We start from the raw sequence: 68,001 nt of genomic DNA, 5'->3' as shown, positions 1-68,001 counted from the left end.
AACCATGTGAATTAGCCTCGCTATTCTGGGGCTTACATTCAGGGAAAATAGGATTGTCTATTTTCAGTGAAGAGCAAAAACAGGACAGAGCCTATATAGAGCCCTTTGGAATCTGGTCAACTAAGTAGGTGGTTAAATCCCCAGAGTGTCTGTCTGGTCACAAACTCAGCCTCCTCAAACAGAGTATCATAAGTACAGTGTAGGTCTTTATCTTAAAGGCCCTGTTGCTTTTCACATGTGAGGAATGGAAAACGAAACGTTACCTTGCCCAGAGAGTGCACACCATCTAAACCATGAAACACTAACTGGCCCTCAGCATTTCCAATGCGGGCGCACCCGCGGCAATCTGCAGACGTTGTTTCCACCTTTCTCCTCTGAAACTAATACGATTATGTGTTCCCCACAGGCAGCTCCAACAACACGGTAACAGCCTGACCTCTCTACCCGGTCTCCAAGGTGCTCTTTCGTCACTGCCAGTCATCAGCCTGGAGCCCCAGTGGGTGGGCAGTTGTACCTGCCAATGCCCCCCCCCCCCCCCCAGCTGCTGACTCCTCCACCACCCACTGGCAATCAGCAGTGAGAGCCAGCACGTATCCAGGGCAGAGCGGGTAGGAGAGGCAGGCAGAAGAGAGAGAGAGAGAGAGAGAGAGAGAGAGAGAGAGAGAGAGAGAGAGAGATAGAGAGAGAGAGAGAGAGAGGGGGAAAAGAGAAACTGTGTGGAGGGAAGGGGCCACGGGGAGCAGGGTAATTTGCCCTTTTGTTATTGTTAAAGGCTTTCGTTTACACATTTTGACACCGTAAACAAAGGTGAGAAGAGAATACCCTCAAAATTGGTCTTACTGTAAGACATTGTCGTGCAAAAGAAACAAAAATAGCTGATTACAAGCTTATGACGCACTGTGAGCTTGTAGATTTGCTATTTTTGCTTTTTTTGTATTATTATATCTGAGTTATATTAAATAACTAAAAGAAATAACGGTCCTGTTCCTGCGTCAGTAATTCTTTATACTGTAACCAAACGACCAAAAATTGCAATATTTTTATATGATTTAAACTTGAACAAACAAAAATTATTCACTTCAATGAACAATAGATTTCAAAAGTTCTGCAACGCAAAGTTCCTTTCAATGTATCACAAAAGTAATTCCAAAAAGAATCCAAAAGTAATCAAATAAAAAATTGTAGATCATCTATTTTCCGAAAATCAAGTAATACATAAAGTCAGAAAATAAAAAGGCAATGCATTGCTCAAAAAGGGAAAAAGTAGCCTACCGGTATATTCCTCACCCAATCTTCTAGTCAGGAGGCCACAGCAGGTTCCCCAGCTTTAGGGAACAATAAATTGTTGACATGCTTTTGCCCCACAGCTCCCCTCATGAGCAAGTACACTACATTTCAGTACAATATATTCCCTTGTTATCACCCTGTTATGTTTCATTTTCTTTCAATACTCATACCAGGACAGGAAATACATTTCTTCAAACATTTATGTGGCAGTGTTGTATTTTTCTTTATGGACATACTATTGATATTTGTTATTTCTTTAAATATTTGATTTCAATATATGTACTACTATGGAGGAAACAAATATATCAATAATTGTTGTATGAATATTTTTGTCAAATAAGAAAATGAATTAACATGTGTTTAAAACAAAAGGTCTACTGTACTGTATCTGTGGATTTTTATAAATATTCAACCAAGGAAAATGAAACATGGTTATTTTCCCCATTTCCTGAAAAGTAAAGGTTTAGACATGCAAGGTTTCCACCTCACAGCACTCTATGATATAGAGTACGCCGCACAGCCCGCACCAACGTCTGCGTGTATACGAGCATGTAACAAATAGAACTCTATAAGAAATCTTGAATGACTGTCAACCAATATAACACGACGCCACGCATGGCAGGGAAGCGAGTGGGGGGGAGGTGTGGAAAGGAAGTCCTCGGAGGAGGTATCTATGGTAACACTGTGTGTCAAGCATCACTTCTTGGAAACTGCACAGCCAGACATGAGCACTTTTCTGAGGGAGAACAAATTGTTATACGTCACGATGTGGCCCTTCCAACCCCGCATCCCAGTGACTGCATGTGTCACATGATGATTCACCCAACGTCCCCATCATTCTATTCTATACCACACATCAGCCATTCTGCTCTGAGGGGAAATATCGTTGTGCTGATCACTATGAAAATGCACAGATTGGGAGGCATCAATTCACGATATCCATAATCATCCATCCATAAATAATACTGTAGCCTATTTCCATTGCAATGGAATGATCCATCTATCCCTCCATACTGCAGTGGTTCTCCCTATAGGGTGCCCTGATGCAAGTCCATCCAGGGGTGCCGCCCGCAAAAGACTTTGATAATATTTGGAATTTATCCATATCACTTCAGTTTAACCACTTAAAACCCTCTGTACTTAGTAAGACCCGATGACCAAAAATAGACGATCTACAAGCTCATACAGTTGGAGGCCATCGATATTGTCCTTTTCTTTTTGCTGAGGTTTGCGTGATCTGCGCAAAAGGACAGTTAACCCATTTTGGGCGGGAACCCCTTTTGGTGTTTTAAACATTGTTATAATTTAGCTATTGAAAAATAGCAGATCTACAAGCTCATAGTGCGCCACCGAGTGGCACACTACGAGCTTGTAGGTCTGCTATTTTTGAAAAATCGTGAAAATATTTATTTTAGAAAACTGGAGGATTTAGAAGGATTTTTTAAAATGTTGAGGTCAGGCCTAAATGGGTCAAATGATAAGGGACAATATCGGTGGCACCCAACTGTAGATATGTTATTGTTGGTGAATCTTCCCCCCAGAATAGAGATGCTGGGGTTCAAGTGGATAATTAATGTCAAGTATAAAGTTATTTTCAATCTGTCGTAAAGGAAACTACTATATATTCTCTCACGTTTTCCTTGTGACACACACTGTATCTTAGGGGGAAAGATTTACATATTTATGTATCGTAATATGACATAAATATAAGGTTCTATAAAGTAACAATGTCATTCAGGGATGCCTTGGATGAAAACGTAATTTACAGGGATGACCCAAGAAAAAAAACAGCTCTACTGTTTGTTTTTAGCACATGTGTGCTGACCCAATGTGAGATTTGTGGAAAACAAGGATTGAAAAAAGGAATATCCGCACTCTCTTGAGTATATAGTTTCGACACGTCGGCCTTCCGCAGGGTTTCAAACTCAAACGGTTTGAAACGCTGAGGAAGGCCGACGTGCCGAAACGCGTCTGTTTCTCTAGGTATACTGCTGCTGTGTGTCTTTTTCATTTGTATCTTCAAGAATCTGCACCCAGCTACAGAGACTACTCCAAGACTACCCCTGAGTAGAGCGCGCCTTCTCCTAACGGTTTTTGTTCTGAGAACAAGGATTACTCAGGCTATGTTTCAAAGACACACGCACGCACACACGCACGCACGCACGCACGCACGCACGCACGCACAGGCGCATGCACACGCCCAAGCACAGACACACATGTACACACAACAGAATAGATAGGCTAAGCCTTATCGGTTCGGTTCCCAAACCTTTTTGGCCCGACCTAGCTGATGCACCCCCCACATGGAAATATAAATTGCATAAGCTATAATAGAGACATATATTTCCTTTTTATCCACATATAGGCTATGCACATATATGAACCTGAATATGGCATAATATATGCCGCATAGGCTCGCCCACCAGGGGAACCACTGGGCTATAAGGCAATCATACTGCACTGCCTCTCACTCACTCACTCTCTCTAACTCTCTCTCTCTCTCTCTCTCTCTCTCTCTCTAATGACTTCACCGCATCAGCCCCTTAAGAAGCTACTGTAAATGGGGCATGATTTCTTGTTCACTTCATGCTTTTGTTCATACCTGGTTCTGCATTGGTTCTGTGTGGCGCTCACATTCACTAGTAGCAACTTCTGCTTCTGTTGTGGCCGAGGGCCTCACTAGTATAGAGTTTAAGCATGGCTTTGCGAGTCTCTCTTATATGACGGGCCTTGGGCTGGTAGAGTTGGTACTGACAGCTGGATGGTCAGTGGTCACTGGTGAAATCAAACCAAGCTGTATGGACCGACGTGACACTTAATTTGGACGATTAAGTGGTTTGGTGATATGGCCCTCACAGGCCGGCATAGTGCTCTGGGCTGTTGACAGTGATGAGAGTACAGACTGCCCCAAGCTGAATACTGCATGGTTAACTCTCCTGCCGGGGCGACGCTGAAGGCCTATAGTTTCTATAGCTCAGATAGAGGTGGGCCCTAGGTCTACAATGGTTTCCCAGCAGTCGAATATGTCCAAGCCAATGATGCACATGTCTTGGATAGTTTGATACCATGCAGCCAGCCAGAACCAAGGGGCCAGTGAGGCTATTCAACGTTGAAGCTCTGGGCCCTAGTGGTAGGAGGAGGGACTACAGGCGGACCCGTGGATTCATGACCGGGAAACCCTGTGCAGCTGGGCTTTAACATTGTGTCGTGACGTAGGACCATCACTCCAACGTCACCCCGGACCTCAAATTTGAGGTCCGGAGGAGGGACTTCCGGCAGTCTTCCGGGTGCTTCAAAACGCCACTGAGCAACTTCCACTGACATGAATAGCTGGGGGGGCGGAGCTTCGCGCCAGTTCAGTCTCTATCCTTTTATATACTCTATGGCCAGAACTCATGGTGCAGCTTCTAAGTTTGAATGTGCATCGTCATTGGTTACCATACTGGGGACGGGATACGTGAGCTTTGGCTAGGGTCCCAATTGAACCTGGGAGAGTGAAGCCGTGTCGATGAGGACTTGACACTGAATGCCATTCCATATCAAGGCTCAGACAACGAGACCTTCATCATTGTATAATGAATAATACTCTTTCCTGGCTATACAGTAGGCAAGAGGCTGTGCCATACTGTTCAACATTATTGTTTTCCTTTGTTCTCACGTTTATTACGTCTATATGTGTGTGTAATCTCGGCATCATTGTTAATGAGCGTCTCCCAGATAATTTTAAATAAAGGTTGAATGAATATGACTTCAAATCGATATCACAATTATTTCAAACTTTAAGCGTCAATTGTGAATAACGAAAGATCTTTTTTTATTTTTTTTTCATGTAAAAATAGAAGATCTTATTGTGAGCTTCTTGTGGCTAGTTTCATTAATTCTTGCACTCCATCATTCATTGTACAACAAAGTACTGTATTATACAGCCCGGCTCTGCTTCTCGATTAATCGATCAACCAAAAATGAGCAAGATCAGAGATTAAACATTTTGGTTTTGATATATTTTCCCGTCAGTAGATAATGTTGGCTGGGTTTCTCAAAGGACATTTCTTACACCTCTTCTTAAGAAGAAGTTTCTACACATGCGCAGTTGCCCTCTAGGCCGCACATGAAGCCTGTGAACATAGACATTCCGTGCATAGATGTGCCACGCAATGGTAGGCCTCAGGCCTGAGGCCTTGTATGGTAGGACTCATGCCTCAGGTCTACCATTCTGAAATTGAATTTAATAATATGTGGACAGCTGTAGGCTCTCTTTACTCTCTCTCTCTCTCTCTCTCTCTCTCTCTCTCTCTCTCTCTCTATCTCTAAGATTACACCTAGCTACATATTTAAGCATTTATGTCATATTTACATGTCGATTTCAGCTCTGACACTTATTTCAAACATGCTCTAGTATGTTAAGAGTCTGCCTGTGCTATAAAAAGTGTTTCTCCTCTGGTGAAAAGCTGGAATTTGCGCGATGGCAGTCTCTCAGTCAAATCTGGTCACATATACATGCGATTCAGGACAGGAGGAAGACGGAGGAGTGGAGGCGGGGGGCTTGGCGCAGCATGCTGGCATTTCAGACTCGGAGCAGCAGCATTCTGACTGCTCGCAGGCATGACCAGAGAGAAGTGAACGGTGGGGTGGTTGTTTATGGCGCACCAAATGAGCTTCAGTTCATATGCTAAATGTTTTATAAAATCAATCGGATCGGATTATCACACGATAGCTGGTTTTCGTCATGTTGCAGACAGTTGCACTGAGCTATCTCATTAAACCCAGCTGGCTGCGATGAATAACTAATCATATAATCAAACATATAGTCACCAACCGATCCATATAAATGATATAATTCTGTAGTGTATGATGACCACGCAATGTCATAGCCCACTGCAGGCTAAGGCTATTTGATTTCCAAAATGATTAGTATTATAACCGCCGTCCCTCGGTGCGGCGGTGCTCCTCGTTATATGTGCCCAATTAAAAAAAAAAGATCTCTAAGCTTTCGAGACACGCCATGAGCGGTGCGTGGATGGTTTGTAAACTTTGTAGGCTATGTTTGTTCTTTTGGACACCGAACGGGGACGATACTTGGAGTCTTGGACATATAGCTGCTTCACTTCAGAGGAAACTAAGGGGAGCTAGGCCTACTCACCACACTGGAAATGGAATCCATTAGAATGATATGGAAATGGAACATTAACAGTCTAACATAAGCTACATAAATCCTTTATTTTGGCGATAAGTCCATTGAACTCCGTTCTCACTCTCACAGTGACTCACACAGACACACACTGAACCACGGCGTGCGCCGCTGCGCTGGCCATTAAAGTGGCGTTCTTTTTTTTGTCTGGCTTTATCGGGCTTCGGGCCTAACATTATGGTATTTTTTAGGGCTCCGGGCCGACCCAGTAAGCCTATCTCACAGAATTTCCCCGCCCCCCTAAATACGCCCCCTTTCGTGGTGATAGCGTGACGTCACTCCATAGACGCTCCATGTTAACAGAGGTAATTTAAGAAGTCTACAACTTTTGTTTTCTCAAGGTAAGGTTTGTTCTATCTGTTCGACCTGATTTACCATCTTGTTTGCTTCATAATAATATTGGTCTGTCACATTTTTACATTAGAAAATGTACTTAGATTCTCCAGAGAAAAAAACGTGTAAATGCTCATGTTAAAGACACCACTATTTACCGGAAGTGGGCGTGGAAAGCGGGCTGTGAGATAGGCCTATTAGGGCCGGGCCGGGTTGAGAACTTTAGTGCACACCGCTCCCTCTCCATATTAAATTAGCTAACCCGACTCCGAGAGAGAGAGGGGAGAGGGACAGTGGTGATGATGGTTTAAATTAAACAAATTTTGGTTCATGCTTGGTGGCGCGCCTTTCCAAAAAAATAATTAGCCTACTCCATTAATACTTAATTAATATTAATATACTTAATTAATATTAATCCATGGCGCAGCAAAATGAAGACGACGCATGGAGTTATAATAGACGCATTTTCCTAAATGTGCTGTCACGGGTAATCAAATAATTCTAAAAGAAATATAAAACATATGGCAAGATGGCTGAAATTCTCTAGATGATGCTGAGATAAAAATAGTAATTTAATTACATTTTTATATTTAAAAAGGCTTTAGGAAAAACGGGGTTGCATGCTTCTAAATTCATTCATGCAGGAGGCCTTATGACACGTAAGGCTGTGCTCTATCTAAGTATTCTATGTCTATGTTGTCGTGCTTGACGGTGTTTCCCAAAAAAGGACATGGTGTCTGATTCGCTGCCATGCAGCCAATTAGGCAGCAGACAGGCTTCTGTGTGCGGCCTAGAGGGCATCTGCGCATGCGCTACAACTCTTACGCATGTGTTCTTTGAGAAACCCAGCCAATGTTTCTACTATATACAGTATATCTCCAAGGCCATCTCAAATAACAAGAGGAGAAAAAAATGCACTTACATTATGTTATTTATTTATTATATGACATTATGTGCATTTCTCAAAAAGTTTAACTATTCTCAACTTTTGAAACCTTTAAAGGTGGTCAACCTTTGCACCTTTGCTGTCACCTTTTTGTCATTTCTCATAGGTTTTATTCATAGAAGTTCATACTGATGACAACTTTGACGAAATATAATGTCTCTGACATCATAGAAGGTCAATCTAATGTTCTGTGTGTCAGTGGCACAGGTGAAGTGATGGTATATGCATTTTCTGCTATTTGTATTCAGATCTAAAAACATATTTGATATGAATTCTCTTGCTGCCTGGGAATCCCGTTGTGGACCTGGTAAAAAAGAGACAGTGTTGTGAACTCAGTGGCATCAATAAAAAATATGAATTAATAAACTGTTACAGTATATGCTGGGGTATACAAATCGTTTTAGTATAAGCAATACAAATACCATTACATTCAAATTAAAATGTATCTTGAATAGTGCTCAATATATTGTTACAAATGTCTTCAAAAAGACAATTAAGAAAACAGTTTGAATTTGAATAAATGTTGTACATTTATAATGGGAATATATAAGTATTGGGTCACACACAGCAAGAATGAAATTGTAAATGTACATTTATAATGCATCAATTTAGAAAGACCCAAGACAATAATTACATTTTTGTGGCCCTACTAGAAATGTTATCTCACCATTATATTCAGGGAAGTAGTCCACTAAATGTGAATGCATGATTTTTTCCTCCAATAAATCTGTCTTGTTCAGAATCAAGATGGTTTTGGAATGTTGAAGCCATTTACAGGATATTACTGTCTTGAATAAGGCTTTGCTTTCCTCCATTCGATTCTGTGTGAATAAATAAATAAATAAAATAAAATAAAATCACACACACACACACACACACACACACACACACACACACACACACACACACACAGACACACACACACACACACACACACACACACACACACACACACACGCACACACACACACACACACACACACACACACACAGGCACGTATACAACATTACCATAAGAGTTTCAGCTTCAAGTGCATGTGATTTAGATAAGCTCACAGAGAGAAAAAGCTGAAGACAAAGTAAAGACTGGAGGAAAAAGGACAAAATTATATATGCTCTTCGAAATGACTAGTTTATTATCTCCATTGAGAGACTTCCATCTATAGTCAATCTGGTCTCAAAGGATAGATACTAATTAGATCAAAATATGATTCTGGACTGAATTTAAAGATACAGAGGCTGAGCCATTACTGCGCTACTTTGGCATCACAGACATGGATGCCTGTGGTTGGTTACATTGCTGCTGTTCTCAAAGTTCAAATCCAATTGGAAGATTACATCTTGAATTTGAACCTTGACCTGTTTGACCTTTGAAAGTGTTTCCAATTAGATTACAATCAGAATGCAGTTCAGCAGCTTGAGCATGCTGTGGAGTCTGCATCTGTTCAGTTCAGTGATATGTTCATATTGTTTCAGCTTCTGCATATTTTACATCTTCCATTCATCTTGATAGGGTATTATATCAGCGCATATAGTATTCCAAATATTGAGATTGTAGTTTTATTTGTACATGTTTAGGATGTTGGGTGTCAGTAATATTAATATTATTATTATTGTTATTATTATTATTACAATTATTGTCTCCACCAGGCCGAAGGCATGGGGAGAGAGTATGTTTTGCACTCCGTCCGTGTGTGTGTCTCCACCAGGCCGAAGGCATGGGGAGAGAGTATGTTTTGCACTCCGTCCGTGTGTGTGTGTGTGTGTGTGTGTGTGTCCGTCCGTCCGTCCTTCCTTCCTTCCGTCCGTCCGTTACCAGCTAATCTCCGGCACCGTTAACCCGGTCGATGCCAAACTTTGCACACACACTCCCTGGATGCCAACGATGAACCTCTGCCCCACATTTTCCAGAATGGCCTGTTATAGCGCCACCATGAGGCAGCTTTTCACATTTTTTACCTAAAACTGCACTGATCTGCGTGAAACGTTGCATGCACACTCCCTAGAGGCCAAGGACAAACCTTTGACCTGCATTTTCCGCATCTGCCTTTTATAGCGCCACCAGGAGGCCGACTTTTGTAAAACACATTTTTTTATATTACTCCTCCAGATTCTGTCCAAAAATCTCACAAATCGTTACACAGTATCTCTATGGTCATGTCCTCAAGTCGGATCTGTCCGATATTTCATATTCCATCCTAATTGGCTATAATTGGCTTTCACAGTTTGCAAGATTGCCCCGTTTTGAACAAAAGCCTCAAATCACAAACACAGTGTGCAATTTCCGTGAAATTATACACGCACATTTCCACTAGGCCGAGGACGACATGCCACAAATTTTTTCCCCAAATCAGCCTCACGGTGGCGCTATAACAGGCCAATCCTGTTTTTAGCTATAACTGCATCGATCTGTATACAACTTATGTATGCGCACTCCCTAGAGGCCATGGAAAAACATTGTCCCTGCATCCCTCCACATCTGCCGGTTATAGCGCCACCATGAGGCCGATTTCTGCAAAACATATTGCTTATGTTAGTCGCACAGATTTCATCCAAATGTCACGCAAATCGGTACACATGATCTCTGTAGTCATGTGATCAAGACGAGTCTGTTGGATTTCTCAGATTCTACACTGATTGGCTAACATTGCCACTTTTCAGGAGTGGCCCGTTTTGTACAAAATGCTGCACATGTCCTGCTCATCCATAATTCTATCCTCATGCTATGAGTGATCTGGCTCTGCATTTCCTCAACAAAATGAAGAAAATTGTTGCAAAAAAACTAACAAACAAAAAATCATGTTTATATTACTCCTAAACATTTTGCCTAACATCTCACACAGTCCTATCCTCCTGGTGGAGACCTGTGCCCAGAAGGGCACTTTTTCTAGTTATTATTATTATTATTATTATTATTATTATTAGTAGTAGTAGTAGTAGTAGTAGTAGTAGTAGTAGTAGTAGTAGTAGTAGTAGTACTAGTAGTAGTAGTAGTAGTAGTAGCAGCTAAGACTCTTTGATGCTGACTACAGCCTGAGTGTTACCTCATTGACAGTCTGGGGAAGAACCTGGTCATAGTCGCTGAGGGCTACCAGGAACATGACAGCTCTAAAATCCTCAAAACAGTGCATCCACTTTCTCCTCTCCGAGCGCTGACCACCAACATCTACCATCCTGGAAATACATTTGAATGACAGGAACAAATAGCCAAAATTGGAATGTATTCATGTACTATCATGTATCATGTACTATTCATGTATTATCTAACATTGTCCCAATTCTGAAAAGACACTCACACTACACTGCTAAGGCATATCAAAATAACCCCAAAACGTGAATATTCAAATTAAGCTGAATTTACCTATTGCATTGTTGATGAATGGTATTTCATGGCAGTTAATCCAGTTGCCTCAGTAACCTGTATTTTTCTTTTGTAAGTAATATTGTTGTTGCTATAGCACCATTATACACACCATATTCTAATTACTAATAATATAGGACAAAACAGAATAAATGAAGCAGTCACAATTTGAATGGGCCCACCTGAAGATGCATTTATCCAGCTTAAAAAAGCACTCCGTAATGCTTGTGGTGGGAACCCTCACCCTCAGGATATCCTGCTGTGTTGGCTCATACGCAGAATCAGTGATGCGGTCAAGGTCATCGAGATAACTGTACACATATGAAGAGGGGACAGAAGGAAGAATCAGTGGTATATTTGGCAACTCTGAGACAGTTGATTTGGTCTCTCTCTGTGTCCACTCACTATCTGGCTGAGTCTGAGATCTGGTATTCTCTCTTCCGACTGTAGCATTGCTGGATCCCAGGGTCAGTCCATAGGCTCTTGATGGCTTCAACATATGGATTCATAAATGTTGTGACCGTCTCCACATGTACCTCACTGACTGAACTGGCATAGGTCTGAGCAGAAGCAGAGAAGATATACATCACATTAATAATCCATCCATGTATATACCGGTACCTGTATATCTTGTATCCAACACACACGCACGCACGCACGCACGCACGCACGCACTATACTGTACATGGCAAGGTATACGGGGTTCCCGTGCTTAATGGGTTAAACATATAAGCAGAAACATAATGATGCCTTGCAGTGCATTATGAGCTTGCCTGCCATTGTTGAGGTTATTGTGCTGACAATGTTGTGCAAAGCATTGACCAGCGTATTCAGGTTCCAGACCCAGCAATGGCCAAATTGGCTGAATTGTAAATACAAAATTGTAACAATGTAATGAACAGTGTCAAATGATATCATGTCTAGTAGAAGTTGCATGCCAGCATACCTGTTTGTTGTGCAACACATGGGAATAGTGAAATAAAGTGGAAGCAGACACCATTACTGGTATACCTTGCTGCGTTCATACGTGTACAGGATCTGTAGTGTGGTCATAGCATGAATAATAGACTGCATTGCTGTGAAGATGTTCTGATAGATCAGCTTGGTGTAGCGTTTCCTGTAGTCCTGTAGTGTACAACCATGATGAATTATTCTCATTTGTTTGAGAAATGTGCTCTTCCCACTCTCACCAGTCCCTAAGAAGTGACAAATTACACATATAGTTCAAAATATACTGTGCAAAGTGATATAGTCCCATGTAGTGTCTATTTGTGGTGCATTTGGATTTCAATTTGTCTTTCCTTTTCATTATTCATTTTTAAAAGTCTGCCTCTTACTAATGACTGTATGCACCTATCTGTCAATAGCCTGAATATATTCAATTCTAATCTTGTCACTGTAAACATGGTTTGGTGAGTGTGCATGTGTAGTGTGGAAATTATCAATGGGGCACAAAGCACCAAACATATTTAATTTGTTAAACCATATGTTTCATCTAGCCTACATCTAATGGTAATCACATGGCTTGTTATGGCAGTGGCAATATATATATCACTAACAGAAAATGCTAAACTAAAAGAAAGCCCACATGTTCTTTTACTGAACAATAATATATGGTTTGGATTCATGTTAAGTGGTACTGTATATCCTAACTCATAAACAAACTGCATAGCCTACAGTACATTCCTCATTGTACACGATATTGTACCAAAATGGTTCATTTGATATGTCTTATACCAAGCAAAAGTATCGTCGTTTCTGCTTGAGCTCTCCTTTTATCCCGAAGAAGGAGCTGTCTCTCCATTTTCTTTCTGAAATAGCAGGCAGCCATGGAACCAACACTCATGAGCCTGGATCCTTCCTGCAAAGTACACATGCAGACCAACTAGAAATATTGAAATAAACATGAAATAATGTACCCGTATTGAATAAATACAACAATATGTTATTAAATCAAGGGGTGGGCCACTATAGAATGGTAAAAAAAGAGGCTTGCCTGTAAAAAGTGTGCTGTAGATTAGTGCATATCTCAGCGCCCATTCACTGGACCTTTACAGAAGCCTCGCTATTTCTGTGGGCAGCTATATATATATATATATATATATATATATATATATTAAACTACTGATGTGATATATACCTGTAGGCAAATTGTGACAACCTTGCACTGTATCAGCTGTGTGAGAAGCTGCATGCACAATTGCACATTAGAAGTCTTTAGTCTGTTAATCCTGTTAATTATTTAATGTGATGATTTATCTGAAATGTGAAAGTCTGTGGTTATATCGTGAAAAAGATATACACTACAACATCTAAAGAAATCATATAATCTAGTACAGAGTAGACACTGATGGTTTTAATGTAATTCTTTGCAGTGTCGTCAAAGGCACATAAAGGGTATGGAACCATGCACCTTAAAGGACACCATTGCAAGTTCAGACAGACAGACAGACAGACAGACAGACAGACAGACAGACAGACAGACAGACAGACAGACAGACATGTGTGCATGATCAGAGCTATGAAAACGAATAATAAACGTTTAGTTATAGAAGTATACACATAATGTATAGTCACATTAAATTATGACATTTACGTGTAGGCTACTCCTTGATGTGTATTCACTGTAGCTAGTGTTTACATCATGAGTTGAGTCATTTGAGACATTTGGATCATAATTGTGTCTCTGCCACAAGTTATAACTGTATTCATCAATGAGTGTTGTGGCGCTGTTACAGCAGCTGTAATACAATCAGTGGAAACAAATACACACAGTGAATTTTCAGCACAGACGGGATTAACCAGTCGTCCAAAGCTATAAAGCTCTGATGTTCGTTTTAGCTCATTTGCTCACATTGGCTGGACCAGAGCCATCTGTCCATCTCAATGAGTCTGGACTTAGCCCCTCTCGGAACCCTCGTAAAAGGTTTCTGACATTTGGATGTTAAAGGTAAACATCCAAATGTCAGAAACCTTTTACGAGGGTTCCGAGAGGGGCTAGGTCTGGACTCTGAACTGGCTGAGTAAACAGTGCTAGTGATGTGTCCATCAGATCCCGTGTATTTCCATGGAAACAGAGATAACACACAAGGTTATTTTGAGAGCAAATTGTCCCACCATATCAATGCATTTTTCATTGTGTGTTTTATTTGATTAAGAACTGTATAATCACAATATTACACCGCGGGACGAGGGTGTACTTTACCCTTGTTATTATATCATATTGCCACGGCAGTTATATGGTGAGGAACAAGGCGCTCGTGTAGCCTAATATTGCTTAATTCAGGAAAAATAATAAATAACTAAGATTGAACAACGTATATCACTGTGCCAAACAGTATATGAAGTAACAAGTCCTTACCCCTGATGATAGCTGAGTTCAAGTGTTGATATATTGGGCAGCAGTACAAAAACACATACACTGAATGGAAATGTAAGGTCCCTCTGTTCATATGTCCAGTGCTCACATTTGCCTTGTCCCTTCTATCAGACACTCAGACCCTATCCCATGTATCCCACTCCCTGCTTCTGAGCTTCGTATACGCGGAAATAAAATTAAGTTGACCATGTGACTTGCTGTCTGCATGATGAGGGTTGTGCTTTGATGGGAAAGGCAGAGGGTGGGGCAGTCGTGTGTGTACTTGTAGAGCCAAGACAGTGGAGCAGAGTAAAGAATGGATATTAAAACATAATGTCAAGAACATTAATTATTAAATAGCATCCATTAGACAAAATATATTTCTCTTCAGCCATTGGGCTTTTTAATTTGCAGGACTTGATGATCTACAGCATATAGAAGAAGAGTAGCCAGGCCTATAGGAAAATATTGTACAAGGTCTTGTAAGAAGAAATACTAATACAGAGTGACTTATATTCCAATTCAATATATTGTTTATGAATTAACATGTGAAAAAACCACATGCACATCCCAAACCCAAAGTTGGGCATGTGCTGAGCGTGAGCGATGAATGATCAATGCATGAATAAAATAATATGAGGGCTCACACACTGAGGGCTCCAATGTGACAGATGTTTTATTGCAAAGCAGCAATCCATTCTCCCAGGGTGTAAGAAAAGGGGATAGACACCCTCATTATTGGGCAACTTGGACATTTCGGTAAATCTGATGAAAAACTCAAAACTCGTAGTTCATTGCAAAGCCTATTTGGTTGAATTTGTAGCTTGCCGTTAGCATTTTATTGTGCAGGATCTTCTGCCAAGCTTATACTACCACCACTGGTGGCCGAACGGATTGCAGAGCGGTCTTGATACCGGAAGGTCGCCAGTTCGAATCAGCGTTCCGACACGTTAAAATTACCACCGCTGAAGTGCCCTTGAACAAGGCATTGAACCACTACGATGAAATGTGTTCTATGAGCAGGGCCTGGCTGGAAACAAGTTCTTGAGCTTAGCCCAGATACCCTGGGTAAATATAGTAATCATTTCATTTCATTTCATTGAAAAGGCACTATAAAGGTAAAGCTTGCTGCTTTACCTAAGGCTTTTGGTCTATACTGTACCAAACAACCTAACAACATTTTCAGTTATTTACTCCTACACATTTGGAACACATCTATAGAGTAATGTGATTTTTCTTTTTGAAAGAAAAAAAAATCATATTGATTGTCTATCTGCACATAATTATACATAAAAATATAATCTTTTAGAGTCATACAATTTGTATGTGATTATTTGCAGGTCAACCTGAATAAACGGGAGAAGGAGAAAGACTTGATTTGGTTGTTTCTCTCTGTGTCAGTCTTTATTAATATATACATAAACAGTAAAAGTAATGCCGGTAGGGTTTCTTTACTTTCTCTGTTTTTTAAAGACTTTTCAGATACTTGAATCCAAACCCAATAAGCTCAGATGTTCACAAAATTACAATAAATGCTCTTATTCAAAATCAACACAGTATTCTTCACATTCCCAAATTTGGTAAATTTGTCACATGCAGTTACAATAAACTGGTCCCTATAGTCGACAACAGCTTTAACCAATAATATACTGCTTAAAATAAAGTATCTTCAAAAGTTATGACAACATGAGCTAATACAAACATAAAAAATACTATAAATTAAATCAACTAAAAGACATGTTTATGAGTAACAAGTCAGGCCTAATGATGACTGCCACCACCCTGCATAGTAACTTATACCTAGATTTCTAAACAAACAATACACACAGAATTCTGGTACTGTATAAACAGAATGGTTTCACAATGTAATCATTTTGAAAAAATGTATGTTCTAAAAGCATTACCAACCTGCATAAACAGAAGAAAACAGGAGACAGACTCAATTTGGGTGGTGTTCTTTCTCTCTTTCTTGTCTGAAGAGAGAGGTCACGTGACCCACCTAAAGGCCAATTTATGCTTGGAGCAACACATGCCGAGCGACACGTTTCACTACATGTCTCATGACTACATAGCTTTGAGGATTCACCACTCACACACACCAGAAAATGTAAACAGGGTAGGAAGCCTCACTCTGTAAACAAGGAAGAATGTGGTCCATGCTGTTTGCGTGTAATTGGCTTACGAAATTAGTGGGAGGGGCCTAGTCCTAGTTATTATGTCCAATTCAATTCAAATATCAAATTGGAATCGAATAATGAGGGGGCTCTATGAGCGCACCACCAAAAGCACTTTCACTTCTGGCCAATGAGGCTGCCAATAAATGCAAACCGTTAATGTGAATGTGCTTCCATGGCTATACCACAACTTACACAGTCACAGCCCAGGTTAGGCCACCCAGCCTGGCGGTGATATGCGCTCGGTGGAGCACCACATATTATTGTGATCTATCAATTTATATAGAAGAAGTGATGGGATAAATGCTTTTGGTGGCTGAATGTTTTACAGTGGCACCTCTACTGCTTTATACAAGTCTGTTCTCCTCTAGGTTGATCTGCAAGATGTAGTGTTTGACAGCGAGGAAGACGAACCTAATGTTCTCTGTGTCTGTGGCACAGGTGAAGTGTGAGTACATTACTTTTCTCTGATCTGGATTCAGATCTAAAAACATATTCAATATGAATTCTCTTGCTGCCTGGGCATCCTGTTGGGGACCTGGTAAAAAGAGACATGGCACTGCATGTGAATTCAATGCTTATAAATAGCTTCAATTAAAATGAAATAGATTGATACATTGTTGCTGTACACACCAGGGGTACAGAGACTTACAAACAGTAGGCCAACAATACAAATAGCAATACATTTAAATTAAAATATATTTATCACAACATAAAAGATATAATACAATTTTAATACATAATTAATAACAGGCCAATGTGAAAAGGGTGGGATATATTCCTCAGCCTAGTAGGAAAGTCTGTGAAAGATTTCGCCAATCCTGCAAATTTTGAGAGCCAATGTTAGCCAATCAGGATGGAATATGAAATATCGGACAGATCTGTCTTGAGCACATGACTATAGAGATACTGTGTAACGATTTGCGGGATTTGTGGACAAAATATGGAGGATTAATAAAAAAAAAATTGTTTTACAAAAGTCGGCCTCCTGGTGGCGCTATAACAGGCTGTTCTGGAAAATTTCAGAGGCAGAGGTTCATCATTGGCATCTAGGGAGTGTGTGTGTAAAGTTTGGCATCGACCGGGTTAACGGTGCCAGAGATTAGCTGGTAACAGATGGACGGACGGACACACGGACGGAGTGCAAAACATACTATCTCCCCAAGCCTTCGGCCTGGTGGAGACAATAACATGCTTATCTATTCATGACTATAAGAAAGTTCATGCTAATTAGAGTGACATGTTGTGGCCATATCTCACCATCATATTCAGGGAAGTAGTCCACCAAATGTGAAAACATGATCTTTTCCTCCAGTAAGTCTATCTTATTCAGGAACAAGATGACAGCGATCTTATGAAACTGAAAATAGGTTATTATTGTCTGGAACAAGGCTTTACTTTCCTCCATTCGATTCTGTAGTGAATAAACACGCACGCACGCACGTGCACGCACGCGCACACGCACACACACACACACACACACACACGCACACGCACACACGCACACGCACACACACGCACACGCACGCACGCACGCACGCACGCACGCACGCACGCACGCAAGCACGCGCGCGCACACACACACACACACACACACACACACACACACACACACACACACACACACACAGAGAAAACCATGATCAACCATGCAAACTTTGTAGAATGCACACATTTGTTTCATGTTCCCAATATTATAGGTTCAAATCCCACCCCAAGAGTACTATTCTTTATTTATTTTTACCCCAATTAGTGTTAGAGATAGTTGGAAAGATGCAAGGAAGATGTTGGGCAACAGGAAGAACAAGGAAGAACTGCCAATCGCAGTGACTATACTGGCCAATCTCAGCGGGTCTTCGATGAATCACAGTGTATAAAGGAAATTAAGGAATAATGTGCTGCCATACTTTGTTGGGCCTTATATAGAAAATAGACTGAGAGCCAGGAGAGAAGTGGCTTTTAAGCTGCCTTGTACACAAACGTTATCAGTACACTACAGTCTCAGTCTTACCTCATTGACAGACTCAACAAGGACCTGGTCATACTCGCTGAGGGCTACCAGGAACATGATAGAGGTAACTTTATCAAAACAATGGATCCACTTTCTCCTCTCCGAACGCTGACCACCGACATCTACCATCCTAGAAATACAGGGTTAGGACATAACAACAACCAAGGTGCGTTGTGCGTTCCAATGAGGTTATCCTCGCTGGAACGCACATCCACAATCACTTTCACTTCTGCCCATACAGGGCGCCACAAAATGTGAACAGATTTGTCTGTCATACAAACTTTATTTCCCCCCACGGCTTCTGCGTGTCTTGAGGACTGCACCCCATGACTGACACAGCCCTGAGAAGGCGAACAGGCCTAGTGGAGATCTGTGCCCCAAGGTGCACACTATACTAATAGTACTATTACTATAACGTTATAGTTATATAGGACAAAACAGACTAAGTCATATTCAATACTATACTATTCACACTATACTAATAATACTATTACTATAACGTTATAGTTATATAGGACAAAACAGACTAAGTCATATTCAATACTAGGCAATTCCATTGGGCTCACCTGAAGAAGCAGCCCTGTCTGAGGGCAAAACAGTACTCCATGATCCCTGAGGTGGGAACCCTGGCCCTCAGGACATCCTGCTGTGTTGGCACATATGCAGAATCAGTGATGCGGTCAAGGGTATTGAGATAGCTGTACACGCATGAAGAGGGGACAGAAAGAAGGAAGAACCCTCAGAATCAGTGGTAAGTAATAGAATTTTTGGCAAAGTCTGAGACAGTTGTTTTGGTCTCTCTCTGTGTCCACCCACTATCTGGCTGAGTCTGAGATCTGGTATTCTCTCTTCCGACTGTAGCATTGCTGGATCCCAGGGTCAGTCCATAGGCTCTTGATGGCTTCAACATATGGATTCATAAATGTTGTGACCTTCTCCACATCTACCTCACTGACTGAACTGGCATAGGCCTAGCAGAAGCAGAGAAGACATCATAATTCATAATTCCATCCATAATGCCATCTACTGTATGTATGTATGTTTGTTGTAAGCCTGTTGTAAATAAACTGAAATAAAACCATTACTGTACCTTGTTGCGTTCATACGTGTACGGGATCTGTAGTGTGGTCATAGCATGAATTATAGACTGCATTGCTGTGAAGATGTTCTGATAGATCAGCTTGGTGAAGCATTTCCTGTCCTCCTCAGAGTATCCAGAACCATGAATGATTCTCATTTGTTTTATAAATGTGCTCTTCCCACTCTCACCAGTCCCTAATAAGTGACACACAGATAAATATGCTGTCCAAAGTGGTATAGTTCAGTGTCTAGGTTCATTTGATTTCAAGTTTTCTTTTGTGAATGCTATTTCTTTAAAAAAAAAAAATGTCTTAACATTTCCCCAATGGCATCGGTCTAGCTGGTAGACAGATGTCTAAGCATATGTAGGCCTGGTTCATTGGCATCCTATAGTTGTATAGTCTATAATTGCAAAACAGATTATTTTATTATTTATTATGAATTTTAGATACAGTCTAGATTACTATTTCTATGCATTTGATGTAATACCTTGTGTTTATCTTGCCTACTGTAAATCGCTCTGGATTTAGAGTGTCTGCTAAATGCCTAAATTGTAAATAATTGTTTTGAAATGTTTTAACTACTGCAATTACAGTAGGCCTACTTATGGTTTTGACAAATGTATATCAAGTGCCTACATCTCTCATGGTTCACTACATTTGTACAATACACATACAGTATGGTTTATTTGGTCAGTCTTATACCAAGGAAAAGGAGCTTGTATTCTTTTAGGGAATTCTTTTTGTCCCGACTGAGCTGTCTCTCTATCTCCTTATTGATCCGACGAGCCTCTTTATCCTCCTCACTGAGACAGCAGACAGCCATGGACCCAACACTCGATGAGCCTGGATTTAGGCTAGCCCTTAATTCCTGCAAAGTGCACAGGATACGACACAAATACACTTATTCAATAATGTACCCATATTGAATAAACACATCAATATCTTAAATGAAATTGCATAGGCTATATATATATCACTTTTCTACGCTTATAACATTTTCCTCAAAATAAAAAGTGTTCACTGACTGACCATGACAATCAAAGTAAATGATATGGTTACATATTTCTTTTATTCTAGATTGAACTTGTAATCACACTGTGCAACAAGTAGATTGTGAAGTATAACAAGTCCTTACCCCGGATACAGTAGCTGAGTTCAGTACAAATACCTTCCTCTGTCCATCTTTCCAGTGCTCAGTTCTGAATTGCCCCTTCTTCTATTATTATTATATCCCACTGCCTACTTCTGTTCTGCATAGGACAAAAACAAGATCATCATGTGACTTCCCGATTACACAAAGGTTGTGCTCTGCTGGGAAGGCTTTACAAGTGTCTTTACGGTCAACCGTCTATGGTAATGTTTACGGTAGTGTGCGAGCAGATGTCGAGTACGAGGGATGGGTGCAGCTGTGTGTGTATGAGTGAAGATAGCGGAGCAGAGGAGAGGAGGGTGCTACTGCTGTAAAGGAGGTATAAACATAGCCTGATCAAGTTGTTTATATATAATTTCAATTTTTAATGACTTTGTCAATAGTTCGTCTTGTGATGCCATACAATCATAGATCTCCACTTACAGATCATTTGGGGACTTATAAATGCAAGAAAAGCCGATAACAAACCTACGCCTAGTGCTTTGAAGACCAATCATGTCCTAAAGGACTGTCCTAAAGACTTTGGATTGGTTCTGCAATGCAAATTTCCTTGTAACTGTCAGTAACACCAGTTTTAATAAACTAGACTGGTGCCTGGCTGTTGAGCACCGAGTGGGTAACGATGGAAGTTCCATGTCCCACCCGGCTATGCAATACCCGTTGTACCCGTGTCAGAGTATCCGTTCCACCCATCTGTCTGTGTCCCTTGTATGCCCATATATGAAGATTTCTGTATCTATTTCTCTGTATACCTTTTTTCCTATATGGAGTTCTGTATCAGGCATGCCCAAATATGAATTGTGTTGCCTAATCTCAGTGTGACGTAATGGAACGTACAGGTGAGGTCCACTGGCAGAGCCTGACCAGAGCCTTTTGTGGTGGTTCTGGACAACGGTGTATCCAACGGTGTATCCGACCGTCAAATTTGTTCGGTGGGGGCGAACGGTTTTCGAGTTATGTGGATTAAGGACGAACATATACATACACACAGAGACGTGGTGCATTTATAGATGTACTAGAACGGTGCCCATTGGGCACTGGCCTATTTGGAACGATGCAAGTTGGAAACGCATGCCCCACCCCAGTTATTACTTGCGCAAGCAGAGCGTGCAAGTATTGTGGTCGTGCTGGTACGAATGCACATGTATGCTCATGGTAGGTATTGATGGTGACGTAATTAAGATATGTATCAATGCCGGGTTATAACTGGCTTTTGATGGTGACGTAATAAAGATAGGTTTCAGATTACAGTGATGTCTGTATACATACAGACATTACCTTTAATTCACCCGACACTGAAACAATTATCCTAATTACGTTAAACATTAACATTGAAACATATCTTAATTATGTCACCATCAACATCAGTATATATACCTATACCAAGCATGCGCGCATACAAAAGCCTGCCAACCACAGTATTGTACTTTCAACTTACAACTTACATACATGTATACATATACGTTACCTGTTACCCAACCAATATTGAAACATATCGTAATTAAGTCACCATTGACAGCCAGTTAACTTATAACCCGACTTTAGTATTTAATTTCAATGTTTTACAGAGAGGCTGAGATTTGAAAGTTTGTAGCGGTCGACAGTACTTGCGCGCTCTGCTTGCGCACCAGTAGGCCATTTATGGCCTACTTGTGTAGTAGGTACTCGACAGAGTGCAGTTCTAGTTATGTCTGTGTCCCTTTTATGCCCATATATGCAGTTTGTCAGGCATGCCCAAATATGGAGTCTATGCAGATGTCAGAACACATGTCAGAACAATCATTGTGATCTTGAGATCTTGAGAACAGGCCATACAGTATGGAGATATATTGATCAGGTCCAGAGCCCGGGCAGAGGCTTTTGTGCTGGCTCTGGACAACCGGCTATCCGACGGACTCAACACCGGTCACTGCACTCCCTGTGGAGGTGTGGAACGCGCGTATTGAATTTGAAGGCGGTGTGGCGAACAGTTTTAGAGTTATGTGGATTACAGACGTACAGTACGTTCACACATACGTACACACGTAGTCACGTACACAAAGAGACTTGGTGCATTCATAGATACTGTAGATAAAAGATAAATAAACCTTGGATATTTTCCTCAGTCTCCTCTAGTTGAGAGAAGCGTTTAGAGACTGTCTGCCGTCTGCCGATGTGCTCAAGGTTTAACCATTCACCTTTGACTCCTCCAGTCGATGACCCTTCAAATTGCAGGCAGCAGCTAGACTGCCTGCCTGGGAAAGGCTCAGGGTGCCTTCTCCCAATTCCGTTCCATCTGGAGATCAAAGCAATACAGCCTTAAAACCAAGATGCTCCTATACAACAGCAATGTCAAGTCTGTTCTGCTGTACGGTTCCGAGACCTGGCAAGTAGTTAAAACAGACGCGAGGAAAATGTAAGTGTTCCACAACCGATGCCCCCGGGAGATATGCCAGATCTTTTGGCCAAATAAAATCTCCAATAATGAACTGTACAAACAAACAGGGAGACAGGGCATCACCAAGGATATTACACACCGACACCTGAGATGGCTTGGACATGTGCTGAGAATGGAGCAGGACCACATCACAAAGGTGGCCTTAAGATGGACACCACCAGGCAAGAGAAAACCTGGGAGGCCCAAAACCACCTGGCGCAGAGCTGTGACACAGGAGCTGGAACAGATGAACCTGTACTGGGGAGAGGCGCAACATGCTGCCAGGGATCGGATGCAATGGAGAGCACTCATTGAAGCCTTATGTCCCATAGGGGACGAAAAAGGAGTAAGTAAGTAGCCTAAGTAAGCTAGACTGCCTGCCAGCAAGGGCGAAATCCAAAAGACCGACCGCCGTGTCGGTCGGCAGGTCGGCCAGGACCAACTTTGCGAAAGCAAGATGGAGGAAAATGTGTGACCGAATTAAATATGTGACCAAATTGTTGTTGAAAACGTCTACCATGATTCAATAAAAAATGGTGGAATAGTTTTCAATTGAGCATGCTCTAGCAGGTTTGTAATAAGCACTGGGCTACTACACTGCTATACCAGATTATTACAGTGCTGCCTGGCTACCTGCCAATAATTAGTGTTTTTGTCACTTCACTCTCTGCTTGCACTGACTATAGTGGCAAGCGCAAGATGCTCATACAACTCCTGTGTGAGAACAATGAAGCAGCATTGTTCACTTACAACAGGGGTTCCGATTCTGAGTCCAGTCAACCACCCCCACAATAGATGATGAAATCACTCCACAAAACACACCAGTGTTTTGTGGAGTGAATTAATCATCTATTGTGGGGGTGGTTGACTGGTTGTTGTAAGACAGGATACTGGCAATGGTGGTGGGAGCATCTTCCACATCTCAGCCAATTCCAGAAGAAAGGATTTCAACAGAAAGTCATTTGGGGACAGCTGAGTACAACCTGTCTCAGTCAACATTACTGATAGCTAGGTGCAAAATAGAGTGTGAGGGGAAGATGTGGTAGAGGTAGACAGAACGACAGACAGAAAGGAGGCAGACAGTTGCTACCAGACACACAGGCAAAGACAGGGACAGATGCAGCAAGAGGACGATATATCATCAAGGTTTTTAAGTCTTTACTCAAGACTCACCTTTCTGCTTTGTCTTTCAGCCATAGCTGAGCTTAATTTTAATTTGATCACATCTGAGCTTAATTTTAATTTGATCACATCTCACATCTTTCATCATTACATGTGTGTACATACTGTACAAGTGTAAGTCTGTGTGTGTCTCGTACACATGTGGATACATGCTCTATACAGTACATAAATGTACATTTGTTTTATGCTCGTGTTTATACAATATACTTTACACATCTCTCTCTTTGAATGTAATCCTGTCTGTTTCGAGAAGTTCAATCTTCCTATTTGATAACGGATTAAAACTAGAAAAGTGCACAGGCTGGGTTGCTGACTCTAGCCTATATAAGTGAGTTTGTACGACAGACAGTAGCGTTTGTACACCCCCTATATGACTATGGGCAGAAATGGAAGCAATTTTGGAGGTGGCTCTAAAGGCCCCACAACATGTGATTCCGATTTTAGTAGCGTAATCTGTCACGGTTTGAGTCAGGATAGAGAGTAGGACCCAAATGCAGGATGAGGCAGAGCAGGTCGGTTCAATGTGTTTAATAACTCAAAAACAAATAACAAAGCCACAAGGAATAACTAAAGAACTGATGCCAAGACATGAGACATGCAACATATCACAATGTACTAGCAGCAAAGAAACACTTGGAACAGGGGGGTATAAAAGGACACAGGTGAACTCAACTGAAAATCAACATAGGGATTGGCTAGGAGACTAACTAACACAGGTGGAGACTAGAAAAAGTGCCCTTCTGGGCACAGGTCTCCACCAGGAGGATAGGAGTGTGTGTGTGATGTTTGGCAAAATGTTTAGGAGCAATATAAACGTGTGTGCGTGTGTGTGTGTGTGTGTGTGTGTGTGTGTGTGTCGCGGCTTGGCCTGTTCTAGCGCCACCATGAGGCTGATTTGAAAACGGCATTTCTTCCAAAGCCTAGTGGGAATATGCATGCACAGTTTCACCACAATCGGACGCTGCGTTGAGTAGTTGTGGCGATTTGTACAAAACGGGTACAAAGCGGGCTACTCCTGAAAAGTTTAGAAGCCAATCGTAGCCAATGAGGGTGGATTATGAGAAATCAAACAAACCCGTCTTGATCACATGACTATGGAGAGCATGTGTACCGATTTGCGTGAAATTTGGATAAAATCTGAAGGAGTAATATTAGAAAATGTGTTTTACATATGTCGGCCTCCTGGTGGCGCTATAAAGAGCAGATGTAAAAAATTCCAGGCAAAGGTATTTCCTTGGCCTCTAGGGAGTTGGCATACAAAGTTATCCACAGATCCGTGCAGTTAGAGGTAAAAACACTTTTCGGCCAGTTATAGCGCCACCATGAGGCTGAGTTGAAAATGTTCATGTGGCATTTCTTTCTCGGCCTAGTGGGAATGTGCGTGCACAATTTCACGGAAATCACACGATGTGTTCATGATTTGCAGCATTTTGTTTGAAACTGAGCACTCCTGCAAACTTTGGAAGCAAATCTTAGCCAATCAGGATGGAGTCTACCTTTTTTCCTATATGGAGTTCTGTATCAGGCATGCCCAAATATGAATTGTGTTGCCTAATCTCAGTGTGACGTAATGGAACGTACAGGTGAGGTCCACTGGCAGAGCCTGACCAGAGCCTTTTGTGGTGGTTCTGGACAACGGTGTATCCAACGGTGTATCCGACCGTCAAATTTGTTCGGTGGGGGGCGAACGGTTTTCGAGTTATGTGGATTAAGGACGAACATATACATACACACAGAGACGTGGTGCATTTATAGATGTACTAGAACGGTGCCCATTGGGCACTGGCCTATTTGGAACGATGCAAGTTGGAAACGCATGCCCCACCCAGTTATTACTTGCGCAAGCAGAGCGTGCAAGTATTGTGGTCGTGCTGGTACGAATGCACATGTATGCTCATGGTAGGTATTGATGGTGACGTAATTAAGATATGTATCAATGCCGGGTTATAACTGGCTTTTGATGGTGACGTAATAAAGATAGGTTTCAGATTACAGTGATGTCTGTATACATACAGACATTACCTTTAATTCACCCGACACTGAAACAATTATCCTAATTACGTTAAACATTAACATTGAAACATATCTTAATTATGTCACCATCAACATCAGTATATATACCTATACCAAGCATGCGCACATAAAAAAGCCTGCCAACCACAGTATAGTACTTTCAACTTACAACTTACATGTATACATATACGTTACCTGTTACCCAACCAATATTGAAACATATCGTAATTAAGTCACCATTGACAGCCAGTTAACTTATAACCCGACTTTAGTATTTAATTTCAATGTTTTACAGAGAGGCTGAGATTTGAAAGTTCGTAGCGGTCGACAGTACTTGCACGCTCTGCTTGCGCACCAGTAGGCCATTTATGGCCTACTTGTGTAGTAGGTACTCGACAGAGTGCAGTTCTAGTTATGTGTCCCTTTTATGCCCTTTTATGCCCATATATGCAGTTTGTCAGGCATGCCCAAATATGGAGTCTATGCAGATGTCAGAACACATGTCAGAACAATCATTGTGATCTTGAGATCTTGAGAACAGGCCATACAGTATGGAGATATATTGATCAGGTCCAGAGCCCGGGCAGAGGCTTTTGTGCTGGCTCTGGACAACCGGCTATCCGACGGACTCGACACCGGTCACTGCACTCCCTGTGGAGGTGTGGAACGCGCGTATTGAATTTGAAGGCGGTGTGGCGAACAGTTTTCGAGTTATGTGGATTACAGACGTACAGTACGTTCACACATACGTACACACGTAGTCACGTACACAAAGAGACTTGGTGCATTCATAGATACTGTAGATAAAAGATAAATAAACCTTGGATATTTTCCTCAGTCTCCTCTAGTTGAGAGAAGCGTTTAGAGACTGTCTGCCGTCTGCCGATGTGCTCAAGGTTTAACCATTCACCTTTGACTCCTCCAGTCGATGACCCTTCAAATTGCAGGCAGCAGCTAGACTGCCTGCCTGGGAAAGGCTCAGGGTGCCTTCTCCCAATTCCGTTCCATCTGGAGATCAAAGCAATACAGCCTTAAAACCAAGATGCTCCTATACAACAGCAATGTCAAGTCTGTTCTGCTGTACGGTTCCGAGACCTGGCAAGTAGTTAAAACAGACGTGAGGAAAATTGAAGTGTTCCACAACCGATGCCCCCGGGAGATATGCCAGATCTTTTGGCCAAATAAAATCTCCAATAATGAACTGTACAAACAAACAGGGAGACAGGGCATCACCAAGGATATTACTGTCATGGTTTGAGTCTCCCCCTGTCTGTATTCCCACTTTGGCCACTCCCTCATCCCATTCCTCACTTCAGTCCTAGTTACACACCTGGTTCCACTCTCATCACCCCAGCCCATTACAAACCTGTGAACACTGATACAATCAACCCACCACCTATAAGACTGGACTCTCTGCACACACACATTGTCAGTTCATACATTCATGTTATGATGTCCTACCTTGGAGCTCTTGCCTGTGTCTTTGTTCCTCTGGACCCTGCCTTGAATACTTATGGTAATTTGCTCATACCTGCCTTTGTTTTTGCATTTTTGGGATTGCTTATACTCTGCCTACCCAGCTTTTGTTAGCTTGCCTATGTTCTGCATTATTTAATAAATACGTGTTTGGAACACTATTCTGCTTGTTGTGACTCTGCATTTGGGTTCAGCACATTTTGACATTTTGACATCGTGACAGAATGAACTGACCATAAAATGAACCCAGCAGAGTTAAAGCTTTTTCACCAAAGGGTGGTGGACTTTGACGATTTGATTGATCGTTTCATGGTCTCTACCCCTAAACTGCGTGCTCAGATCCATGTGGAGATATCTATTCAGCAGCAGTGGTTCAAGGAGAGGCCCTGGGTCAGCCATTTTGTCCCCCACCTGGATATAGTGCGTGGGAAGCTTAAAGGCTTTTTAGACACCAGCTCATTGCCTAGTGCTTCCCAGCCAGCTCTTCAATCTGTAAGGATTGGAGTGGTGAGCCTGCAGCCCACCAATCCTGTTTCAGACCAGCAGAATATTCAGTATGTTGACTTGCTTACCTATTTTTGCAGAAAGGCAAAAATTGAATCATTTTTGGAACCACTTCATGTCCCCGATCCTTATCTGGGCACGCGCCTGGCTCTGGGGGGTCCCCTTAGTGCCAACAAACGGGGCGGGGACAAAGTCTCCCAGGATCACCAAGCCCACCCGACCAGGCATCTCCAGCTTGCTCTCAGCTCCTGCTCAGAGACCTCCTGTGCCTGCAGTTCTACCTGCAGCACCACCTCCTGTGCCTGCAGTTCCACCTGCAGTCCAGTCTCCAGAATCTGCAGCATCCTCCTCCTCTCCTGGGTGTGCAGTGTCCTCTGAGGTCCCATCTGCAGCATCCTCCTCCTCTCCTGGGTGTGCAGTGTCCTTGTATCCTGGGTGTGCAGCATCCTCCTCTCCTGGGTGTGCAGCGTCCTCCTCTCCTGGGTGTGCAGCATCCTCCTCTCCTGGGTGTGCAGTGTCCTCCTCTCCTGGGTGTGCAGCATCCTCCTCTCCTGGGTGTGCAGCATCCTCCTCTCCTGGGTGTGCAGCATCCTCCTCTCCTGGGTGTGCAGCATCCTCCTCTCCTGGGTGTGCAGCATCCTTTTCTCCTGGGTGTGCAGCACCCTCCTTGTCTCCTGGATATGCAGCATCCTCCATGTCTCCTCGGTGTGCAGCTCCGCCTGCAGCCCCGCCTCCTGAGCCTGCAGCTCCACCTGCAGCCCCGCCTCCTGAGCCTGCAGCCCCGCCTCCTGAGCCTGCAGCTCCGCCTGCAGCCTTGCCTCCTGAGCCTGCAGCCCCGCCTCCTGAGCCTGCAGCTCCGCCTGCAGCCTTGCCTCCTGAGCCTGCAGCTCCGCCTGCAGCCCCGCCTCCTGAGCCTGCAGCTCCGCCTGCAGCCCCGCCTCCTGAGCCTGCAGCTCCGCCTGCAGCCCTGCCTCCTGAGACTGCAGCTCCGCCTGCAGCCCCGCCTCCTGAGCCTGCAGCCCTGCCTCCTGAGCCTGCAGCTCTGCCTGCAGCCCCGCCTCCTGAGCCTGCAGCCCCGCCTCCTGAGCCTGCAGCTACACCTGCAGCCTCGCCTCCTGAGCCTGTAGCGTTGCCTGCAGCTCTGTCTGCAGCCCTCCCTCCTGAGTCTGCAGCAATGGCTCCTGCAGCCTCGCCTCCTGAGCCTGCAGCTTTGCCTGCAGCTCTGCCTGCAGCCCTCCCTCCTGAGTCTGCAGCAATGACGCCAGCAGCTTCAGCTCCAGAGCCTGCAGAATCTCCTGTGGCGTCGCCCCCAGCGCCTGCAGCATCCCGGGCATCGCATCCAGCACCTGCAGCATCCCTGGCGTCGCCTCCGCCTGCAGCATCCCTGCCATCGCCTGGCAAGTTCTCTGCAGCATCCCTGGCGTCGCCTCCCAAGTTCTCTGCCTCGTCTCGGCCTCCAGGCCGCCCTCCCGATGACGTCTTGTCCGCCTCGTCTCGACCTCCCGGCCGACCTCCAGACGACGCCTCCTTCATCTCATCTCGGCCTCCTGGCCGACCTCCAGACGGTGCCTCCTTCGTCTCGTCTCTGCCTCCCGGCCGGCCTCCAGACATGACCTGCTCAGCCCTGGTCCATCCTCCAGGCCGTCCACCTGAGGGTCAGGTTCCCGGATCCCTTTGTTCTGGTGCCATGACACAGGCTCCCTCCTCCAGGCCCCCTCCACCCGCCCTGCTCGTTCCTGGTCAGGGTTGTGGGTCGTCTGGAATCCGCCCCTTGAGGGGAGGGTACTGTCATGGTTTGAGTCTCCCCCTGTCTGTATTCCCACTTTGGCCACTCCCTCATCCCATTCCTCACTTCAGTCCTAGTTACACACCTGGTTCCACTCTCATCACCCCAGCCCATTACAAACCTGTGAACACTGATACAATCAACCCACCACCTATAAGACTGGACTCTCTGCACACACACATTGTCAGTTCATACATTCATGTTATGATGTCCTACCTTGGAGCTCTTGCCTGTGTCTTTGTTCCTCTGGACCCTGCCTTGAATACTTATGGTAATTTGCTCATACCTGCCTTTGTTTTTGCATTTTTGGGATTGCTTATACTCTGCCTACCCAGCTTTTGTTAGCTTGCCTATGTTCTGCATTATTTAATAAATACGTGTTTGGAACACTATTCTGCTTGTTGTGACTCTGCATTTGGGTTCAGCACATTTTGACATTTTGACATCGTGACAGAATGAACTGACCATAAAATGAACCCAGCAGAGTTAAAGCTTTTTCACCAAAGGGTGGTGGACTTTGACGATTTGATTGATCGTTTCATGGTCTCTACCCCTAAACTGCGTGCTCAGATCCATGTGGAGATATCTATTCAGCAGCAGTGGTTCAAGGAGAGGCCCTGGGTCAGCCATTTTGTCCCCCACCTGGATATAGTGCGTGGGAAGCTTAAAGGCTTTTTAGACACCAGCTCATTGCCTAGTGCTTCCCAGCCAGCTCTTCAATCTGTAAGGATTGGAGTGGTGAGCCTGCAGCCCACCAATCCTGTTTCAGACCAGCAGAATATTCAGTATGTTGACTTGCTTACCTATTTTTGCAGAAAGGCAAAAATTGAATCATTTTTGGAACCACTTCATGTCCCCGATCCTTATCTGGGCACGCGCCTGGCTCTGGGGGGTCCCCTTAGTGCCAACAAACGGGGCGGGGACAAAGTCTCCCAGGATCACCAAGCCCACCCGACCAGGCATCTCCAGCTTGCTCTCAGCTCCTGCTCAGAGACCTCCTGTGCCTGCAGTTCTACCTGCAGCACCACCTCCTGTGCCTGCAGTTCCACCTGCAGTCCAGTCTCCAGAATCTGCAGCATCCTCCTCCTCTCCTGGGTGTGCAGTGTCCTCTGAGGTCCCATCTGCAGCATCCTCCTCCTCTCCTGGGTGTGCAGTGTCCTTGTCTCCTGGGTGTGCAGCATCCTCCTCTCCTGGGTGTGCAGCGTCCTCCTCTCCTGGGTGTGCAGCATCCTCCTCTCCTGGGTGTGCAGTGTCCTCCTCTCCTGGGTGTGCAGCATCCTCCTCTCCTGGGTGTGCAGCATCCTCCTCTCCTGGGTGTGCAGCATCCTCCTCTCCTGGGTGTGCAGCATCCTCCTCTCCTGGGTGTGCAGCATCCTTTTCTCCTGGGTGTGCAGCACCCTCCTTGTCTCCTGGATATGCAGCATCCTCCATGTCTCCTCGGTGTGCAGCTCCGCCTGCAGCCCCGCCTCCTGAGCCTGCAGCTCCACCTGCAGCCCCGCCTCCTGAGCCTGCAGCCCCGCCTCCTGAGCCTGCAGCTCCGCCTGCAGCCTTGCCTCCTGAGCCTGCAGCCCCGCCTCCTGAGCCTGCAGCTCCGCCTGCAGCCTTGCCTCCTGAGCCTGCAGCTCCGCCTGCAGCCCCGCCTCCTGAGCCTGCAGCTCCGCCTGCAGCCCCGCCTCCTGAGCCTGCAGCTCCGCCTGCAGCCCTGCCTCCTGAGACTGCAGCTCCGCCTGCAGCCCCGCCTCCTGAGCCTGCAGCCCTGCCTCCTGAGCCTGCAGCTCTGCCTGCAGCCCCGCCTCCTGAGCCTGCAGCCCCGCCTCCTGAGCCTGCAGCTACACCTGCAGCCTCGCCTCCTGAGCCTGTAGCGTTGCCTGCAGCTCTGTCTGCAGCCCTCCCTCCTGAGTCTGCAGCAATGGCTCCTGCAGCCTCGCCTCCTGAGCCTGCAGCTTTGCCTGCAGCTCTGCCTGCAGCCCTCCCTCCTGAGTCTGCAGCAATGACGCCAGCAGCTTCAGCTCCAGAGCCTGCAGAATCTCCTGTGGCGTCGCCCCCAGCGCCTGCAGCATCCCGGGCATCGCATCCAGCACCTGCAGCATCCCTGGCGTCGCCTCCGCCTGCAGCATCCCTGCCATCGCCTGGCAAGTTCTCTGCAGCATCCCTGGCGTCGCCTCCCAAGTTCTCTGCCTCGTCTCGGCCTCCAGGCCGCCCTCCCGATGACGTCTTGTCCGCCTCGTCTCGGCCTCCCGGCCGACCTCCAGACGACGCCTCCTTCATCTCATCTCGGCCTCCTGGCCGACCTCCAGACGGTGCCTCCTTCGTCTCGTCTCTGCCTCCCGGCCGGCCTCCAGACATGACCTGCTCAGCCCTGGTCCATCCTCCAGGCCGTCCACCTGAGGGTCAGGTTCCCGGATCCCTTTGTTCTGGTGCCATGACACAGGCTCCCTCCTCCAGGCCCCCTCCACCCGCCCTGCTCGTTCCTGGTCAGGGTTGTGGGTCGTCTGGAATCCGCCCCTTGAGGGGAGGGTACTGTCATGGTTTGAGTCTCCCCCTGTCTGTATTCCCACTTTGGCCACTCCCTCATCCCATTCCTCACTTCAGTCCTAGTTACACACCTGGTTCCACTCTCATCACCCCAGCCCATTACAAACCTGTGAACACTGATACAATCAACCCACCACCTATAAGACTGGACTCTCTGCACACACACATTGTCAGTTCATACATTCATGTTATGATGTCCTACCTTGGAGCTCTTGCTTGTGTCTTTGTTCCTCTGGACCCTGCCTTGAATACTTATGGTAATTTGCTCATACCTGCCTTTGTTTTTGCATTTTTGGGATTGCTTATACTCTGCCTACCCAGCTTTTGTTAGCTTGCCTATGTTCTGCATTATTTAATAAATACGTGTTTGGAACACTATTCTGCTTGTTGTGACTCTGCATTTGGGTTCAGCACATTTTGACATTTTGACATCGTGACAATTACACACCGACACCTGAGATGGCTTGGACATGTGCTGAGAATGGAGCAGGACCACATCACAAAGGTGGCCTTAAGATGGACACCACCAGGCAAGAGAAAACCTGGGAGGCCCAAAACCACCTGGCGCAGAGCTGTGACACAGGAGCTGGAACAGATGAACCTGTACTGGGGAGAGGCGCAACATGCTGCCAGGGATCGGATGCAATGGAGAGCGCTCATTGTTGAAGCCTTATGTCCCATAGGGGACGAAAAAGGAGTAAGTAAGTAGCCTAAGTAAGCTAGACTGCCTGCCAGCAACGGCGAAATCCAAAAGACCGACCACCGCGTCGGTCGGCAGGTCGGCCAGGACCAACTTTGCGAAAGCAAGATGGAGGAAAATGTGTGACCGAATTAAATATGTGACCAAATTGTTGTTGAAAACGTCTACCATGATTCAATAAAAAATGGTGGAATAGTTTTCAATTGTGCATGCTCTAGTAATAAGCACTGGGCTACTACACTGCTATACCAGATTATTACAGTGCTGCCTGGCTACCTGCCAATAATTAGTGTTTTTGTCACTTCACTCTCTGCTTGCACTGACTATAGTGGCAAGCGCAAGATGCTCATACAACTCCTGTGTGAGAACAATGAAGCAGCATTGTTCACTTACAACAGGGGTTCCGATTCTGAGTCCAGTCAACCACCCCCACAATAGATGATGAAATCACTCCACAAAACACACCAGTGTTTTGTGGAGTGAATTAATCATCTATTGTGGGGGTGGTTGACTGGTTGTTGTAAGACAGGATACTGGCAATGGTGGTGGGAAGTCATCTTCCACATCTCAGCCAATTCCAGAAGAAAGGATTTCAACAGAAAGTAATTTGGGGACAGCTGAGTACAACCTGTCTCAGTCAACATTACTGATAGCTAGGTGCAAAATAGAGTGTGAGGGGAAGATGTGGTAGAGGTAGACAGAACGACAGACAGAAAGGAGGCAGACAGTTGCTACCAGACACACAGGGACAAAGACAGGGACAGATGCAGCAAGAGGATGATATATCATCAAGGTTTTTAAGTCTTTACTCAAGACTCACCTTTCTGCTTTGTCTTTCAGCCATAGCTGAGCTTAATTTTAATTTGATCACATCTGAGCTTAATTTTAATTTGATCACATCTCACATCTTTCATCTTTACATGTGTGTACATACTGTACAAGTGTAAGTCTGTGTGTGTCTCGTACACATGTGGATACATGCTCTATACAGTACATAAATGTACATTTGTTTTATGCTCGTGTTTATACAATATACTGTACACATCTCTCTCTTTGAATGTAATCCTGTCTGTTTCGAGAGGTTCAATCTTCCTATTTGATAACGGATTAAAACTAGAAAAGTGCACAGGCTGGGTTGCTGACTCTAGCCTATATAAGTGAGTTTGTACGACAGACAGTAGCGTTTGTACACCCCCTATATGACTATGGGCAGAAATGGAAGCAATTTTGGAGGTGGCTCTAAAGGCCCCACAACATGTGATTCCGATTTTAGTAGCGTAATCTGTCACGGTTTGAGTCAGGATAGAAAGTAGGACCCAAATGCAGGATGAGGCAGAGCAGGTCGGTTCAATGTGTTTAATAACTCAAAAACAAATAACAAAGCCACAAGGAATAACTAAAGAACTGATGCCAAGACATGAGACACGCAACATATCACAATGTACTAGCAGCAAAGAAACACTTGGAACAGGGGGGTATAAAAGGACACAGGTGAACTCAACTGAAAATCAACATAGGGATTGGCTAGGAGACTAACTAACACAGGTGGAGAAAACTAATAATCAGTGTCACAGGTGAGACAAGACAGGGAACAGTAACTACAGAGAGGAATTAAACCAGGACACTAAATACTATAAAATAAAAGGAACACAGCAGAAAAGTAAATGCTCCTGCTCTGCTGTATTTATGGATCGAGACAACTTCAACTGCCATCATGATCCACGTCTCCAGTTCCACAAGTACATGTACTAACAGGCAGGGAGACAGCAATATATAAAGAGATATGGACAGGCAGGCAGATGCACTGTTAGGTGAATGGACATGCAGACACACAATCTAAGGTGGGGATTGGATTAAGATGACTATAACCATGTCTGGGGAAAAACAGACAACACACTTGATGATGATTTGACCGTGGCATTCAACTGACAGCATCCGACAGTTGCATAGCAGCCAGGCCACAAGCAAACACAATCTGAGGACAAAGTGCCCCCCCGAGACCTATTAGAGTAATTACATTTCACGGGATCACAGATACAGATTTTCTGTAAACAATCCGCAAGAGGCAAGGCAGGCTACACGTTCCTGTCATCTCCTGCATGCAAAACCAAACATCAAAGTCGGAGCCAAAACAAAACTCCAGCCAAGACAGAGATGGTCAGTGTACTTTGCAAACATTATTTAGCATTCAGATTGCACCCAAATGCAATTCATTTGGTAGTCTAACTGTTTGTATTGTAACTGACTTGTCTCTAATTGGCATTGCAATTGGTGCTAATGAGAGCAAGCTGTGGCTAACATGGTAGGATGGACGAATACAAAAACGCTTGCCCCAAAACACACACCATGTCAAATCCGGTGACCTCGGAACGGTCAGATCCAATTCCCAGTGACCTGGGAACAGTCGGACCCGCCGGGCCTGTAGTCTGTTCTCATCAAGTGGGGTGAGTGGTCCGCCTTGGTGGGGGCGAGCGTTCTACGCCAAGTGGGGCGAGCAGACCGTCCCATACTGTTTCTCAACCGATGGTCCATGGACTAGTGGCCCACTACATGGCATATTAGGCCTGCAGGTGGTCTATGGGAAAATGGTTTAAAATGTAAATAAAATGCCTTTGTTAAATGTATTAAAATATGTTGAAATAATACAGTTCAAAAGTCCATCAAATGTAAGAAAATATTTTTTTTTTATCCCACGATTTTGCAACCCATTTTTTTCACCCAGTGTCAATTATCTAATGTAATCCTGGGCGCTACACTTCCTCTGCCAACCTGGGGGGGCAGTGGACTGACCTCATGCTTCCTTCTATACATGAGGAGTCCAAGCTGCTTTTAATTAATTCATTGCACGAATGAAATTCATTGCACGATACTACGTGCAACAAATTATATCAAGCCCAGGCATTATTTAACTGAAATATACAAGTGGTCCAGTGCTAACCTGGGTAAACCCCTCCCCCCTCGCCAGATTTGCATTCTGCCTGAATGAAATGTTGTCCAGCAGGGGGAGTGGGTTTACCCAGGCTAGTCCAGAGCCAACCTTCCATTAAACTCAAGTTAACTGATATACAGTAGGAGGGGACCTACTGATAGAGCAGACACATGACGTGAGTCACTGCCCATATTTCGCCGCAGGTTGAAAACCCACCTCTTCAGGAAACACTACCCTTCCTCTCTGCCTGACCTACTTGTTGTTAACTAGTTGTACGAACGCTTGTTTTCTATTGTTGTATTGTTTATTGGATCTTGTTTAGTCGATACACTTAATTGTTTTAGCTCATGCTCATTTGATTTAGCTATTTTGTCTCATCTGTTTAAGGAAATAGGTAGCTGATATATTGCACTTTTACCTTAGCGCTAGGTATACTCTTGGTTGCTTGTTTTTGCAGAAAATGCACTAAAGACTTCTGGTGATTAGTAGTTTTTGTTCCCTACCTATGTTGAATACACTTATTGTAAGTCGCTTTGGATAAAAGCGTCTGCTAAATGACTGTAATGTAATGTAATGTATGATATACAGTACTGATAGAGCAGACACATGATGACATGATTATATGGGCACATTTCTTAATAATAATGACTCCATCATGCAAGCTGGTACACTTACCTTTCTTGAGATTCTAACTCCCTTTTCTGTGGAATTTCCTCAGACTTCCTCAGACTTCCCAACATTGATGCACTTCCACAGAACAGCACAAACGTTTAGTGCACTGTTCCGTGGAAGAGAATACAAAATCTTCACTTTGCTACATTACTAAATGCATGGTCAGGGACCACATGCAATACCTTCACAGACCACCAGTGGTCCACGGACCACCTGTTGAAAACCCCTGAGTACAAACCCACCATTTGGTTCTTGGCAACACATGCATGACATGTTAGTAACTATAATGTCAGTATCCACACACTGACCACATATGACATGCACTGTACTGTACTGTACTGTACTGTACTGTACTGTACTGTACTGTACTGTACTGTACTGTACTGTACTGTACTGTACTGTACTGTGTAGGAACAGCTATATCACTTTGACTGTTAGGTTTAACCTTTCATTTTAGTGCATGGTCAGGGACCACATGCAATACCTATTGGGGGTATTTGGGTTAAAACTTTAATACACAACAACAAGACATAAGCATTAGCAAACAAACACAGTTCAGAGTAAAGTAATGAGACAGTGGGTGGGACACATCACATATGCAATACAACCATCAATCAAACAAGATAACATCCTGGAAAACAGGTAGACAAGACAGGCAAATTAATACAGATGGAGCAAACAGACAACGAATCCGGTTGTGTGTGTGTGTGTGTGTGTGTGTGTGTGTGTGTGTGTGTGTGTGTGTGTGTGTGTGTGTGTGTGTGTGTGTGTGTGTGTGTGTGTGTGTGTGTGTGTGTGTGTGTGCGTGTGTGCGTGCGTGCGTGCGTGCGTGCGTGCGTGCGTGCGTGCGTGCGTGCGTGCGTGCGTGCGCACGTGTGTGTGTGTGATGCATGGCCTTTAAGATCAAATGTTGTAGAACAGGTAGTAGTAGTAGTAGTAGTAGTAGTATGTTGTAGAACAGGTAGTAGTAGTAGTAGTAGTAGACAGTAGTAGACAAGACAGGCAAATTAATACAGATGGAGCAAACAGACAACGAATCCGGTTGTGTGTGTGTGTGTGTGTGTGTGTGTGTGTGTGTGTGTGTGTGTGTGTGTGTGTGTGTGTGTGTGTGTGTGTGTGCGTGCGTGCGTGCGTGCGTGCGTGCGTGCGTGCGTGCGTGCGTGCGTGCGTGCGTGCGTGCGTGCGTGCGTGCGTGCGTGCGTGCGTGCGTGCGTGCGTGTGTGTGTGTGTGTGTGTGTGTGACTGTGTGTGTGTGTGTGCGTGCGCGCGTGTGTGTGTGTGATGCATGGCCTTTAAGATGAAATGTTGTAGAACAGGTAGGTATTCTTCTCACAGCCATAAGATTCTCTTAGAGTCCTCAAATAACACAGTCTTAATGTGCCCATATCTGTTCTGTTTCGCCTCCTTATCTCCTTCGGGGGCGGAGATGTTTATGATTCCCCACACTGGCATCTCTGTATTAGGCCTCCTTATCTATCTTACCGCTACCAACCAAGGTCAACCACAAATGTCTTTATCTCTGGGTTTTTTGACAATGGGAGTCATTAAGCTTCAACAACTGGCAACACACTTGACATTCAGTTCTGAAGTGAAAGCTGCTCCACCCATCTGCAAATTACTTTTGAGACATTTTTAAAGGACCGATGGGTGACATTCGTACATTCTTGAGGTGAGACAACTGTAATCAAGTCACCTGGGACGCTCTTCTTATTCTTCATGCTCATTCCTCATGGAAAAGGTACGGTAGCCTATGCACATTTTCTTTTTGTTATTTCATTGTTTTGTATTGAGGACTTTAATACTGCTCTACCGATTTGAATTTATTCGACATTATCAGGAAACTTTGATCAGGTCAAGTTGATACTATATCCATTGCCAAATAATGATAATGTCCCCAAATGTAGAAATGTGGAAGTGTTGTTACAACAGTAGATTATCTACACACTACAACAGTAGATTAGGAACAACCAGGCTTTGTTTGGAGACAGACCAAGTCTATGGTGCCATCTCAGGACTTGTAAGATGTAAGATGTAACTTAAGATGTAAATCGACCTCAATTATGCACTAATGAAGCAGAAGCTCCAGGCTATACAGAAGTTAGGCGGTGTAGAATCAGTTTGCTTACGCATACGAATGTTGTACTTGCATGTACCTATTTACCTCGTGCTCTGCTCCCTGAATGTCTCCATGTCACTGTTGGTGTGTGCATGTGTGCCTGTTTGTGATCTAGTTCGAGGAGGCCACCTCTTTTCTTGGCGCCTGGGGTCGATTCCAGAAGACTGTCTTCTTCCTCCTAAGCCTCGGCTGTGTTCCCAGCGGTTATGTGGGCATGGCCATAGTCTTCATCGCTGATATACCTCCTCACCACTGCCGCCTATCTCCCCTCAACTCCTCGTCCTCTCTGTCCTTCAGCCTGAACCTCAATCTATCTATTCCCCTAGAAGAGGTGAAAGGGGAAGTCACTCTAAGTCGTTGCTCCAGGTAACCGCGTAAATGCAGAGTTGATACATTTCATACATACTTAGTAAATATGGAAAGACAGACAGACAGACAGACAGACAGACAGACAGACAGACAGACAGACAGACAGACAGACAGAATGCTTTTCCTGAATGCTGTGTCTTTATGTCTACATGTTCCAGGTACAAACAGCCAACAGAGGTGTTTGGGGATGTTTTTTATACTAACGAGACAGAGGGGTGTGTGGATGGCTGGGTGTTCAGCTCTGAGAGATACTCGTCCACCATCATTACTGAGGTCTGGACAAATTAAAATGCACATTTAGAGTAGTGTTTTGTCGAGCAATTAAGTAAGTAAACATGAACAGAAGTAGGCTACACTTGACTTCAGAACTAGCTATCTTTTCATCATCCGAAAATATAATATTTTTGATAGTTTACACGTTTTCTGCATTCTGTATCCTCTCAACATGGTAAAAATATCCTGTTTTAACAAACGTGATTCCCTATACATGCCATGAGTATACCATGATGAAATGATGTGATGACCTTGAACCGTCTCCCTTTGTGTGTGTGTGTGTGTGTGTGTGTGTGTGTGTGTGTGTGTGTGTGTGTGTGTGTGTGTGTGTGTGTGTGTGTGTGTGTGTGTGTGTGTGTGTGTGTGTGTGTGTGTGTGTGTGTGTGTGTGCGTGTGTGCGCGCGCGTGCGTGCGTAGTGGGCTCTGGTGTGTGATGACAGCTGGAAAGCCCCGTTCACAATGACTGTGTACTTCCTGGGAATTCTTACCGGAGCGTTTGTGTCAGGAATCCTCTCTGACCGGTACGAGCTGTCTTTCCCACTAATAGAATGAACAAAGTACATTTGGCAGCCAGTTGGCAGTTGGCACAGGAGTAATGTTCCTGCCCACCACTATTGAGACCGGATTGGCCATGACTTAACCACAAAAATAAAGAAAAAATAAAACTAATTCAAAAAAATCACACAGATAATTATTTTTTGATTTATATTTTTGAAAATATTTTTGGGGCTTTTCTTTTGCCTTTATTGATAGATATACAGTAGCTTGACAGGAAACGGGGAGAGAGATGGGGGGGAAGACACACAACAAAGTTCGTTGGGATTGAATAATGTATAATAATGTATAATGTATATTGAATTTGTATGGTGTGGCTCTGCAGGCGGCAAGCCGTCATTAGGAATGGGTCTGTGCGGAGGGCTGTCTGAGTTACTAATACCTAATACATTGTGTGTCCGGGGCTAAACAGCTGGACCGATCAGCGCTAAATGTCTTGTGCACAAGCCAAGGAAGTAGCCTACCTCCACAATCCTGTTTTTTCACAGGTTGTTCTATAATTTGTGTTGAGGGGCACTACCCACAATGCATGGCTTTTGAAGATTACCTCATGGCAGCCAAGTCTATGGACTTTCTAATGTTTGTTTAGAGCACTTACATGACATAAATCATTTGCCAGACAGTCTATAGGCAAATGTTTGTTTATAGGCACTAAATTACGACAAAAGACACAAAAGACGCCATGTGGCCGATATAAATACAGTGGGCGCCCCTCACTTCACACAAGTGTAATTCTTATATTATAAACTTTTTGAGGGGCGCTGGCCCCTATAAACAGCTATAGTGTAGATTCTGTCTGAACACAAACATTAAAGTCCATTGACAATGAATGGAGAATTTACATTATATGTGCCTGAGCAAATTGGCTGGTATGTCTGTCGGTATGTTGGTGAAAACCTTTGGCCAATAAGGGACCACTATTATTGGTGACGTAACTAAGGTGTGTTTCTAGTCCTACATACTTACACCTAGAAACCCCATTCAAACCTATTTAGGTTCATCTTACGGTTTGCCTGAAAAGAAATCTTTGAAATGTTTCATAGTTTTAGAAATATAGTGCTTTCAAATTTGAGAAATTCACAATGGGGCTCAATGGCAGATATTGGCACGTCAAAAAAAACACTTTCACCTAGAAACTCCATTCACACATTTTATAATTCAGCTTACTGTGGAGACACATGCTGGAACTTTTTACTTTGAAATGATTTGTAGTTTCTGAGTTATTTAACTTAAACGCCCAATGCATTCTCAATGGCAATAGCACAAACTTTGGCATACTACTAGTCCTACATCAGGGGTGCCCACACAACCCAACGAGAGATCTATTTTCAAAATGACCAGCTCAACAAGATCTACCCACTGATAAAATAAGTGTACCATTGCTGAAAATAGTTTAAATATATAATGTACCTAGGTTGTATTTTTGTTTTATTGGATGATGTACGATGACAAGAGGGCACCTCACTTCACACAGGTGTGATTTTATATTTTATAATTGAAAATATTGAAATCAGTGTAGGTCGGATCGGGCTGCAACATTGCAAGGCTCCTCATATCTCCTATAGTTTGTCTAAGATTGTTTGATGTATCTTTCAGATCTGGCAACTGGTTGTCATTCTTCTCCTCCTTCAGCCTGTAATATGAATTGATGGCTGATGTTAGGCCAAAGAGGGAGGCCAACTTCTTTCCCAGGTATAGTCGCAGACTGAGAGGGTGGAAGTAGCAGCTTTCTGCACGTGGAACCAGACGTATGAAGCCACAGCCTTCTTTGGCGGGGGGCATTCATTGCCTCTTTGGTTCCGGGTCCTCGATGTCCTCCTCATCTGTACTGTATTCCTCCATCATCTCCCCACTGGCGAAATTCGACGAGGAACTTTCACTTTTTGCTGATGCTGTTGCTGTGTCATCTCATGCTTCCCCAAAGACCACCGGTGGTCCTGGACTGTAATCTGTAATGTACTCTTCCATCATCTCACCGCTTGAGAAATAGATGATGGTTTGACAAGGAGAGAAATGGATAATATGAGGAATCTTCACCCTTTGGAATGTCATTCATTTCCAACAAGGTTTGGGAACCTAGCTGGTTGGATGTTCTCATCATTCTCACCATCAACCCAGACCAACCATAGACCTAGCTGGTTGGATGTTCTCATCATTCTCACCATCAACCCAGACCAACCATAGACCTAGCTGGTTGGATGCTCTCATCATTCTCACCATCAACCCAGACCAACCATAGACCTAGCTGGTTGGATGTTCTCATCATTCTCACCATCAACCCAGACCAACCATAGACCTAGCTGGTTGGATGTTCTCATCATTCTCACCATCAACCCAGACCAACCATAGATGCACTCAGATCCCACAGTTTCTTGGCTGCTTCATCATCTAAGCCCTGAAGTGCTGCCGTTGTAGGGCTGCAGTCGCTGTAGTACAGTCCACTCTCATTCTGTAGGCCTTCATCCACAGCACAGTGGATCGTGGTCTGGGCTCCTTCCTTTGGCGATTTGAGGAAATTCATAAATGGTTTACATACAAGTCTCTTCCACAGGGGCATTGCAGCCCAGAGGTGTCGCCCAAGCTCAGTTCGGATAACTCCGGGGTGTAGGCTGTATGTAGTTACCCCGGTACCTTGCAGTCGACGGGCCAGCTCCCTTGTGAAGAGGACGTTTGCAAGTTTGCTTTGCCGGTAACTTGACCAGGGGTTGTATTTTTTATCTAGGTTTATGTCATCAAAATTGATTTTACCTCTCTTATGAGCTATACTGGAGACATTCACAATACGACTAGGAGCCGTCTTCTTCAGGAGATCCAAAAGGAGGTTTGTTAACAGGAAGTGACCCAAGTGGTTCACACCAAACTGCATCTCAAAGCCGTCTTCAGTCAGCCATTTTGGACAGGACATGACGCCTGCATTATTGATAAGAACATCCAACCTCTCTTCACTGGCGAGTATGTCTTTTGCCAGTTCTCGCACTGACTGCAGAGATCCCAAGTCCAACTTTTTGACAATAACGTTCCTGTTCCCACTGCTCTCCTGTATAACCTCTGCAGCTTTACTGGCCCGATCCATGTCTCTACAAGCCAGAATGACCCTCGCACCCCGGCTAGCCAAGTCAACAGCTGTCTCCTTACCAATTCCTGTGTTGGCTCCCGTAATCAGGACAGTCTTTCCATCCAAACATGCTTTGCTATGACACACCCCTCCTGCGATCCATTTTTTCATTGCAAAAAATCCCACCCCTGGTCCTATTACAGTGATGAGGGTTATAGATAATATAAGTGGGATCATCTTATATTATAAGATGATCGCTAACGAAGTTTCTTAGATTCTGCATGTCTGTGGGATGTTATTAATGCCTTCCATCCAGAATTACATTTCGGGTCCAAAAACGACCATACACACTGGTTTTAAATGTTTTACACTTTACAATAGACACACAAGACAAGAAAATCAGGGAAGATAACTGCATTCACATCAACAACACAAATTAAAACTATTTGTACTTTCATAATTTGTATCTTTTCCCAATTATGTACACGACTGATGTCATAGATGACTGTCATCATAGATGACTGAGTGAGCCATAAAGTAAACCTGATAAAACCACACAGTTGTATACAGCACGCATGGCACGCACAACACATTTAACGCTGCAATCCATTTAACGCTGCAATCCATAGCTTCATCATAGTCAGTATGCGATAGTACAAATCCTTCATTGTATGGCACTGATAAAATAAAGTCCTTCTCTGTGTCAGTTTCAGAATCAGATTCAACGTTATTGTCACATCACGGTTTTACAAGTAAAGAGTGGTTGAAATATTTTCTTGTGCATAGTTCCGATTGTGTCGTTATTGCAAGATAAAAAGAAAGGGAGATCAAGGCAAGGAAACAAAAGTTTAAGTTTAAAGCTTTTTCCACAAATCGTACAAAAAAGGGCTTTCCCATGTTTTCCCACGTTAGATGTGGCAAACCTTTGTTGCAAAACTTAATTCGCAACTAAATGTTTATTTAGTTATTTATTATTATTATTTAACTTTGTTTTTGTTTTTGTTTTTTACACATAAAACATATTTACACATAGTACCTGAGATGAGCTATATAAAGGTGAATGAGCAGCCGCTTGTTGTACAGTTTATTGTACAGAGCGGTCTGGGGAGTTCTCCAACAAACTGAGAATACAGGGGTTTATTTACATCTCACATCCTCAACTCATTACAGGCTGACCTTTACCAGCTATAGGTCGTATAAACGTTACATGCATGCTGTATCCTGAACTGAACGATGTGCTTTTTACACTATTGTGCATGGAAAGATATAGATCTTTAAAAATATGTAAAGTTTGCATACTAACAGACAGTACTGTAATCTGACTTCATACGATAAAGTACTGTATCTGTTTCTGTGAAGTTATCTGTGGCATATACAGTACACTATGCTTTCTCTCCATTGACTCATAGTTACGGTCGACGTGTGATCTTCTTTGTGTCTGCGGCAGTTCAGACAGTATTTTGTCTGCTTCTGGCTGCCTCCTCCAGATGGGAGATGTTCTGTGTCCTCTACTTCTTACTGGCTATTGGAAGGGCTGCCAACTACACCTGTGCCTTCATACTGGGTAGGGAGATACACAAACACAGTCCGATGAACAGACAGATAGAGATCTACTACATCTGTAGATGTCTGTCTGTCTGTCTGTCTGTCTGTCTGTCTGTCTGTCTGTCTGTCTGTCTGTCTGTCTGTCTGTCTGCCTGCCTGCCTGCCTGCCTGCCTGCCTGCCTGCCTGACTGACTGTCTGTCTGTCTGTCTGTCTGTCTGTCTAGGTTCTGAGCTGCTGACCAAGAAAGTGAGGAGCTGTTTTGGGATCATTGGAATTGGCTTCGGCTACTCTCTGGGATACACCTTGCTGCCTCTTTTTGCCTTTTACATCAGGAGCTGGAGATGGCTTCTAGTGGCTCTGTCTCTTCCTGGTCTACTCTATATACCTCTGTGGTGGTAAGACATACTTGTATGGAATGCAATTTGTCTAGTAGAATAGTAGTAATTAAGGCAAGGCCATTAATGTTCATTCATATAACATATTTCAATAACAAGGCAATTCAAAGATCTTTACAGTACACAGACATTAATTAATCTGGTCAAATTTAACACTGATTTATTCTCCAGAAACACAGGACTGGAACAACATAAATAATATCTATATAATAGCAGGGAACACAAGGGAATGGGAGTTTAAATAAACACAGGAGGTTTGTATACCTCGGCCAAACTTTCAAAACTGTACATGGAAGCCTACTGCCCTACTACATTAATTGTCAGCACAATAGAATTCATGAACACCTATGTGGCAGGTTTACAAAATGATCACATTGGTGTCATTCGCCATGAAGTGATGCTTAGTATGAAGATCTTGAAAGTGCAAGAACTGCTTTTTGACAATGGGAGTCATTAAGCTTCAACAACTGGCAACACACTTGACATTCAAACATTCAGTTCTGAAGTGAAAGCTGCTCCACCCATCTGCAAGTTACTTTTGAGAAAATTGTAAAGGACCGATGGGTGACATTCGTACATTCTTGAGGTGAGACGACTGTAATCAAGTCACCTGGGACGCTCTTCTTATTCTTCATGCTCATTCCTCATGGAAAAAGTACGGTAGCCTATGCACATTTTCTTTTTGTTATTGTTATTGTTTTGTATTGAGGACTTTAATACTGCTCTACCGATTTAAATTTATTCGACATTATCAGGAAACTTTGATCAGGTCAAGTTGATACTATATCCATTGCCAAATAATGATAATGTCCCCAAATGTAGAAATGTGGAAGTGTTGTTACAACAGTAGATTATCTACACACTACAACAGTAGATTAGGAACAACCAGGCTTTGTTTGGAGACAGACCAAGTCTATGGTGCCATCCCATGACTTGTAAGATGTAAGATGTAAGATGTAAGTCGACCTCAATTATGCACTAATGAAGCAGAAGCTCCAGGCTATACAGAAGTTAGGCGGTGTAGAACCAGTTTGCTTACGCATACGAATGTTGTACTTGCATGTACCTATTTACTTGTTTACCTCGTGCTCTGCTCCCTGAATGTCTCCATGTCACTGTTGGTGTGTGCAAGAACTGCTCAAATGAACTTTAGCAAGGTAATTCCCATCATGATGCATTGTGAGCATGATCGTCTATTTTGTAGTAAAGTTCTAATTCATTCCAATGGCTATAGGTTTATCCCAGAGTCTCCTCGCTGGCTATTGGCTCAAGGTCGTATCAAGGAAGCAGAGCTTATTATCAGGGCTGCAGCAAAGAAGAATGGAGTCATGGCACCCGAGGTTATCTTCAAACAAGAAGTTACTCCACTTATGGTATAATACAAGTACACACACATGCATGTTTTGTCCAAATAAAGAGCAAAATAATTTAGGTCAGTGACAAAATGGTTTGGCAAGATAAAATCTTTTAAAATCATATTTTAAAGGCATGTATCAGGTTTGTTATAAAGGAATATTTTGTAATTGTTGAGGAATTTTCCATTTAACACATCTCTTTTATATATATTATATATATTTAGTTGCACATACTTTGTAGAGCTATGTTTCACTTTGTACCACTTACTGGCATAAAGAAAGCCTCAAAGGGGTCATTTTGACCTATGGAGCGAGGAGATTACAGGCTCTGCTTAGCTTCTTGCTCATTATTATTTTGCAACGAGATATAGAGTTTCGGCCCACTGCACCCCCTCCCTCCTTCTTCTTCTCTGCCCTCCTGTCTGTCTCTCCCCCTTGTATGAATTTATTCTTAGAAAGTCTGATATTGGCAATTAATCTAATATTTAGATTTAGATTATCAATTTAGAATTGACTAATCATTGTATCAGTATTTCTTAAAAAAAATGTCTTTTCATGTATTTCCTTTCTTTTTCCAGTATTTGTCGATTGTATTGTATCAAAATAAGAACATTTATTTTCGGCCATCTCCGCATGTTAGACAGTTCAAGTGAGACAGCAGGGCTGTCCACATCTGTCTCTGTCTGTATGGAGGCCATACATCTAACGTCATCTCTCTCTCTCTCTCTCTCTCTCTCTCTCTCTCTCTCTCTCTCTCTCTCTTTGTATCTGGGTATAGGGTGCAAGTCCTGCACATAGCCAACATCTGTACACCTGGCTAGACTTGGTTCGAACGAGCAACATAAGAAACCTCACCATAATCACCATCTTCATCTGGTAAACACATATAGGATGCTTTATTGGGACATTTGTACAATCATATTGTAGACCAACAAGAAAGTACCTGCATGTATACCACATATTGTTATATTATAATATGTGGAATACATGGAGGTACTTTCTTGTTGGTTTACAGCTGGCATCCTGGCCAAGATAGTTAATTGGCACTGATCAGTCCAGCAGGTTGCGAGATTAGCCCCGGTAGGTCTAACAGACAGACCTATTGTAGACGGCTCTGCCTCCTCTATGTTATATAGATTAGCCTCGGTAGGTCAAACAGACAGACCTATTGTAGACGGCTCTGCCTCCTCTATGTTATATAGATTAGCCTCGGTAGGTCAAACAGACAGACCTAGTGTAGACGGCTCTGCCTCCTATATGTTATATAGATTAGCCTTGGTAGGTCTAACAGACAGACCTAGTGTAGACGGCTCTGCCTCCTATATGTTATATAGATTAGCCCTGGTAGGTCTAACAGACAGACCTATTGTAGACGGCTCTGCCTCCTGTATGTTATATAGATTAGCCACGGTAGGTCTAACAGACAGACCTATTGTAGACGGCTCTGCCTCCTGTATGTTATATAGATTAGCCACGGTAGGTCCAACAGACAGACCTATTTGAAGACAGCTCTGCCTCCTATATGTTATATATTTTTTGAGTGGTGTAAACCACTCCTACAACTGGCTTTGTTAGTTTACGTGTCTGTTTGTACCAGAAAATGAGCATGGTTGCTATGGTCACCCAGTTCACACGGGTGTGATTTCATTACGTCAGACATTACGTCAGACCACAGTTGATCAGTCTATATAAGACCTTACACCACTCAGTTCACACGGGTGTGATTTTTTTTCATCATTCGTAGTTTTACTACACTATGACGTCCAATATAAAAACAAAAAATATTAAAAAGCCGTGCTACTCTATGACATCCAGTGTAAAAAAACATTGAAGAAAATGCCATGTTAGACTGGTGCTTCTTATGGTGCTTCCCTGTCATCTAGTGCTTTCCTGTCACCTACACCTATGGTGCTTGGTGCTTCCTGAGGGTATGCGCATGCATAAAGAGAGTGGCGAATCGAGTGGCAAAGTGAGTTTAACGTCATTTACTGGTAATCAGATAGGGCTGTTCTGTTTGGATGTATGGGCTGTCAAGGCCAGAAAGTAGGTGTTCCCGCGTGTCACTTGCATACCCTCTATGGTGCTGCCCTTTCATATTATGGCGCTTCCCTAGCTGTCTTCTATGGTGCTTACCTGTTTTCCACGGTGCTTACTATGGTGCTTACCTGTTTTCCACGGTGCTTACTATGGTGCTTACCTGTTTTCCACTGTGCTTACTATGGTGCTTACCTGTTTTCTATGGTGCCTGACTATGGTATTGATCATGATATTGTACTTATTATTAGTAGGAAAGTAGATATGTTTGTTGGTGAAAGTAGAGGGAAAATAACTCATCTGGCACCCCTGTTCCAATCTGTCAAACTGTAAAAATAAATACAAATAAAAGTATTCGTTCTGTAGCAGCCATATAGAGCGTCCCTGTCCCACCCCCTACCAGGGCCCAGGAAATGATTCCCCGTTCATTTTCCTCATAGACATTTAAAAAAGTATTTATTTAAAGACCTTTTAAGCCTCGTACAAAGCCAACTCGAGTTGTGACAAATCATGACAACAAACACAATTTATCGGGCCAAACAAATAATTAGAAAGAAAAAGAAAACAACAACACTGTTACAACACTTTTTTTGTTGTTTTTCTTCTTTGTAATTATTTGTGTTTGTTGTCATGATTTGTCACAACTCGAGTTGGCTTTGTACGACGCTTAAAAGGTCTTTAAATAAATACTTTTTGAAATGTCTATGGGAAAAATGCATTGGGAATTATTTCGTCATGAAAGGGGACTGCAACGCTCTATAGAAGAATCAATTAGTCAAAGCCACCCCCCCCCCCCCCCTCTTTCTCTCTCTCTCTCTCTCTCTCTCTCTCTCTTTCCATCATTTAGGATTGTGAGTTCCATGACATATTATGGAATGTCTTTAAACACACCAAACATGGATGGAGACCCTTACATCAACTGCCTGGTTTCCGGAGCGACTGAGTTTCTTAGTAACGTCTGTATTTGGTTTGTGATACGCTACACTCCACGGCGTTTCCCCCTGCCCTTCACTATGTTGCTGTCTGGGGTTCTACTGCTGCTGATCAAGCTCATACCTGATGGTACACACACATGCACGCACACCCACACTTCATTTCTCTCTCCCTCTCCATCCACACCCCCCCCCCCCCCCCCCCCCCCTGTCTCTCTATTAAAGTAGGCCTACAGCAGAAATTCATAGAAACAAAATTGTAACAAAAAATACACACAGGGGTAGAGAGCACAAGCTACAGTTGGATGGATAGTGACTTCATGGGTTGGTCCGGTATATGATTCAAAACTGTGTAGTGGGTGTGAGTAGAAAAAAAGTATTAGTTTTCAGAAAAAAGACTGACATCACTAAGCTGTATATGTCCTTTGAAATGTTTCTACAAAGGAAGGAGTATAGTTCACATTGATGCCTCCAATACCTAACCTGACTCCGCCAGATGGGGCAGCAGAGAGTACACAGGGTTCCCCCCCTCCTGGAAACCCTGTGTACTCTCTGCTGCCCCATCTGGCGGAGTCAGGTTATCCAATACCACCTTCTCTACCTGATGTAGAGAGAGGACCAAGATATTCTGCAGTACATGCTTTTACCATTCTTTATTTCATTCTTTCCTCTCCTCTCCTCTCCTCTCCTCTCCTCTCCTCTCCTCTCCTCTCCTCTCCTCTCCTCAGATCTGTCCATTCTAACTCGGGTCCTGGTGATGGTAGGGAAGACAGGAGTGACAGGAGCATATTATTTCCTCTACCTCTACTCCACGGAGCTCTTCCCCACTGTAGTGAGACACATGTCGCTGGGAGCCCTGTCCATGTCTGCCCGCATAGGCAGTGCTTTGGCACCATACATCGCTTTCATTGGTGAGAGAGAGAGAGAGAGAGAGAGAGAGTGTGTGCGCGCGTTTTGCTTATAAATCTGCAATTTTCACCATTTCTTGAAGACATACATGTACAAATATTTACTTGTGACTTTTTACAGCCCATTGATATAGGTATCAGTAGCACTATCCCAAGACTAGATAGATACATTGATAATATTGTCATTCTAGGTACATTCAACAAGTTCCTCCCTTACTTCCTGATGGGTGGAGCCACTGTCGCAGCTGGCCTTCTGAGCCTTTTGCTACCCGAAACCAAAGACCAGGAACTACCAGATCTCATCCCTCACACTAAACCGCTGGTCCAGTAGGTTTTCCCTCTGTTTTGTATCTATGCAGTTAACATTATTCTAATAGACCCCCAGGTGTGGTTATACTATTCAAATATGTCTTCCCTGTGTATTTTTTGTTTCCTCCTGAAAGCAAAAAGCCTTTGAATCAAAAGGCTCAATCGAAATACACAACTTACACACCCTAACCCCTCCCCCATTATCATACTATACTGTACAACAGCTGTACTAATGTGAAAACCAGGTATACTTAACACAGCGAATGCTAATCGCGTATCAATACGTTATCAATTAATCAAACGTCCGGTGCGAACCACGTATCCATACGTTCTAATCACTTTTTTATAGCATACTTTCATTCATCTTTTTACCCACCCGGACAATGAAGAACCATCCCCCTGTCATTGCTGCTTAGTCCCGCTCACGTGATCAGAAAAAAAAAACGTGTAGAAGCCAGTGTAAAATGGACGCGCCCATGCAATGATCTCTAGTCGGTGTGTGAAAAGAATCAAATTTCACCTAACCTCGCCTCACCAGGCTTTCCTCCACCTATTGGCTTTCACCCAACACTATAATACTCGATTCCCCCCTCCCCTCCTGTTTCTCCTGCAGGAGGAGGGCCTTGCGAGATGGGGGCTCTGTCCTGGCTCTGTCTCTCGGAAAAAAACATGATGAACGGATCGCTGCCTAAACACATATGCACCGGATCGGCATTGCAATGCATAACGTCTGCAACACACATGGACAGATGCATGTTTCCTTCTTCATACTGTAGCGACCAAACGATCCCCGAGCCTACAATACTACGAACTAACCACAGTATCGAGGGGCCGCCACGACAACAGACAGTGTTCCGTTGGTGGATCACGTATCGCCATGCAGAGCCGTCATAATCGGAGATCGCTCGGACGTGTGATTGTAACGCTTTTTTATTCATTATAATTGTAGTGATAAGACCGCAATGAACGCGTCGGGGACGTAATCGACCCGGGTGTAATGTATAACGAACTTTTCCGCGTCCTAAACCGTGGTGTTGTAATCTGTGGAAGTCATTTTTTTCTTGTCGTCGACATCACAGCCGGGCTTAGCACCTCTCTGGACACTCCCGGTGAAGGTTTTTTTTTCTCCATCGCCCCCAAGATGCATGCCCAGGCATGTTCCCCTATACTAGCTTGAAAAACAAAATCAGCTGATGATGACAACGCGTCTCACCGTTATACTATAGTTCTGAACCGAACGGTGGAATGGGACTTTTTATAGCCGTACGATCAAGACTTTTGCTGCCCAATGTGCCCATGACACCCCCCCCCCCCCCCCCCCCCCAATGTTACTGCGATCAAGACAATGAAAGCAGTGAGCGAGGCGAGGCAAACATCATCATCATCATCCTCATCAGCTCATCTAAAGAAAGCAGAGTTATGAAGGTTTATAGTCAGACATTGACAGGCAGATATAACAATAAACACAATAAATATGCTATACATCCTATACACCGAATGTAAACCTTTTATTTACAGTTTGGTCTGTAAACTTCTACTGTAATAATAAAAATCACACCCCTGTGAGTTGCGCGGTGCAACTGTAGAGAACAGTTGCACCGCTCACTTCACAGGGGTGTGATTTTTATTATTACAGTAGAAGTTTACAGACCAAACTGTAAATAAAAGGTTTACATGACTTTCTGTCTCAGTCCGTATATAGCGAGCTGTAGTGAATAAGTACAGAACAGTTGCAACGCTCACTTCACAGGGGTGTGATTTTTATTATTACAGTAGAAGTTTACAGACCAAACTGTAAATAAAAGGTTTACATGACTTTCTGCCTCAGTCCGTATATAGCGAGCTGTAGTGAATAAGTAGAGAAGTAGAGTTGCACTGCTCACTTCACAGGGGTGTGATTTTTTTATTATTACAGTAGAATTTTTTTCCTTATGAAAGCAGAGAGTCTTCTGTTTCATACGGTATATAGTATTTATATGTCGCTATAGGCCTTATTTTGTGAATATTGAGGAGTTCACGTCCATGTCTTCTCTGAAGTTATCTGGTGGGCACAAGCTGCATTCAATAACCAATTACTGTCTAACTGTAGATGGGATCAATGTTTACTGTTTTCCTCGTAAAAGTACACATTCAGGGCTTTCATTCGGTGTATAGGATGTATAGGATATTTATTGGGTTCAATTTTATATCTGCCTGTCAATGTCTCTGACTTTAAACCATCCATAACTCTGCTCGCTGTTCAAGATAACCACTTCCAGGCAAATGCAGGTGTTGCAAAAAGGTCAATATCTCCAGAATGGAACATGGTAAAATCAAAATGTATTTTTTTTAATTGAAGTGGACAAGTTCAGCTTTCTTTTGATGTATGCGTGTGATTCTCGCTATAAGAGAACATTTTGCTGTGGGCCCCCGAACAAGGCCTTTGTGCAATGTTAAACGGTAGCAACATCAAAATAGGCCTGCCGAGATCTTGTAGCAATCAAAGTGTTAATGAACTGTTGGGTGTGGCCATATCAAAACATAATTTTCTGTACACTTTTTTGAAAAAAGCTTCCTCCTAGTATAATCATGATGTACCTGATGATCATGTTTTAGGGGGGGGGGGGGGGGGGGATCATGGCACTCTATCTTTAAATTAAATCCATGTTCCCTATACTTGTGTGGAGGAAACAAGATAATGTTTACTTCCGAAAGCAGAGCGCGCAAGTACTGCGATCGGCTGGGTATGTTGGTGTTGTCCACCGTATGTCGGTGTTGTCCACCGTATGTCGGTGTTGTCCACCGGCCAATAGGCAGGGGACCACCATTCTTGATGATGTAACTAAGGTCGCCTTCACACCAGAAAGCTTTACTGCGATTAAAACGAATCCTGCTGCACATTGTCGGAAAGTGCGCTTCGTTTGGCAGGTGTGAAGCCTCATAAAGAACCGCATTCTACTCTGCCAAAAAACGGGGGTTTCACTTCGCTTCCAATCACATTTGATTTCGATTCGGTGCAGGTGGGAATGCAATCTGCAGCAAATAAAGGAAATGAAGCTAAACACAGTTGGAGATGGAGAAGGGATATTAATTTTACGCAGCGCAAAGATGTCCCGTTTAACCTCATAGATGTGGGCAAATAAGCAGAGTAGGAGACTGAAGCCCTCATTGAAATATGAGGACGAGTACAGTAATCAATTGCTTAAGGAAACACTGTAGTGTACAGAATATTCAGTCCGTCTGTGCGTAAACATGGAGTGTTGTCACTGCAGTGCTGTCCCTGTGTGGGGAGAGAGTGGGAACTTTCTTCATGTCGATAAACTTGCCCAAAAGAACAGTGCGTGCACACACACACACACACACACGCACACACGCGCGTCTGCACACAAGAGTGAGAGAGACGTCTAGTCCCCGACACACGTTACCCTAATTTTACGTCCTAACTATTATTCGAAGTATTATTTTAACACCATAGATTTCACTGTGTAGTTTATGAATGGAACACATTGATGAAGTTCCCTAGCTGCGTTTCCAATAGGCCTATCTCACAGCCCGTTTTTCACGCCCACTTCCGGTAAATAGTGGTGACTTTAACATGAGCATTTACACGTTTTTTTCTCTGGAGAATCTAAGTACATTTTCTAATGTAAAAATGTGACAGACCAATATTATTATGAAGCAAACAATATGGTAAATCAGCTCGAACAGATAGAACAAACCTTACCTTGAGAAAACAAAAGTTGTAGACTTCTTAAATTACCTCTGTTAACATGAAGCGTCTATGGAGTGACGTCACGCTATCACCACTAACCCCGAAAGGGGGCGTATTAAGGGGGGCGGGGAAATTCTGTGAGATAGGCTTATTGCTGCGGATGACAGCGCAGTGTGAAGGCAAACCGCAGAAAATTAAATATGCAAGAATCCCAACTCCGCCCATTCGCATCGAGTCTACCGAAGTATTAGTGTGAATGTGACCTAAGGTACGTTTGGTGATCGACTGGCTATGTATGTCAGGGTAAGAATGGTGGTCCATTATGGCTGTTGATGGTGACGTAACTAAGGTACGTTTCAAGGTTGGTATGAGGTCAATAACGGGTCTAAAGGATTTAGAACAGCAGTTGTAATAGACATTAGTTAAGTAGCAGGCGCAAGTTGGCACCTCGACAGAGTGCATTTCTAGTTATGCCTGTGTGATTATTACAATCTTTGATGCTTTGGATTTGCTGCTTTTTGACAGACATACCATGAATCATCAGATATCTATTGATCATGACCACCCATAATGACATGGAGATATGGTTGATAGATACCAGTTTAGTAAACATCTGAACAATTATGTAACAAAACATTTGAACGCCCAGATTGCCCACTTCTTTTTTTGTTTAGATTTTAGATTCAAATCATAAAGTCATCATTACTGCTGTGCTAATTTATTATGCTGCTTATGGCCCACATAATCCACTTACCCATTATGGCCCACTTGGAGCAATGAATTACGTCCCTTTTATGGCCCAGATCTGGTTTGCCAGAGCTGTGGAAACATTGTTCAGTCCCAGCACTGGGCCAGAACAGAGCTGTGGAAACACTGTTCAGTCCCAGCACTGGGCCAGAACAGTATGGAAACACTGTTCAGTCCCAGCACTGGGCCAGAACAGTATGGAAACACTGTTCAGTCCCAGCACTGGGCCAGAACAGCATGGAAACACTGTTCAGTCCCAGCACTGGGCCAGAACAGTATGGAAACACTGTTCAGTCCCAGCACTGGGCCAGAACAGTATGGAAACACTGTTCAGTCCCAGCACTGGGCCAGAACAGTATGGAAACACTGTAGGCCCAGCACTGGGCCAGAACAGTATGGAAACACTGTTCAGGCCCAGCACTGGGCCAGAACAGTATGGAAACACTGTTCAGGCCCAGTACTGGGCCAGAACAGTATGGGTGTGGCCATAATTGGGCCGGACCAATTTTGCTATGCTACAGTTTTTTCCTCAAAATGGAAACTTGCTATACAGTAGGCCTATATGCTATACAGTAGGCCTATATGCTATACAGTAGGCCTATGTGCGCCTATGTGCTATACAGTAGGCCTATATGCTATACAGTAGGCCTATGTGCGCCTATGTGCTATACAGTAGGCCTATATGCTATACAGTAGGCCTATGTGCTATACAGTAGGCCTATATGCTATACAGTAGGCCTATGTGCTATACAGTAGGCCTATATGCTATACAGTAGGCCTATGTGCTATACAGTAGGCCTATGTGCGCCTATATGCTATACAGTAGGCCTATATATACAGTAGGCCTATATGCTATACAGTAGGCCTATATGCTATACAGTAGGCCTATGTGCGCCTATATGCTATACAGTAGGCCTATGTGCGCCTATGTGCTATACAGTAGGCCTATATGCTATACAGTAGGCCTATATGCTATACAGTAGGCCTATGTGCGCCTATGTGCTATACAGTAGGCCTATATGCTATACAGTAGGCCTATGTGCGCCTATGTGCTATACAGTAGACCTATGTGCGCCTATATGCTATACAGTAGGCCTATGTGCGCCTATGTGCTATACAGTAGGCCTATATGCTATACAGTAGGCCTATGTGCGCCTATGTGCTATACAGTAGGCCTATATGCTATACAGTAGGCCTATGTGCTATACAGTAGGCCTATATGCTATACAGTAGGTCTATGTGCTATACAGTAGGCCTATATGCTATACAGTAGGCCTATGTGCTATACAGTAGGCCTATATGCTATACAGTAGGCCTATATGCTATACATTAGGCCTATGTGCTATACATCAGGCCTATGTGCTATACAGTAGGCCTATGTGCTATACAGTAGGCCTATGTGCTACACAGTAGGCCTATGTGCTACACAGTAGGCCTATGTGCTATACAGTAGGCCTATGTGCGCCTATATGCTATACAGTAGGCCTATATGCTATACAGTAGGCCTATATGCTATACAGTAGGCCTATGTGCGCCTATATGCTATACAGTAGGCCTATATGCTATACAGTAGGCCTATGTGCGCCTATATGCTATACAGTAGGCCTATATGCTATACAGTAGGCCTATATGCTATACAGTAGGCCTATGTGCTATACAGTAGGCCTATGTGCTCACGTGTCATTAGTCACTCTTCACTTTTGGAAGTGTTATGGAAGTGAAGCAGATTCCTTTTTTCTGTTTATTAGTTATCTCTCTCTCTCTGTGCTCTGTGCTGTGTGTGTGTGTGTGTGTGTGTGTGTGTGTGTGTGTGTGTGTGTGTGTGTGTGTGTGTGTGTGTGTGTGTGTGTGTGTGTGTGTGTGTGTGTGTGTGCGTGTTTTAGGTTGTCCAAACTGTTTGCGAGACACAGTGGTCCAGCTGAGTGCCAGGAGGCTGAAATGGAGAGCAGATCAAGAACGAGCCTAAACAAACAAACTTAGACCATGTCTACACCGAGCACAGCAGGTATAGAACCAAGAATCAGAAGGGTTTTATTTGTTACTACCCTCATACAGGTTCAAAAAGCAAAACGCAATCTTGTGAGGTCCACAAAGTACTGTAGTGTAGCCTACTTCAACAATAGTGTAGTGTTTCTCAACCTATTTTCAGGCAGATAACTAAAAAAATAGATTGAACCAATGTTTGAGAATGAATGTGGATATAATTTCATCTTGGTGTTCGGCTCTGCTACATTTTTCTCCCTGCTCACTGCTCAGCACAATTAGACAGCCATCATTAAACATTAAGAGCAGGGAGATAAATATACAATAACAACCCCCCATGGGGAACACAACTAATAGCAGAGCACACCGGTTGTTCTGGGGTGGCGTTGGGAGCAAACTCGAGTATATGCTGCCTGAACTAACTTCGCAAGCTACGTGTATCATTTGTGTTAGTAATAGTATGTGATTATGTAATTATTAGCCTACTTCCCATGATGATTGATTGGGAATTGAATTATAGGTGAACAGGTGAACATAAAGCCTTACAGACAAACGATGCAACAGGAACTGACAGGAACTGACTAGGGAACAAGACTAATATACACATGAGGGCTGATTACACACATTACAGCATGGGGAGGACAAGAACATAGAACCAAAACAACTAACATGGAAATACAACACCTAGACATAGGCAAAGTCTGTGACAGGTTCATTTTATTAGCCTACTTCCCAGGGAGAAAAAAACGCGAAAAAAAATAATAAGTAGAATTCTGTCAGGCCCTGCATGTCACTGAATGGCAGGGCTGTGTGTTGATCATGAACTGAATAGAATACCCAGGACCTGATTGGACACAAGACCGCAAGGACGTTTTTCGGTTATATCCTTTTGAGTGTTTGACTGTACTCTGTACTGTTTACATTTTTTGTTTTTTGTTACCGTGGTAGCATGGTTACCAGCCCTGGCACAGGGATGTCAAGCCCTGTCATGGGGCTTCCATCCCTGTCAAACAGAAACACACTTCTGAAGTGTTCTGTATGTTAGCCTCAAAACCACATGCAGCAAGTGTCCCTAGTGTTTTGGAAGTATTCCTATATTTATTTACTGGCAGGACTTGAACTGGGGAAGCATTTTAATCATTTAGAGTTTTAACAGGGGGACCGTGGCACAAAGTTGTTCCAGATGGGGGTCAGCGGACAAATACTGTACAATTTCATTTGGGGGTCCTTGACATAATTTGGAGAACTGCTGTAGTGGAACATCATGCCTGCTGAGATGGAGAGTGACATGACATGAGGAGGCATGTGAGATTAAATGACTTGGCGTGTGATAAGATGAAGGGAGCAGTTACTGATATACACAGGTTGTAAACACGAGACAAATAAACAGTGATCTTAAACTAAATGGTTTATTATTGATTCATTTATTAGATTAAACTAATATAAAATGGATGTCGATCAATACTTGTCACAGTAATACAGTAGGATCAATCGTGCAATTGGGACCCATTTGTTTGTCACGACACATTTTTATCTGTCCCATTATTTTTTGTTTGCTACATTTTCTTTTTAATTATTTCAAAACATTTCGAAAGCTATACCCAAAAGAGAAAAGAGGTTTTTTTTAAACAATATACAATTATCTTTTCAGTAATTACATGAATAAATTACAAAAAAAAATCAAAGAAATTACATAAATTAGAAAACAAATGTTTAAGTAGTAGTGAGAATAGCCTCTCTTGTGTGTGTTTGTGTGTGTGTGTGTGTGTGTGTGTGTGTGTGTGTGTGTGTGTGTGTGTGTGTGTGTGTGTGTGTGTGTGTGTGTGTGTGTGTGTGTGTGTGCTCCCTCCTCTGGATTGCTCTCACGTGAAGCTGCTGACACTGCAAATCCTGGGAAATAATATGCTGCCGTGCGGTGCATGTTCCTCCCTCCATCTCCTGCGATTGGGGAGTGGGGGTTGGGAGGGAGGGAGGGGGGAGGCGGTGTGGGCCTTTTGAGGAACGAGCCTTTATCCCCTCTTTCTGCAGTGACTGGGGTGGAATAATTACGTGGCATGGGCAAAATAAACTCTGCTCATCATCAAGGGTCTAGTGACAGTCAGGGTGTGTGTGTGTGTGTGTGTGTGTGTGTGTGTGTGTGTGTGTGTGTGTGTGTGTGTGTGTGTGTGTGTGTGTGTGTGTGTGTGTGTGTGTGTGTGTGTGTGTGTGTGTGTGTGTGTGTGTGTGCGTGCGTGCGTGCGGGGAGGGGGGACAGTTCCTGTGAGTAATAGTGAGCTTTACACAGCAGTTAAAAACACATTATTTACAGCCATGGGTTTTAATGTATCACGCAGTAACGAGCCGCCAGCCAATGGTCTGGTATGTGTAATCAGAAGCTCACTCTCTTTCTGAGATAAACTCCAGGCAGACAAAGAAAGCTACCGAAGCCCCTCATATTATGGAAGTGAATAAGCAATCTCCCCCACTACACTGTGCTCCTTTTACACCGTAATCTGTGTTTGTACACTGTCAAATCCTGAGTGTTCATTTAAATCAGAGTGTACAAATCATAAATGTAACAGAATACGGGTCCATATGGTTACATTGGGATATTTTCAGATTTAGGCCTAGGTGTGTTTGTTGTATGTTCATCCATCATGTGTCTTGCATTGTTTAACTGACACACCCCTTCTGGCCTTCTCTGATCCTAACCCTTTTTTAGTGCTGATCCTAACCCTAACTGCAGTAGCAAGAATAACAAATACGGTAATACCTTTAGTATTATTAGAATCAGAATAAACTTGTCATCACATCAAAGGTTTTCAAGTGTAATTCAATTTTTTTTATATTTTTCATAGAGGGACAGACAGTAGGCTGACAGGAAATGGGGGAGAGAGATGGGGGAGTGACATGCAGTAAGGGCCGTCGGGATCGGGAGTCGAGCCCGCGGCACACCGCCAGACCAGGACCACCGGCCAAGGTGCCTGGACCGCTGAGCCACAGGCCTGTGCTGTTTATTTTTGAATGGGGTGTACAGAAGTGGTATGACTCATGTCTATCTCTCAAACCACACGTCAACATGTAAGCAGCCAACAGAAGCAGCCTCCCTGAACAGCAGACTATGTGGATGGAACATATTGCATTAGCTAAAGCTGCCACACTGTGGAGATCCACTTTACTTGCAGGAAACAAAGTGGACACATTCCTAGCATGCTCTTGTGCATGCTAGGAATTAAAATAAACATTCTGATTCTAATTAAAATAAACATTCTGATGACACATTCTCCACCTGGGGGCGTTTTTTTTTTATTTGAGAATTTGTATGAAAAAGGAAAGCCATGTGGTCACCAAAATCAATAGGGTTCTGTCACGACCTGGTGGTGTGGTGAGAACTGAGAACCCAAATGCAGGACGGCCAGACAGAATAGTGTTCAAAACCCATGATTGGGAATTTAATTATACCGTAGGTGAACATATTGCATTAGCTAAAGCTGCCACACTGTGGAGATCCACTCCACAGTGTGGCATAAAACCTTACAGACAAACGATGCAACAGGAACTGACAGGAACTGACTAGGGAACAAGAGTAATATACACATGAGGGCTGATTACACATTACAGCATGGGGAGGACAAGAACATAGAACCAAAACAACTAAACATAACATGGAAATACAACACCTACAAGTCTACATGTGAGTGTGACAGGTTCATCCTGCAATTTTCTCATGAGATTGTGTCCATGCAGAGGGTGGCGTCGGGGACCCCCGGAAATGCTTTGGCAATGTCTCGGGACCCCCGCCCCACCCCCTCCCGACCCCCAATATAAATTGACTGCTAATAAATACTGAAACCAGATATAATCATATGGGAAGGTGTATGCATGTACTATGTGTACTATATGTAAACTCTTCATTTCCATTTTCCAGCCATTCAGTTGCACAAAAAAAAAACGGGTTGAGAACCCCTGCGCTAGAGGATAGTTTGTCTCTCAAAAGGGTTCATCTCCCTGCAAGTTTCATGGCAATCCACACATGAGATATGTTGTGTACAAGTGGACCTAAGGGTGGAGCTAGAGGAAAGGTCCTGGGGTCACCAAAATCAGTACGGACCATTCTCTGTAGAGCATGATGAAGGTGCACAGCAAAACAAGCAAAACAAAAAAAAGCCAACCTTAGATTATTATGTATGATGTGTTTGAATGTTGACCATTTTAGAGATTCACAATGTTCTACTCTTCTGTCCTGGGTGTGTGCAGGAACATTTGTCCAGAAGGCGCAGGTGGAAAGAGCTGAGCCGTGCCAACACCATCTCTAGGGTGGCAGGAGGCACCAGAACACACAGCCTGAGAGGAATAAAACGCATGCGCGCGCGAGCACGAGCACACAATGAAACAAACCTTTCTAATTACAGTATAAGAAAATTAAGAACAATTTAGAATATAGAATATTGGCCTCAATTGCAGTTCATGTACAATAAAGTGCCACTACACACCCACCTGGCTGCAGGTACAGGACAATGAGATGCATATACAACACCTCGCCATAACATGCTTCCATAAGTAACACTTGAATCACCTCCAACTAAACAAAAACATAATGGCTCTCTGTCTACAGTACCTTTATTGGCAATCTGTGTTAGAGGGTCTGTTTTTGTGAGCTTCATTTAATATTATTATTTTTATGTTACAGTATATAATTGGAAACAATGAATCAGTGATAGTTCCATCTTCCAGTTCATTTCTTATTCTAATAACTACGCAATGCATTGTGATCTTGTAGAGATCGGTCATTTTTAGTACAGGACATAAGTGGTTAAGAAAATGTCACCCCCTCTGTTGTTTCCACGAATCGAACCGCCCGAACCGCGATCAGTATGATCAACATCAATGAAATATGCCATCATCATAATTACCATCATCATCATCCTACCTGAGGTGATAGCTGTCACCTGGCTGGCCATTTTCACAACCTGCTCCCACACACACGCCCTCCTCCTCCAGTAAGCTCTGACAGTACAGAACATCTGCCTCCATTCCCGACATCTGACGAGAGGAAGGAGAATGGCACAAAGACAAAGAGGAACACAGAAAGACGACAATACTTATGTATAAATGACTAATTTATAACTAACTACTAATTTAATTAGTTACGCATTGAACTAGAGCCATAGTACAGCACTGTAGCATGGCAGGTACTGATAAAGATAGAGAAACTACTACTTTAGGGGAACAGAGAGAAACAGCATCTAGCATATAAAATTGCACTAAAAGTGATTATTTGGCTCACAATTATAGGGGAACCTTTTTAGTGCTATACAGCACCTGTAATTAGTAATCATTTGAAACCTATATCGTCTTTAATAGGCCTATTGAAAATCCAATGAAAATAGTATATCTACAAGCTCACAATGCAATGCATTGTGACGCATTGACATTGTAAGCTTGTAAATCGCCTATATTCAGATTGGACCAAGTATAGAGTGCTGGGGGACCTCGGTCAACTAAGTATAGGGTTTAAGTTAAAAGTTCTATATAGAACCTTTGTCAAATGCTGCTATATATTTGGCCCAGTACTTGAGCACTGATATCAGTGCACACCTTTAGTACCTTTGTCAAAATGATGCTATATATAGAACCATTCGATGTGCCTAAATTAAGCTGAAGAACCAGTAGAACCTCTGAAGAACCATACTGTCAGGACCACGCCCATGCCCTCATTCCAGAGATCATCATCTCCAACCTACTAACTATACACACCTGCTCCTCATTAGTCCACACCTATATAATCACCCCCTCTGCCACTTCACTTCAGTCAGTATTGTTTGCCTGCACTAGACACTAGCCACTCTACACGGTCCCGCCCCGCCCCGCCCCGCCCCGTCCCGTCATAGCTTGTCAGTGTTTGTTGCTTTCTAACTTTGCCTTTGACTACGAGTTTTGCCTATTCCCTTAGTTGTACCTTTGCCTGGATTTATTAAACATCCTTGAAACCTGCGCCTGCATCCAAGAATGTCATTACACAACAGTGGTACTATACTATAGCACCTCAATCATAGCCTAGTCCTAGTAATAGTCTGTCCTAAATGGGTATTGGAATTGAAAATAACGTGTACAGAAGTGATGGATTACATTTGAACATTAACTGTGTGCCCTGCCCCATACGTACCTGTGTGTTGGTGCCATGGGAAGTGTTGACCATTAGCTCCAGAGCCAGTTGGCCCAGGACTGGAGCACTGATATCAGTGCACAGCAAGGTCTCAGCAAACAGCATCACTGCTGGGTCCATGTTAACAAGCTCCATGTATCCTGCCCTCAGTCCACATCTGATCATGCAGAGGAAGCACAGCTATAGCCTACAGATGATTGTTTAGCTACAGACTAAAATGTCCTTTTAACTCGAAGTCCAATGTATATAGCCTGCTCCCAGAATCGGGTACTTTTACCGTCCCTCATCAGTCCAAAGTCAAATTTCTTCCTTGCATTGACACAGCAATACCTATATCTTTGCTATAGAAGACATCACACTGAATAACATTGTCTATCAGTCTATCAGATGTGAGACATGCAACTGAGAAAACTCAGAAACCTGAGATTGATATATCCAGTGTTGAAAGCGGTGAAAAGTGGGTAGTATTTACATGAATGCACTGTTTCATTTGAGATTGATTGCCAACTTTTAAAAAGCCCTAAGACCAAACTCACTCTCCTGTGACACCATTGGATATGGAATGGAAGGAGGCCAGTTCCACTGTCTGCGAGTACGCCCGTCCCATGTCAAACAGCACCTTTTTGTAGGAAACAAACTCTCTGTCTTGCCCCTACACACTGTCCTGGTAGACCTGGAGAGAGATTATAGACCACGTATAAAACGGACGCTCATTTTGGAGCGTGGAAGACTAAAAGACTGTAAATGAGTCTCAAACATCGATATGATGGCAGAGTTGTTTTTTTACCTCATCAACCAACAGGAACAAACCCTCAACTGCAGCGAATCGGATCACCTCCTCGATTGATTTTCTGTCCTGCACATAACCTATGTAGTAGGACCAGGGGTCACCAACATGTCCGTACACGGACAAATGTGTCCGTGGCAAAGACTTGGTCTTGTCCGTGGCAAAGACTTGGTCTTGTCCGTGGCAAAGACTTGGTCTTGTCCGTGGCAAAGACTTGGTCTTGTCCGTGGCAAAGACTTGGTCTTGTCCGTGGCAAAGACTTGGTCTTGTCCGTGGCACATTTTAGATTTTTTCCCCCCACACCATTATAATAATAATAATAAACTTTATTTATATTACATTATAATGTTGTCGTACTTGAGACCCAATTACTGAATGTCAGTCTACAGGCTTTTTTCAGAATATGTATGACACTGATTTATACATTAAAAATGTTTTATTAACTCTGAGAGTGTACAAATGGAACCAAATGGGCCCGTAACCAAATATGGTTCCATTTGTACACTCTCAAAGTTACAGACCTGTTATGGTCATTCAGGGCTAGCTCTTTATGTGTTTCTGGTAATATTATTGTCCACTCACGTATGTCCGTGGCAAAACTTTAAATTTTGACAGAAATGTCCACCACAAGCCGGCATGGCGATGACCCCTGAGCAGAACACATGACATTGTGTGACTCCTAATGACTCCAAGGAGTGGTGGAAAACATTAAACATATCAATACTGCAATGCAGAAATACTCTGTTACAAGTAGCAACTGGCAAGTCCGAAATCAAAATGTATTTGAGTAAAAGTGCAAAAGTACTGTATTGGCGTCAAAATATATACCAAAAGTAAAAGTATTCATGGTGCAGAATGTCACGTTTCAAGTTTTCAAATGTATACGAATCTTTTGAAAATAGCAAATCTACAAGCTCACAATGCATCACATCGTGATGCATTGTGAGCTTGTAGGCTATTTTCAAATGGCGAAATGTACGCTGAAGTGGTTACTGTATGTTCTGTAATAATAATCAAAATTCAATCAAAAGTAAAGTTCTAGTAACTAAAGTTTAAAAAAAAAATAGTGGAGTAAGGCCTCACTCAGACCTTTAAAACATTGATGCATGCTTGTTGTATGAATGTTGTGAGTGTCATGGCCGCCCCAATGCATTTCCAATAGAAGTCACATGGTTTGTAGTCCACAAGCTGTTGTATGGCTTTCGGCTGTGTTTCGACTGCCCCCCTCCCCCTCATACAACACAAATGTTGTGTCAAACCATGTGACTCCCATTGGAAATGCATTGGGGCAAGATGTATCACACCCTTTGTATACAACAAGCATACATCAGTCTGTTGCGAAGGTGTGAGTGAGGCCTAAGAGTACAACATTTGGATCTGAGATGTAGTGGAGTAGAAGTAAAAGTATTGGAAATTGGAACTACCAAGGAAAGTACAAATACCTCAAAACTGTACTTAAGTACAGTACTTGTACTTAGTTACTTTCCACCACTGATTACAAGAAAGATCAAACCGATATCTCTATATGCAGGAGAGACTGTACCTGTAGGATTCCCTGGGTTACTGATGTAAATAGCTCTGGGCTGGCACCTCCCCCTAGTGGTGCGCAAAGCCAGTTGCAGCTCTTCCACCTCCACCGTCCCTTGTCTTCTCTCAGCCGGTAGGGCACTAGTCGGTCCCCTGCCTCGTCCAGGAGCATGGGCAGCGTGTGTGGACTGGTCATGTCATTTTGACCCTGGGCTTTATCATGATGACCTTGACCTTTGTCCCCCAAACATTAACCCTGTCATAATAATATTGTGACCAACCTGCCGAACGAAGGACAGGGGTTTCATTCCTGTCTTGTGAGGATCCCCCGAGCTGACATCAATCACCTCTTTAAATGAGCATATCTGTGTTCAACTGTTCAATAAAGTATTCAGCTGATCTAGCCTTAGCCTTAATAATTACTGTGGTTAGACTTACAACTTTACAAGAGATGTAATTACAGTAATTTACATCTCTTGTAGTCTAACTGTTGTCCTACAATACCTTTGCAAAGAGGGTCTATCCAAGGAAATCTAATGAATACCACTAAATTAGGAGGTAAGCATTTGATACATGTTAAATAGCTACAAATATATCGATCTGCTATTTATGGAGAAGGGATTGAAGTGTAGAGAGCTACTGTAAAAGGATGGGGCCCAAGTACAGACCACTGGGGAACCCTGGTCCACAACGTATACAGGGTTTAAGTAGTTAAGATGGCTGTGACTTACCTGTGTGATCTGCTCAGGGATGAGAACACCCAGATCCTGCAGTGCTGTGTGACTCGCCGTGAGGCGACGCTCTAATCGCCCTCACCCTGAGGTTCACTTGTTCCAGAGAACCCATTTCCCTATAGACTGATATGGCACCTACTGTAACAAGAATCCCAAGAGCAAAGCACCAAGGCTACTACTGGGAACAGTCATTAGATCCTTTGGGCATTGTTTGCAACCCTAACAAATATCGGTGAGAAATCATTTAGAGATCATTTTGAGATGCACTCCTCTCCAAGAACCCACTGAGAGCATAGAGTCACTGTCTGGTATACAGTAGCTCTAAGGTTGTGACGTGACACTGTAGGAAGTGAATCACTAACTAGAAAGGGACACTCAAGCGGAGACATTGCCACGCATCATCATGTCTTACTGCGACAGTTGTAGTAATGTTTTACCACAATGTTGTATGGGATTTATTTGCCTCACGTGGAATAATAATGGTATTTTTTACTAACTACAAATGCCATAGTATGCTCAGAAGCACATTAGATTATCTATAATTACCTAATCTTCAACCCATTGCATACTGTTCAGCTTCTGTACTTTATACTAGCCTCTGAATGTAGCATTATTTATGTAGCCTACAGTATGTAAAAGAAAAAAGAAAATAAATATTACAGCCCCAAAAAAACACGTCTCCACCACTACTATTTTCCTTATTTTGTGGTGGTGGGGCTTCCAATTTGTCCGTTTGCCACAGCTCAGTGTTTGTTATATTTATTCATTCCTGTTGTTTCTTCTTTTGCAGCAGTTTCACCTCTACAGCAGAATCTGTAGACTACTTGCTTTAATCCTTTTGGTCTCCTCTCTAAGTGGCTGCATCGTCTACTTTAAATGGTCTTACTTTCTTCATGAAAAGCTACAGTGAGCTATTAACTGACTGTTTTGTACTGTACATGTTTAATCATCTCCCAGCCGGTCAAACAAAACCAGACCAGGGTGAATTGTCAACTGTCAATAAATACTTGACTGGGAGCTTTTGCAAAGTTAGTGTGCAGACATTACTTTCTTATCTTGAATTATCAGCCGTGTCATTACTAGTAATACTAGAAAATAGAAAAATAGAAAATAGAAAATAAAAATAATTAAGTGATTAATTAAAATAAAAATGTTACCGAGAAGCATCGTTGGGTCTTACAGGGTTAACTGGCTCTGCTTTGATGCTAGAAAATATCATTGCTTATTTCTTTTTGCACATTATTTACAAATTCTCGGTTTTAAAATGATTTAGCATTAAAGTGCATTATTAAACACAAACAGGAACTTGCGCATAATGTCTAATTGCAGAGTAGTAATACCCTATTGGCCTGAATATAAGACGTTTTTTTCCAATGGAAATATCCTAAAAAACAGGGTCGTATTATAATCGGGGATTAGACCATTTGACATTCAATG

At 43.3% G+C, this 68,001-nt stretch overlaps 4 protein-coding genes and 1 pseudogene across 6 annotated transcripts; 1 reads left to right on the top strand and 4 right to left on the bottom strand.

Moving 5' to 3' along the window:
• Positions 1-7,867: 7,867 nt before the first annotated feature.
• On the bottom strand, positions 7,868-12,168 carry LOC306926199 (guanine nucleotide-binding protein G(q) subunit alpha-like; the record flags this gene model as incomplete). Its single annotated transcript, XM_079505460.1, has 6 exons — positions 7,868-8,058; positions 8,422-8,575; positions 10,799-10,928; positions 11,298-11,426; positions 11,521-11,675; positions 12,127-12,168. 6 exons carry the CDS (start codon positions 12,166-12,168, stop codon positions 7,868-7,870), a joined length of 801 nt encoding a protein of 266 aa, XP_079361586.1.
• A 4,826-nt stretch (positions 12,169-16,994) lies between these two features.
• On the bottom strand, positions 16,995-20,563 carry LOC306926198 (guanine nucleotide-binding protein G(q) subunit alpha-like; the record flags this gene model as incomplete). The annotated part of the gene is made up of 7 exons (XM_079505459.1): positions 16,995-17,185; positions 17,908-18,061; positions 18,659-18,788; positions 19,225-19,356; positions 19,475-19,629; positions 19,749-19,933; positions 20,443-20,563. The coding sequence occupies 7 exons, from the start codon at positions 20,561-20,563 to the stop codon at positions 16,995-16,997; spliced, it is 1,068 nt and encodes a 355-aa protein (XP_079361585.1).
• An 18,156-nt stretch (positions 20,564-38,719) lies between these two features.
• LOC306925791 (organic cation/carnitine transporter 2-like) lies at positions 38,720-60,558 on the top strand. 2 transcript variants are annotated; one of them, XM_079504866.1, is made up of 13 exons: positions 38,720-38,841; positions 39,335-39,585; positions 39,747-39,861; positions 40,279-40,382; positions 44,881-45,035; positions 45,241-45,412; positions 46,647-46,785; positions 47,546-47,643; positions 49,649-49,863; positions 50,462-50,644; positions 50,833-50,968; positions 57,272-57,393; positions 60,209-60,558. In XM_079504866.1, the coding sequence occupies exons 1-12, from the start codon at positions 38,833-38,835 to the stop codon at positions 57,366-57,368; spliced, it is 1,674 nt and encodes a 557-aa protein (XP_079360992.1). In that variant the 5' UTR covers positions 38,720-38,832; the 3' UTR covers positions 57,369-57,393; positions 60,209-60,558. The 2 variants fall into 2 exon arrangements, with proteins under 2 accessions (XP_079360992.1, XP_079360993.1); XM_079504867.1 differs by lacking the exons at positions 57,272-57,393; positions 60,209-60,558 and adding an exon at positions 51,564-51,684.
• On the bottom strand, positions 42,746-43,708 carry LOC306927268 (retinol dehydrogenase 12-like; the record flags this gene model as incomplete). Its single annotated transcript, XM_079506977.1, has 1 exon — positions 42,746-43,708. One exon carries the CDS (start codon positions 43,706-43,708, stop codon positions 42,746-42,748), a length of 963 nt encoding a protein of 320 aa, XP_079363103.1.
• A 1,012-nt stretch (positions 60,559-61,570) lies between the features above and the next one.
• LOC306926197 (alanine aminotransferase 2-like) lies at positions 61,571-66,676 on the bottom strand (annotated as a pseudogene). The gene is made up of 8 exons: positions 66,647-66,676; positions 66,112-66,195; positions 65,847-66,038; positions 64,304-64,383; positions 64,053-64,189; positions 63,517-63,673; positions 62,281-62,393; positions 61,571-61,694 (listed from the first exon to the last, which is right to left on the bottom strand). The product of its transcript is annotated as an alanine aminotransferase 2-like (transcript).
• Positions 66,677-68,001: the final 1,325 nt, after the last annotated feature.

The sequence above is a fragment of the Electrona antarctica genome, assembly GCF_951216825.1.
Source record: "Electrona antarctica genome assembly, chromosome: 7".
NCBI classification, from domain to species: domain Eukaryota; kingdom Metazoa; phylum Chordata; class Actinopteri; order Myctophiformes; family Myctophidae; genus Electrona; species Electrona antarctica.
Note: the sequence above shows the minus strand (reverse complement) of the source record. Positions and strands in the feature narration are given on the sequence as shown.

Excerpts from the sequence above, each read along its gene's own strand:
- LOC306925791 (XM_079504866.1), top strand. Across the intron at positions 45,036-45,240 it reads CACCTGTGCCTTCATACTGG|GTTCTGAGCTGCTGACCAAG; the intron begins GTAGGGAGATAC and ends CTGTCTGTCTAG. Across the intron at positions 46,786-47,545 it reads AAGAAGTTACTCCACTTATG|GGTGCAAGTCCTGCACATAG; the intron begins GTATAATACAAG and ends ATCTGGGTATAG.